Source organism: Ursus maritimus, unplaced genomic scaffold (genome assembly GCF_017311325.1).
Source record: "Ursus maritimus isolate PB19 unplaced genomic scaffold, ASM1731132v1 scaffold_26, whole genome shotgun sequence".
NCBI classification, from domain to species: Eukaryota; Metazoa; Chordata; class Mammalia; order Carnivora; family Ursidae; genus Ursus; species Ursus maritimus.
In genome coordinates, this window is record NW_024425119.1 from 30,848,201 (window position 1) to 30,920,289 (window position 72,089).

Genomic DNA, 72,089 nt, shown 5'->3' on the forward strand with positions numbered 1-72,089 from the left:
CCCTGGGTAACAGCAGATCAGCTTTTGCTGTTAGCTAAGCTGTACCAACGTTGGTTTTATTTCTTCTGAGTCCAATTTTCTTTTTAATTTCTTTTAATTTTCTGAGCTTTAATTTTCATATTTTCTTTTAAAGAAGTATTTTCTTTTTTAAAAAAGAAGATTTTATTTATTTATTTGAGAGAGACAGAGATCTCAACAGAGATAATAAGAGAGAGTGTGAACGGGGAGGAGGAGGAGAAGCAGACTGCCCGCTAAGCAGGGAGCCCCATGTGGGGCTCAATCCCAGGACTCCAGGATCATGACCTGAGCCAAAGCCAAACGCTTAACCTCCTGATACACCCAGGTGCCCCTAAAGAAGTATTTTCTTTTTTTAAATATCTATTTTAGGTTTGCTTTGAAGAAAGCTTTTAGAAACTTGATCATTGTTACTAATCATGTATACCTGAACCTGACATAAGTTAAATGACTTTCATTTCTTACTTGAGATCTGAATCTTTTCCTTTTGATCTGTTCAACAGCACTCATAGAACTCACACCAGCCAAGACGTTTAATTAAAACCAAAATTTAATAGACACCAGCTTGGCTAACAAAACATAATTACATTATGAATTTTAACCTTAATAGAACTTCATTAAAAGAGAACATTAAAATATTCTGGAGAGTAAAAAAGAAAGTTGAAAGCTTGCCTTCACTACCTACTTGATCTCAACCCTATCTGGCTTTTCTTACTTCATCTTACATCGAATTAAATTTTTTATATTAGAATAACTTTTCATTTATTGATTGCCCATGCACTAGATCCTGTTACATCTTTTCAAAAACCTTCTTTCGTGCAATCATCTGAGCAACTCTGTCAATAAGAATTTTTACCTCTGTTGAACAGAAGAGAAACTGAAGCTCAGCGAACTTCTAGAACTTTCCCAAGATTTCTTAGTCAGCTGGTTGGGGCAGCTGCTCCAGTTCCAAATCTACAACTCTGTTCACTGTCCCATGATGCTTCCATCATAGGAAACTACAGTGTGATTTCAAATTTATTACCAATTAGCTTCAAGTAACTTCTTCATATTATCTTTAAACTGGAAAGGCATTCCTGCATTAAAATCTGTCTTTTCTAAAGAAGTAGAAGTAAAAATTACCTTCAAAATAATCCTCTATAAATAAATGGTAAATAAGGATTGAGGGCTACTACAGATTAACTGCTCAGCAGTTATTCACATTCTCCATTGACTGAGGTCTGTTTGACTCTCATAATTTTGGATGTATTAATTACAGAGAAAAAAAATTTCCTTGTCACCAAAAAGTTTATTAATACTGAGCAAGGACTTACATACTAAACAAAGACATGGCTAATTTTCTTTCGTCTTAAATAATCCGATTCTTTATTCTACCCAAAGTCATTCAATTAGAAAGATGCACTTAACACAGAGGTTAAAGAAATCTGTTCTGAGAAGTAGGAAGAATTAATTTGCTTTTCATAAATTAAATTTCAAGTTGGCACTTCTCAATATAGATGTTTGCTGAGGTGGTAGAGTTTTCTTTTCCTCTAACTTGATTTGATAACAATTTGAAAGGTCTGATTGCATTTCTCCATTTGTGTTTGGCCTTCAAAAAGCCTAAATTTCACAGCCGGAAGCAGATTTATTTACACCTCCATTGATTGACATTTCCTCAGTCGTCAAATAAAACAAAACTCAATTGGAAAATGAAGTATCTAAATGGGCAAATTTCTTGCATTCCTTAGGCTTTCTCAAAGCTGGTACATGAAGGAGGAAAGAGCTTACGTGGGCTCCATGAAGTGGTAGAAACGGCATTGCTCTGTGCTGAACACCTGCGCTCTGACTCCAGCTTCGCACCCAAGGGCCAGCTATACGACTTGAAGAAAGCCAGCCAGTGTTTCTAGGGCTCCATTTTCTCATTCAATCAACAACCGGGCTGGACAGGGGTCTCACTGAATTCCCTTCTCCTCTATGACTGGCTACAGAGAGCCTCCTACCAACTGCGTGTAGACTTTGGAAATGCCATGTCTTTTCATTCAAAGCTCAAAAGCTGAGTAAGTGGTTTCCCCATCTGCCGACTGATAAGCTTCCGGGGGGATTGTCTATGGATTCACTCTGGTTTCCTTTGAAATTCAAGGACTTCTCATGAGACACATACCTCATGACTCAAGATGTGATATTTGCCTAAATTTTTTTCTTAGTAACAAATGTAGGAGGGAGCTATAAAAAGCTGAGTGGGGGAAACATTCTTAAATTAGCTCCAGTAGTGGTGTTGGTTAGTCACAGGAAACCTAAATGACATGGAAACTTGCAGCAACACTCTACATTTGTCAAAACTGGACAGAGCGGCTACACAAGGCTGATTGCTTTCTCCCTGTCTGATGTAAACCATAGCTTCAGAAATTGAAAGTGCAGGAATCAAACTAAAAGAGGACCAGAATTTGGGAAGAAAAAGAAAATGAGTTTATAATTTCCTCTGAGCCAGAAAAATATCTATGAGGGAAAATAAAGATGAGTAGAAACCTCAAGAATTTCAGATTAAAATATATAATCAATGGGGCGCCTGGGTGGCACAGCAGTTAAGCATCTGCCTTCGGCTCAGGGCGTGATCCCGGCGTTCTGGGATCGAGCCCCATGTCAGGCTCCTCCGCTATGAGCCTGCTTCTTCCTCTCCCACTCCCCCTGCTTGTGTTCCCTCTCTCACTGGCTGTCTCTATCTCTGTCTAATAAATAAATAAAATCTTAAAAAAATAAAATAAAATATATAATCAAAGAACTGAGCTCCTACCAATTTTCTGTTACATATTTCTTAGCTCTGGTGAGCTTATAATATCAAATGATCAATGATAGAAGAAATTGGGATTAAAGAGACTAAATTTCTTACAGACATCTACGTTCCGCTTTAGCTAAGATAACTAACCATTCAATCAGTTTAACTTCCGGGGGGAAGCAGCTATATGAGGTGACTGCTTACCTGACACAGGATTAACCAACTTGTTAGCTGTCAAGTTTTAAGACATGAAAAATCTACTACTACTACTACTATTTCACATTCAATGGTATTTCAGAGCTTCCCAGAAAATGTTTTATTTCTTTTCTTATGAGATGTGCACAGGAAGTCCGTCACTGGGCGGGCCTGGTGTCATCGTCCCTCTCTGTACATGAGAAATGGAAGGCCAGGAAGCCTTACGCAACCTCGCCAAGTTCCTACTATCGGTGAGAGGCAGGGGTGGGACTACAGCTCATGCCCTCTGAGTAAACCCCCCAAAATGACTTGGTGCCTCGTTTTATGCTTTTGTATGGCCTGAACATTAACTATGTAGATTTCCAGGGTTCAGTCCCATTGCTAAATTTTAAAAAAGGATTGAATAGTGACGAAAAATACAAAGTCTCTCTGGACAGCTCCCTCCCCTTCAGGTGGCATCAGTCTCCTTTCCTCTCATTCACAAAAGACCGTATTAAATGTAGCGAATGATCCCGGAGTGGTAAACCCAGCGATAATTTTGGTTCAGGGAAAGAATCGTAAAAATACATCTTCCAAGTGCTGAGCAAGGAGACACCATAAAAATCAACTTCCTAGTGACTGGCCTCTAAGAAGTGAAGCAAGAGCTCCCCGTGCTGCTTTACTCCCTGACCTCATGGGCCTGGTTTTCCCCTAACCACTTTGGTTGTTCCTGCCCTGTCTGTGTTGATTGTTGACATGATCATTTTGGAGGGTTTAGCTTTATGCGGTCAACTCCCCAGTCTAGGTAGCAAAATTAAAGGATTGACTGGGACCCCAGGGTCTGTGCACTGCCTGGTCACTGGGGCAGGAGGCGAAAAGATAAGGCCACGATGTGCCCACGCTGTGCCACATGCGGCTTATTTCCTAGGAAACTCCCAGGCAAGAAAGGAGGCAGCTCATTAGAGATGGGCAAACGCTTGTTATTTAAATGAGAGTCTTATCCTTTCCTCTTCTCCCATTCCTGATTTCAAATCCACGGGCAAGCATTGGTTATAAAATGTCACTGGAGCTCTGCTGCTCACCTATTTGGTAACGTCTATTTGGGGCTCCTGCTTTTGAGCACTTTGGGCTAAGTACACAGCTAACTTTTTAAAATATCTTACTTAAAATCTACCTTGAAAGGCAAATAAAAAGAGTGAGCTAATTAAGTAGGTCTAGTCTCAACGTGATCTCTAGCCAGGAGTCAAGGGCAGAGCTGACACTGAACAGCACAGAAGTTATACTGCACAGGTGATGGATATGTGACTGTTGCCGTGATCTGATCTATGCGGATAGCCTGGTGACTCCTGGGATCTGACTGGCAGGACGACTCCACCACCGCCACCTGCCAAGATCAGACGGGATCTCTGCATGCGCTAGAATGGAGGTTTAACAACCCTCAGCTCAGTTTCACAGATAATAACTGTACGGTTAGAAGGTCCATCCTTATTATGCATGCAAAACCCTACCAGGAGAACAAGAAGGAAAAGAAAAAGTCATGGCCTATTTCTCCAATTTCAGCTGGGTCAGTAAGAAAGAGTGAATAAAAAAAAAAAAAAAGAGTGGAGCAAGATATCGAAATGAGCATCCACATTTCCCTTTCCTCTGTACTCAGATTCCAGGAAAATTACAATAAAAAAGCTCAAAAAGGAATCTAATCACTAATGGTGCTGAGAAATAGGGGTGATGCATCATGATTTAAAACACTGACATAATGCAGAAAGCAGACTGGATTTTATTCATAAATAACTGGAGTTAAGAGAGACATCACCCAGAAAGTACACGTCAGAAGGATCTAGTAGGACCAGAGATTTTCCTCTGGCTGACTTCTTAGTGATGCAGCCTCAAGGCAGGCAGTTATAAAACGGAGGAGTGTGATGGGACAGGAACGGTTCATGCAAAAGTTCAGTTTTAGCTACGCCTGCACCATCTTGCTTTCGTGAGCAGCAACAGAGTTTGCACCAGGCCAACACAGAATTACTCTCTAAAGAAATGGAGCTAGTCTCCAGAAAACAAACTCTCAGAACTTTTGGACCACTGTGTGTCGCACATGGTTATGGGTATGGTGCCTGTATGACATCGCTCAAACCAGAACACTGGGACAATGGGGGTCAACTGGGACAGTTGACAAAGGCATGCATATGGTCACTCTAGCTATGTGTGCCTTCAGATACCGATCTTCCCAGCTCCTGGGAAACCAAGGCTCAGCCTGTTGGCCACAACGTGTCACCAAATATTGTCGCTTTCTATGTGTGTTATGTCAAATATACATATACATACTGGGATCACTGGTTTGAAGCAAAAGTCCCATACCCACAGCCTCGAAGCATGTTTCCTCTGGCTGTGAAGAGTTTTGAAAAGATCGGCTCCACATTTAGCTATCAGGAAATTGCATATAAACATCTGAATTTTTCGTTCTTCCTGGAAAAACAAAAAAAAGAGTATCTGTTCTATATGTATGCTATATCTACATTCCATCCTAGAAACAATCTAATGGGGCAAAATTCTGTCCTCGGGAAGCTTCACTTATTTATCTTACCTGTGCATCCCAGATGGTCCTTTAAATGCATTTCTACTGTTAGTAGGCACCTCAGAGGAAATCCCTCTCCAATTCCAAGATAAACAAGCAAAGCAACCAGATCCACCTCACTTTCTTTCCACACCGTTCCTACGTATCAGATTCTTCATGGCAGTTACCACCCTCTAAAATTACCCAGCTTATTTATTTGTTTGCATATTGACTATTTCCTCAGTGAAAGTTCTCTCCACAAGAATGTTTATTTTAAAATTTATTTATTTATTTGAGAGAGAGAGAGAGAAAGAAAGAGAGAGCTAGAGAGGGAGAGAGAGAATACAAGCAGGGGAAGGGAGAGGCAGAAGGAGAAGCACACTCCCCATCAAGCAGGGAGCCTGATGCGGAACTCGATCCCAGGACCTTGAGATCATGACTGGAGCTCAAGGCAGACGCTTAATCTACTGAGCCACGCAGGTGCCCCAAGAAGAATGATTTTAACTGTTGGTCATCCCTAGATACCTTGCCCCTAATACAGAGGAAACATTTTGTAAATGTATTTTTTAGTGGCATGGAAACAGTCATTAAACTTGAAATACCAGCAGGAATGGTTAAAAGTACCTCTCTGAGCATAGGGAGACCGGAGGTAAGGATGAAGGATGATCTTCTTTATCTGTTAATTTTTAAACAAATGCATACAACTTTGATTATTATTATTATTGTATGCATATAGTATTTTTATAAAAATCTGAAAACCAAAGAATGGAAACAAACTTTTCATTGTAAAACAACCATTGTCTCCTAAGTTTGGAATTCTTGTCTAATGCGAAAACCTGAGATGTACATGTCTAAGGAAACCAAACTTTTACCTACGTGACCCAAGTAATTATTTGTGTCCTTGCTTGTTTACAGATTTGGCCTTGATCTCTTCCATCTGACTGCAAAGTAGACTACTTGCAATTATGGATTCTGGAGTCAACAGCCCTGGATTCAAATCCTTGCTCTGCCACTTGTCACCTGTATGCCCTCAGCAATCTGTGCACTGTCTTCATCCATAAAATGAGGTCATACAGAAAAGCAAGCAACTCTGCATGCCGGGCACATTCATCAGCTACTCCAATAATTATGTATGTTTCTGGGCTTCTATATGTTCCAGTAATTTAAATCTCTGAAAGAAGGGATAGCTCATCATCCTTTCTATGACCATTAATTGAGCACCAACTACATACCAGTAGCTGTAATGAATGCTGGGGAGACAAATGAAAGTAAGACAAAAACGTGACTGTGAACCTAAGATGTTTAGATCTACGTTCCTCATGATCTCAGATTTCTAAAGGTGGCAAATAACTAGAGCTGCTCTGAGTACTCACCGGTCACCTTCCTCCACACAACTCTGGAAGTCCACTAATATGCTCCCCTTCCCCCATCTCCACTGGTTTTTTTTATATATATGGATTTTAAGATTAGTCATTCAACCCTTTTGTATCAGCATGTAAACATAAATTAATGTTAAAATATTAGTCCCATATCCTCCTTCTGTCAGATCTCAGGCACTCAAGTAGGATAAGTGTAAGAGAAAAAAAAATCACAAAAGAAGTTGCTGAGAGGTTATTGTAAAATGTGTAATGCCAAGAAGAGCAGTTAAAGGAAAAGGTCATCTACAAAATTAGGAGCTTCCTAGAAGTAAGTGGTTCCCTGTGCTATACCAAAATAGTCTACAGGCATTAGCTATGAAAAAAGGAAGGAACGATTAAAAAAAGAAGATGCTAGTTCCATACTTATATTTCTATTCTTTTTATTCCATATTTCTATTCTTTTATAATTTGATTGTCTTTTATAAAATAGAAACAGATGAGCTTTGATTCAAGATGTCATACTTTCTGTAACCTCTATCTCCCACATCAAGTCTCTAAACATTAACTAAAAGATATTTTTTATTTTTTAAGAGGGGTGAGGGACAAGGGGAGAGGGAGGGAGAGAGTCTTAAGCAGATTCCACATTGAGCACAGAGCCCACTGGGGGCTCGATCTAATGACCCTGAGATCATGAGTTGAGCCGAAATCAAAGGGTCAGAGGCTTAAGTGACTGAGCCACCCCAGGTGTCCCCAAAAGATATTTTTTATAAATTCATTTATCAATTGGAAAATTACAAGAGGTCCCCTTGGTGAACATTAGCCAAAGAGAATTTGGAAAGAGAAAAAGCAAAAGGATCTGATGAGATGAGAAAACACACAGAAGTCTCTTGCAAAAAGTGCACGTGACGTGGCTCTGAGGCTGCCCTGAGCATGATGGGTCTGATATTGGGTTCTAGGGCCAGCAACAGAGGGACTGGGTGGATAATTCCATCAGAACAACCAGGTGGGCTGACTTTTTCACACCGTACACCAGCAACAGAGCCCTTTGTTCCCAGGTGGCGACATACCTAGGAGAAGCAAGTAAGGTTCCAGGAGACTGGTGACATTCAGAAGAAATGAGAAACTCATATACCTAAAAAAATAAAAAAATAATAACTAATGTATCCCATCAGGAACATAGTCTTCCTGTCCCCCCAAACCCTCATTCTTGACAGAGTGTTTACTTTCCAGTTTGCCACAATCCCTACTCCCCACACTACTTTTTTTTTTAGCAGCCCAGGCCCATAGGCATTTGAGTTGTGATCCCTGCACTGAAAGACCACTGGGCATTCTCTATGTCATCCTAAAAGGTGCAGTGAATTACAATGGGCTATAACAAAATCATCACATGTTTTTGTGTTGATCAAGTGACAAACTGAACTGCCAAAAGCCCCATCAGATAAAGTAACTGGCCTTAACCTCAAGACTTTCTAAACCAATAATTTGATTTTCTGGGTCCCAAAATAACTGTGTGAACCATCTAGCAATAAACAGAAAGAATTATATAGGAGAACTCTTAGAGCTTCTGCAAAGATGCAGCTGATTCATCTCCTGGAGGACCGTGCGGGAAAGAGCAGCAGATGTTATTAAACCAAAAGAACTTGAAATTGTAGGAAACAGGGTCTGGTTTATTTTAAAATCCTTTTACCTGAGTCCCCTGTGTTTCTGTGCTCATGTGGTTTCTGAGTTTACCTTTTCAACAAATATAAACAGTTGCTTTTATAAGAGACAAGACCTTATTTCAATCTCAAATAGCAACAAAAGTTCAGGGAACCCCTGCCATCTGATTGTATACAGGACAGGTGCTGAGAGTTCAGACTACAGGAGCCAAATAGCCTAGGATAGCACGAGACAAACATAACATCAATAAAACAACTTCAGTAATATTCTGAAATTATACCCAAATTAGAACACTACCCAGGCAATCCTGTACATACCTGATTTTGAAGATACTATGTTCACTTGAAGAGTATAAACCTAACCTAAAGATCCCAAAACTTAAAGGAGAAGGAATCCTCTTGTTAAAATTGTCTCATGGCTTTCTCCATGAAGGTGAAAAGAATAATAACACAAATTTGTGCATAACTATGCACATTCTCGAGTAAAGGGGAAAACTAAGTCACCATCAATGCCACACAAAAAGAAAAAATGTCATTATCCTTGAGGCTAATGTGGCTTCAGAGGAAACAACAAGCTTTGCAATTTAAAATAGATTTTTAGAAGCAACTAGAATGCATACACTTCTCAGTCAATTGCATATTATATTTTTTAAAACAGGCATACTCCCAAGAGTTTTACTTACAACAACTTTATGTGATAAAAATGCTCCTGGGGCGCCTGGGTGGCACAGCCGTCAAGCATCTGCCTTCGGCTCAGGGCGTGATCCCGGCATTCTGGGATCGAGCCCCACATCAGGCTCCTCCGCTAGGAGCCTGCTTCTTCCTCTCCCACTCCCCCTGTGTTCCCTCTCTCGCTGGCTGTCTCTATCTCTGTCCAATAAATAAATAAATAAATAAATCTTTAAAAAAAATGCTCCTAAGTTCCTCAGAATTTAAAACTACAGCCTTCAAGAACTAATACTTAAAATGTTGTTAAAGATAAATCTGTGTAGGTTGCGTATATCAGAATGTAAGTTCCCCTGAGGAGAGTCTTCTAGGAAGGGATCAAAACAATGAAATTTGTTGGAATAAACATGTTGGAAAATCTCAGAAAATATTTACGGTCATTTACCATGATCATTTTGTGTATAGACAGTGGGATAGAATGATAAAAATAACCAAAATGGAGAGATAAAAGGCATGATTTGGGGGCTCTCCTCTGTCATGTGTTCCCAGGGCAAGTCAACTCAACTGCTTCAAGCTTCCCTTTCTTCACTTTAAAAATGGGGATAGTAGTGTCTGGTGTCCTCAGGATATTCAAAAGACTTTCTTCCGTTTTCCCCAAACTGCCATTTCTACTCAAGAGTGTCCCTTGCCATGACACAGTTATATAATTATACATTTACTGAATACCTAGGAGGTGCCAGGATGAATACATAACTTACACAGCCTTTCTATATGTCAGGAACTGTGTTCTAGAGTCTTCACATGTACAAATTCATTTAATATTACAACAGTTTTCTAAGGTAGACACCGTGAAGAATCCATTCTACACGTGAGGAAACTGGGGCCAAGAGATTTAAAAACTTGCCCAGCGTCTTACAAATAGTAAGAGACGAAAATGGGACTTAAACTTGGAGAGTTCGCTCAAGAGTCGGTGTCCTTGATTAAACTGTCTCTCTCATATACAGTGCAGTGTCCTTCAGCCAAAAAAATACAAAGTCAGTATCTTCGGCATTTCTGACAACTTTAGCTATCTCCTAATAAGCCTGACAGCTACCACTCACTGACCTAGTGCATATATAACCCTAGCTAGACACTGATAGAAATCTTTAATTTTGAGAAGAACTACGTATGGCAGAGTCATAACCCTAATTTTAAAGATGAAGAAAGCTGAAGCTTGAATAGTAACATAAATTGATCAAATACGTGTGAGTCGCATGTAGGACAACAAAGATGCAACAGTCAAGGTCTCCATGAGCTCCACATTGCCTAGCACTTGCTGTCTAAGAAAATTCCAAACACTCATGGCAAACTCATATGAAACTAAGAATTATGGGAGACTCAAGTTTTCTCGAGCCACATATATACTGAATAATTTGAACAATGAAGAATATAAAGGTATTGGAGTACAAACTGTAAATAGCTCAGAAAATTCACTCCCCAGTAGGTGTATGTCCATGTATGATCACATCTTTCCATGTACGATCACATCCTCTTCAAAGCAAAGTTCAAAGGGGATTGGAGAGTATAATTTAATTGAAACTCTAAAACTTCTGAAACCTAAATTTTCTAAGCTCATAGCCTATAAAGAGAAAAAATACCCCAAACCAAAAATCCTTGGGCTCCAAACTGACATATTGTTAGATTCTTTACTTTTGGTTTCCCAAAATCTGCATGATGTCCTTAACTATATTCTTGGTGACCACTGAGAAAAGTGGACCACTTCAAGCAGTTCCATTAAGAATTTTTCCTTTGTAGGGCACCTGAGTGAGTGGCTCAGTCTATTAAGCGTCCCACTCGACTCATGATTTCAGCTCAGGTCATGATCTCACGGGTCCTGAGATCAGGTTTTGTGCTCAGTGGGGAGTCTGCTTGAGATTCTCTCTCTCCTTCTCCTTCTGCCTCTCTCTCTCGCTCTCTCTCTCTCCCCCTCTCAAATAAATAAATAAATCTTAAAAAAAAGTTTCCTTTGTGTCACAAAACTCAGCAATTTTGTGATCCTTCAAGTATCTACACAAATGTGAACTATAGTTTGCTTTTATAATGCTAGGCAATTTTTAAACTATAAAATTAGTACCAAAGATAAAAAGGTAAATGCTCTCCCCAAGCTATCTGCTTTGTCCCTTTTCTCAATTGCCAGTTAAAGAGATATTGAAGGAAGAGGGAAACACAGCAAAGAATGAACACCACGGGCAGAGAACTTACACCTTTTTTCGTACATATTTTCTCAGCACGTAGCAGAAAGAACAGGTAAGCAAAACCCTAAAGTGATTAAGATAAAAATCATTAAAATTTCAAATTTCAACTTTTACAAAGTAATGTACTCGTTATCTAACAAAAAGTAGATTTCATTCATAGATTTCCTTGGCAGATACATTTTGATTAACTCCTGTATCCCTATAAGTTTGTTCTTAGGAAATTTTGCCTTCTGGCTTTTCCACTGTTAGGAAATAGGACTGACATCGAAAACCGGGGATGTACTGTATGGTGACTAACATAATATAATAAAAAATCATTATTAAAAAAAAAAAAAGGAAATAGGACTGACTACTAAGAAAAATGGTGTTTAAAATTCGTAGCAGATTGGTTCAATATTATGCTATTATGCTTCTCAAATTCTCCCTTGGAATAGAAAGTTTATGAAAGAGAGGCCATCTGATGCTCTAGGATTCAAAGTCATATGATTTTTTTCTCTTTGGAGAGATCAGTGAATTTCTTTCCACACTCATTACATTCTTCACCTAGAAAGTCAGTGATTTCATAGCAAGCTTCAGGCATAGGAGAGGGTTCTTTGAGAATCGTATTCTCCTTTGCAGTTTTAAACTTATCTTAGAAAGCAGGAAAAAAAATTTGATAATTTTACCTTGGCATTACATCAGGGAAATAAAGAGGTAACAGAGGACATGAGGCTGGCAATTATGTCTCCAAGGTGGTTGACTCTATCCTATGGGGAAAAAAATTTCCTATGGTCATGAGAAATTGAAATTACCCCTCCCCTCTAATCAGTATCCTGGATCTTAGTAATCTGTGAATGCACAGGCAGCATCAGAGATCTTGCCTGAGCTGATGGCACAAAAGCACGGTCCAACAGAAATGTAATGCAACCACAAATATAAGCCACGCATGTAATTTTAAATTTTCTAGTGCCACATTTTAAAAAGTAAAATGAAACAGGTAAAGCTAATTTTAGTAATATATTTAATTTAAATCAGTATATCCAAAATATTATTTTAACGTGCAATTCCTGAAATAGTATTTTATGAACATGTTAATTATTAATATAATGCCAATGATAGTCTTATTAATATTAACTTAATGTATGATATGTAATATTAAAGTATGATATTAATAATGCTTTAATTATTAACATTACTTCCCTTTTTAGTCTAAGTCTCTGAGCATGTCTTAAGCCGATCCGGGCACGTTCCGAGTGTTCAGTGGCACATGGAACTTGTGGTTACCGCATTGGGTAGCATAAGACTAGAACTCTGGCTCTCTGAGCTGTGCGTCAGAATCATCGAAAGAAACTTTAAAAATCCTGATGACAGGCCATTCCCTAGATCAATTAAATCAGAATCTGTGGGAGTCCCCCAAAGGCCCCCCTTGTGTCAACCTTTTACAAAACCAGGAAATCCAATGTATGGCAGTAGTGAAGAGCCAGTGGCCTCGAAAATACCACAGACCGGCATCACTCGGCAATTTCCTCAGTGTCAGAATTCTGGCTTGACTATCCATTTTGTTTCTCCTTTGCAATACGTATTTGAAAGGGAGAAAGAAAATAGAAATAGTTGACCCTCTCATCACTTTCTCACTTTTCCAGCAAAACCGGAATTAGATTGACCCGAGCCATCGATTTCATCTCCACCACCTCACGGTACCGTTGAGTTTAAACCAAACATTTACAGTGATAGTAGTATTAATGTTGGTAAAAGACAGTGTTAACTTGAGTCACTGATTGAATCCTATGCTGGCACAAGTGCGGGAAATAAAACTCTTTTATTATGGAAAATCTCCACCTGTGAATACTGAGACACAGGTTAGTCTGGCAACACAGGCTTTTTTCCCCAGAATGCCTGTCAAATGCATTTGTTGCACACCTTGGCCCCACTCCTCTCTTTCTAACTGAGTGTCTGCCGCCTGCCTGGAATCACTCCCAGCCTCAGATACTCGGCCAAATGCAGGGGGCTGAGCCAAAGCAGCACTCAGGCAGCAAACCCCAAATGCGGTGCTGGCTTCCGAGCATCTGAGTGCATCCTGGAGGTCGTAGCTTCTCTTTGAGTTTGGCTCCATTCTAAAGGAATTTAAGCAAGTGGAAGATTTAGCACATTGATTTAGAAATGCAGTCTTCATAAAGTGCATGGGTAAGTGTGTTCTGCTACATGCTTGAAAGCAAGGCTAGAAACTGTATCCACTAGCATTTTTGCAAGGGAGCTTGTGAAAGGACCCAGTGAGACAGGAAGGTTAAGTGATTCATGCCATGTCACAAAGCTAATTAGAGCATCAGAAAAAGGAATAGGAGCCAGTTCTTCCAATGCCTGACCCAGTGCTCTTGTCACCAACAAATTGCTGTGTCTTAAAGTCTTGCTTCTATTCTTTATCCTCTAGATGCAAATGGAAATTGGTAGTCTTTGGGGGGGGGGGGTTGAATTAGCAATATCTCAAAATTTTAAATTAGCATGTTCTTGACTCATTCATTTCACCTATAGGAATGTACCCTAGCGACATTTGAACACGGATGTTTGTTGCCGCGTTCTTTGTGATAGTGAAATGTTGAAATCCATTTAAATGTCAACCAATCCAGGTTTTAAAAAGAATGACGAATGGGGATATAATGTACAACATGACACTATAGTTAATAACACTGTATTATATATTTGAAAGTTTCTTAGAGAGTAGATCTTAGAAGTTCTCAACATGAAAAATATTTGTAACTGTAGGGCGACGGGTGTTAACTAGATTTAATGTAGTGATCATTTTGCAAATATGGAATCATTATGTTGTACACCTGAAACTAATACAATCTTACATGTCAATTATCTCCCAACTTAAAAAAAAAAAAAGAATGACGAATACAACACCAAAGACACAATCTACAAAAGAAAGACTTACAAGAATTGATAAGTTAGGGGCGCCTGGGTGGCGCAGTCGTTAAAGCGGCTGCCTTCGACTCAGGGCGTGATCCTGGCGTTCTGGATCGAGTCCCACATCGGGCTCCTCCGCTGGGAGCCTGCTTCTTCCTCTCCCACTCCCCTTGCTGTGTTCCCTCTCTTGCTGGCTGTCTCTCTGTCACATAAATAAATAAAATCTTAAAAAAAAAAAAAAGAATTGATAAGTTAGACTTCCTTAAAATTAAAAACTTCTGCTCCGTGAAAGATAATGCCAAGAGAATTAGAAGACAATCCACACGTTGGAAGAAATATTTGCAAAAGACACAGCTAATAAAGGACTGTTACTCAAAATATACAAAGAATTCTTCAAATTTAACAACAAGAAAATAAACAACCCAATTTAAAAAATGATCCAAAGACCTTAACAGACACCTCACCAAAGAAAATAAACAGATGGCAAATAAGCATCTGAAATGATGTTCCAATCATATATCAGGGAAACGCAAATTAAAACCACTACAGGATATCACTACATACCTATTGAAATGGTCAAAGTCTGGAACACTGACGACACCAAATGGTAGCAAGGATGTGGAACAACAGAAATTCTCATTCATTGCTGGTGGTAATGCAAAATGGTACAGCCACTTGGGTAGACAGTTTGGCAGTTTCTCGCAAAACTAAAAATACTCTTCCATGTCATTCAGCAATTGTGTTCCTTGGTATTTACCCAAAGGAGTTGAAAACTATGTCCACACAAAAATCTGTACATGGATGTTTACAGCAGCTTTATTCCTAATTGTCAAAACCTGGAAACAACCAAGATGCCTTTCAGTAGGTGAGTGGATAAACTCTAGTACATTCAGACAATGGCATATTATTCAAGGCTAAGAAGAAATAAGCTCCCAAGCCACGAAAAGACATGGAGAACCTTAAATACGTATTACTAAGTGAAGGAAATGACTCTGAAAAAAGCTACATACATACCGTATGATTCCAAATATAGGGCATTCTGGAAAAGGCAAAATGGTGGCAACAGAAAATTAAAAAAAACAATGGTTGCTGATAGTCAAGGGAAGGATGAACAGGCAGAACACAGAGGGTTTTTAGGCAACAAAACTCTTCTGTATGATATTTCAATGATATATAAAAGTCAGTATACATTTGTCCAAGCTCATTGAGTGTACAACATCAAGAGTGAACCCTAAGGTGAACTATTGGCTTTGGATGTTTACAGTGTGTCACTGTGGGTTCATCCTTAGTAACAAATGTACCATTGTAGTGAGTGATGTTAACGGGGGAAGCTCTGCATGTATGGGGACAGAGGGCATATGGAAAATCTCTGTTCCGTCCTCTCGATTTTGTTGTGAACCTAACATTCCTCTTTTTAAAGAAAGTCTTAAAAATGATGTAGATTTGTAAGGAAGTGTTGAATCACTAGATTCTGCACCTGAAACTAATATTACACTATATGTTAACTAACTGAAATTTAAATAAAAACTTGAAAAAAATAAAATAAAACAAGAAAAAAGTGATGTAGATTCATATGAACTGATACGGAAAGATGTCCAACACAGTCAAAAAAACTCTAATAGGATCTCATTTAGAAGAAGAGGAAAACAGATATGTACGTGTGTAGATTTATAGTAAACTTCTGGAAGGATATTTGGAAAACTGTTAGAAGTGGTAGTTTCTGATAAAGGCAGGAGGCCTTGGAAATACACTTCTGCATCATTAGATACTGTTACACGGAGGACAAATTTCCATAGTACATATGTAATTAAAAATAAACACATTCAGAAAAATACTCCTGGACTTAAGTGTCCAGAATCCAGAGTACTCACAAAGGGCATGCTTATTTAGGGATGCACATACTCTTTTTCGTAATACAAATGCAGATTTCAAAATGTCCCACCCAGCATGCTTGAAACTTGCTGTAAGTCGCTCGTGTTATAGCTAAAGAATAAAGGAAAACTAATTAAATATAGAATGATTAGTGAATTAATTAATTAAAATTCCACAGTCTCCTTTTCTCAAGATCGATGTTGTTGAGATTTTAGTATTGTAAAAGAACTATGTACCAGCTATAAATATTATAATTTCATGGGACTTTGAATGTTTATCTAAGAAAAAAGCAGGTTTGCAAATTATAGCCAAAATCATAAAAATAGTTTGCTCGGAACATGAGTGAAAGCAAGAAAATAAAAAATTGATTCAAATATGACTCCTTCTTGAGCCGGGATGCCCTTCAACAGATGACTGGATGAAGAAGATGTGGTCCATATATAAAATGGAATATTACTCAGCTATCAAAAACAACGATTTTTCAACAATTGCTGCAACATAGATGGCACTGGAGGAGATAATGCTAAGTGAAATAAGTCAAGCAGAGAAGGACAATTATCATATGGTTTCTCTCACCTATGGAACATAAGAACTAGGTAGATCGGTAGGGGAAGAAAGGGATAAAGAAAGGGGGGGTAATCAGAAGGGGGAATGAAGCATGAGAGACTATGGACTCTGAGAAACAAACTGAGGGCTTCAGAGGGGAGGGGGGTGGGGGAATGGGATAGACTGGTGATGGGTAGTAAGGAGGGCACGTACTGCATGGTGCACTGGGTGTTATACACAACTAATGAATCATCGAGCCTTACATCGGAAACCAGGTTATGTACTGTATGGTGAATAACATAATATAATAAAAAAATTATAAAAAAATAAAAATAAATAAAGATTGCAATTAAAAAAAACATGACTCCTTCTTATGCCAAGCAAGGATGAATTCCACAATACCTGATTTCTCAGGATTGGAGAGAGGACCTGTGGCTGGCTGGCGAGTTAGGCACCAGATAAGGAAAGCTGTCATTCATTCCATGTGTAAACCTGGACGTGTGCAAGCACAGAGGGCGTCTGGGTCTTCAGCAGTCGTAGAAAGATTTCAGAGAAGGTGATGTAAAAAGTAAGCATGGAGTAGATGAAATGGGGTGCTCTTTCAAGCAAAGGGAAAGAATGTAAGAGCAGAATGGGCTAGGGGTCCCCAGGAAAAGAAAGACAGACATAGCTTCCGTGACCCAAAAGAAGTCCTTGTACGTCCCCAGCTATTTTCCATGATCTGTGTCCTGATTGCAACATCACACTTCTTGCAGAACTTCCTAGGAAATGTCGAAATTACAAAAATATCCAAAAACCGCACTAGTGAAGGTTTTTAAGGGAACAAAGGGAATGCAAACACTAACAGTCTCTACCAGGCCACTAAATAGCCTACCCGGATCAGAGACAATAAATAAATATTAAAACTCCCAGTGCTGTTTCAAAAGTAAGCAAGGACTTGCACTCCTTCCCTGAGATAAGGCACCCAAGACCCCCTGTAGCTTATACCAGCTCCAGGAGCATGCTCGTAGCCCCACCCCTGCTCTGACAGTTACCTCTGCTTCATTATGCTAAAGTCTCCCCTGCAGGAGGAGCACAGGCTTCATGAACGTGACATAGGATGCGTGTAGAGGCCTGTTTTCCAAACGCCTGCACAACCTACACCCAGCTTTACACGCGATGACAAAGCTCCTTTCTGAATGTTCGTCCTAACCCTAAATAAAAAGAACGTAATCACCCCTGCTCAGGGAGTCACGGCTTTAGAAGTCACTCCCGGTGATCTCCAGATTTGCTGCAAATGAAGTCCACCCGGTGTAGTCTCCATCTGTAACTCACCAAGGAGCGAACTCACATTAGTTTGGGTACAAATGAATGCCAAGAACATCGTAAGTCTTGAAATTTTTCAGTAGCACTGGAGTACGGAGTTTGTAAAGACACTAGTGGAAATGCTGCTGTAGATAGATGTAGGACAGAAGCAGATAATCAGGGGCCCTCACCCGCCATGCAAATTAATTTGGATGTTTTATCTTTTACTGCAGGGCAGACCAGAATGGGAGCCACCAGGCACATGTGGTTGTGAGTACTTAAAATGTGGCTAGCCCGAAGTCAGATGTGCTATGACTATAAAATAATACACGCCAGATTTCAAAGAATTAGTATGAAAAAATTTTAAATACCTCATTATTATTTTTTAACTGATTACATGTTGAAGTGGTAATGTTTTGGATATATTGGGCAAAATTAAAAATCTATAATTGAAATGAATTTCACCTCTCTTTGGTTTTTAATTGGCTACTGAATTTTTTTCTATTACATATGTGTCTTACATTATGCTTCTACTTGACAATGCTGCTTTGGATAATAGATGTTTAACAGAGGAGTGAAAGATGGGATTTGCATTTTAAAAGTATCCTCCTGGCAAAAGTGTGAAGAATGGTTTGTCGTAAAGCCAATTCCTCAGCTATTATAACAGTCCAAGGAGAAAAGATGAAACTTATTAAGGCAAGAGTGCTGGCGACAAAATAACAGGACAGATTCAACCCATGGGCTATAGAGAATGAAGGATCGAGCAGTTTTAAATTTCTTGTTCTGATGGTTGGGTTCTTGATGATTCCATTAACTCAGAAGATAAAAACAGGAAGACCTAGTTTGAGTAAGAAGTTTAGAAAGAGAGCATTAATTCTGTATTGAATATGTCATGATGCTTGCGGGACCTGAAGTATACATTTGCAATAGACAAAAAGAAATACGCCGGCATTCTGGGAAAAGCTTTGGGCTGGAGACAGGGACACGTGTTCATCAGTGCATGCACAGAGGGTGATGTCACTGCGGGGAAACTGTCCTTTTTTGAAAACAGTACAGAACTCTGAGGGTTAGGAAACTGTTTCTCAAGAGATTAGGGAAAAGAACCCAGAGGGATTAGAAGAGAACCAGGAAATACTGTTTCAAAAGCTTAGCAAGTGGAAATCAAGCTGCAGAGAGGGGCCCGTTGTTTGGGATTTATTAGATCCTCACGGGTGAGTTACATGCATTTTTTTTTAAAGATCTTATTTATTTATTTGACAGAGATAGAGACAGCCAGCGAGAGAGGGAACACAAGCAGGGGGAGTGGGAGAGGAAGAAGCAGGCTCCCAGCAGAGGAGCCTGATGTGGGGCTCGATCCCAGAATGCTGGGATCACGCCCTGAGCTGAAGGCAGACGCTTAACCGCTGGGCCACCCAGGCGCCCCGTGAGTTACATGCATTTTATGTTATACACTTAGTACTCAAGCAACCCTATCAAATCCTATAATTTTCCACATGTTACAGATGAGGAAAATGAGAGGCATGGGAAGGTTAGATAACCTGCCCGAGGTCACAGAGCACAACAATGGTCAACAGAACTCAAACCCAGGCCACCTGGTACAGGTCTTCTTATTCAAAATCCTGGCTAGTCAATGTATATAACCAGGTCATCTTCTCCCCTAAAATACTAAGTGGGCTAAGGTAAATTTGTATTATTAACAATAGGATGAAAATAAAGATGAAGGAAAAAAGTTAGGCTATCAGCTCTGGGTCAGTTCTTCAGGGACGTGAGGGATTGACCAAGAGACAAGGTCCATGGACATGAATTCTGTGTGATTTTCCTCACCACCTTTGCTAGCTATTTCAAAGGCTTTTTGAATCAGAACACACCTCTTCTAGACAGAGACTCTAGTGCATGGGGTCACTGCTCCAGTCCCCCAGTCCTCTGCACTAGGTATCAACTGGAATCAGGATTGCCTGAGATAAGAAAGCGACAAGAGACAGGGGGATGGCTATACCTTTCAGCTTCAGGTAGCTCTCTCCTCAATCCCTTCTCATCTCCATTCTCAATCCTATCTTTTCTAAACCCCACACAGAAGCTTCTGGAGACTTTAGGAAAGAGAAGCGATGTATTCTTTACAGGATCTGTTGAAGCCAGAAAATTTGCTATAGGCCTTGTTGCCAGCTTGGCCCCACAGCCTCCATCAGCACCCGGCCTCAAAGAGAACTGACAGAGCTCCTGGTAGGAAAGGTCCTTTTTCTCATCACATGATTATCACAGCAAAGCTTTTTGTCATTATGTTTTGAATTGCCCCTGGTCAGATTCAAAACAGTTGTAACAAAAGGTGTTCTAATGATTATTATTTAAACAGCTCTGCTGAAGCCCTTCTCTGGCCCAAAACATATCTATTCCACCTTTCCCATCCACCTAGTATAAACCTACAATCATTTTGCTAGATAGGTATTCATTTAAGTTACCAAGCATCCTACTTGGAACTGCAAACCTCCCTGTGAATTCTGGTATTTGACTAATTCACGCTAGACAAAAAAAGACTGCTTGAAGGGGGACAAGCAACAAATTGACAGTGTGTCTCAGGTGCTATCTGCGTACCTAATTTCTTGTTAGGGGAGAGGGACAAAGGCGGAATACCTCCACCTCCATCTAGAAAGGACAGGTCTAGAAGGAACACAGAAAGAAGGGGGAGTATGGATGATTAAACCAAGGTCACGGCTAAGCAAGTCTGCATGAGTTCCATCCTATCCGGAGGATCTCCTCCAAGCATGGACTCCACAAAACCGAGTTCTAATGAGCCTGCTGAACCAAGTGGCTGGGAGTTGAATAATTTTAGACTGTCAAGCACCACAGGGAATGATAGACCAGAGGTAATGGAACTGAGCAGTCTGGCTGTGACGAGAGGGAAAAACAAAACAAAACAAAACAAAAAACCTCAAGCTAGAAGTCTAGAATATTTATGGAAGGTGTAATCATATTTCAAGGAAATTCTAGCTAAATTATTCCAAGGCTTTGCTTTCTTCAAAGGGCCAAGCACAGCACCTCGATTAAGAAAAAAAAAAAATACAGGGTTGATCACCCTTATTTAAGAAAACTGCAATCCAATCAGAGGCTCGTGCCTAAACGTAAAAAGGATTAGCCATAAACTTGAAAGGTTAAGGGACTGGTGATCCACAGATATGGTATTTGCTCCCCCATTCTGTCCTCCCTTCCCTCCATCCCAGGGCAATGAAAGCTTGAGCATGAATTGCAGTATTGCATGAATGTGCTGGACAACATTTTCAGGAGTGGGGCCACGACACCTCGAAATCAAGCGCTCCTCCAAAGATCTGGAGTTTAAAGAAGGATAGTAGGTCAGAGGGACTTCTGGGGAGAACAAAGCAAACTACAGAGTAAGTACAAATCACATAAGTGCTAGAGATCACTATTTTAATGTTGTTACCAGTTAGATGCTACCTAGACCAGCTATCTAATTATATTAGGCACTCTCGGTAGCTCTGAGAGCGTCTAAGGCTCTGCCAGACTTTCCCAGTTCTGTGCGCTCCCAGTTTTCTTTTCTGAAGGGTTCATCAGGTTAGCTATGTATTGCATTTATACCACACACAAAAGAGAAAAACAGCTGGAACCCCAAGCACGCAATCCAGGGAAGCTGCTGCAGAGGTTAACACATTTCAAATATTTCTGGACTAATTCAAAGGAGAAAGGAGGCCTTGGCAATGTTTACATTCCAAGATGATATGGCGGATCCAGCGACACTGTGTTACCATGAAATCGCTCACATTGCTTGTTCAAAGGGCTTCTGATTTCTTGAGTTATGTGTCTTTAGTACTACGTGTCTTAATAGTATTTTGCAGTACGTTAGGAGGACTATATATGTTTCATTAAAAAAGTTTTCCATTTTGAAACAAAATATTAAATTGTAGACAATCTCTCTTACTCTATTTTGTTTAATTAATTAGTATTTTTTTAAAGGGAAGAAAGGCAAAATTAGCATTTAAATTGTGCATTTGCTTCTTTATAATTTAACCAGACAATCATATTACCTGGGGCACTGGAATTCAAGAGAACACCATGAGCATTAAAATCATTCTCTATGCACATATAAAAAGGATGAACTCCATAGAGATTGCTAAAATTCCTACAATAGCAAAAAGAAATATTATTTTTTGTGGCTTATTATCATTTTATTATCCTATCTCAATGAGATCCTGTAGCAATTAATGGCATGCCAAAAAAGAAAAAAATATGTGATATATATTATGAGGGTAAAAGACAAACTGATGAAAACCTGAGTAAATATAAAATTTCAAATTTGCCATTATAACCAATTAAGTATAAACCAAATGGTATTTGAGAGTAAATTTATAGCACCCTATAGAAGATCATTCTTATTATTCATGGTCTCTTTTTGTTTCAATAAACATATTCCTGGCATTAAGAGTCTATATTCACTCATTACCACTGGCAATTGATCTCTGGAAAACATGCCGTATTTCACAAAATTTATGCCATGTGTAATGGGTGGTTGTTAATGTTCACCAAATCCATAGATTAAAGTAAATGAAAGAGAAGTCATCATTTGTACAAACAGTTTAGAAAAAAACCAGGCTTCCAAGAGTTCTTTCCCAGTTGTGCAGACAGAGAAGCAGAAAAACAGTAACTCGTGGTTTTTAATAAGGTACTCTTTTGGGGGCACCTGGGTGGCTCAGTCAGGAGTCCAAGGGTTTTGAATTAAAGCCCCGCACTGGGTGTGGAGGCTACTTAATGAATGAATGAATGAATGAATGAATGAATGAGGTAGGTAGGTACTCTTTTCTCCCTTCAATTCTAGTTTTTAAAAAAAATTCTGTAAAGTTAGCTTAAAGGAGGGATGAGAAAACACACAGGATGTGAGGGGATCTGAGGGAATGGTAAGTAATTCATGTTTACGGCGTATTCACTAAATGTTTGCCCCGTGCCTAGGTGTAATATCTCAGGTATTTCATTTAATTCTCACAATAAGCCCAGAGGAAAGCTCTATTATTTCATTTTATAAACAAGGAAACTGAGACTGAGGAGGGCTAATGTTCCATAACTTGCCTAAAATTACCCCATTATGTGCCAGGATGCAGGTTTGCCTGATCCAAGTTTTGTGCAGCATTTCGTCTGTTGAGATGGAAGTAGGTCTTTCTTGAAATAAAAGTAGTCTGTGTTCCAGCAAAACTTAGGAAATGCTGGGTTACCTGAACCTAGCTAGATTTCTTTTCGGTGGGACTTTTTCAGAGTTTTTAATAAGGAACAATGCACAATGAATCTGCAAGAGGTGACTATCACCTATGACATTTTTCAAAGATAATTGACTGTAGAAACCTTTTGTCCCAGAACATCTGATTACATTATGAAAGCCAGGGCGAAATCGCCTAAGGGGAAGGAGGGAGCAGCGGTGGAGGTGGTGAGAGAGCCCCCACACTGCCACCCGCCCTATGACCCCATCACATCCCCCACGGCTTTCTAGTTCCTGGCCCCATTCCACAGACGAGGCAGTGCTCCTAGGTCCTCCGCCAGAAAAGAGTTTCTCACCCTCTGGAAGAGATTGCTGCAAGCAGAAACGCTTTCTCTATTGGGTGGAAATTATTGCCCTTTGAGTGTTTCTCTCCTCTACCCACCCCGCCTCCTCTCTCATTCCAGGATTGTTTCTAATGCCCAGCACTGGTCCGGGCACTGGAGGAATCCACAGAGGAAAAGAGGCAGGAACAGCTAGGTAATTCCCACAAATGCGAGGCGTGCAGATCAACAGCATGCATTTGACAGAGTTGCAAAACAGGGGCACAAATCACCGGAGAAGGTTGAGGGATCAAGGCAAACTATTATGAGCAGGCAAGGTATTGTATATGAAAAGTAACAGTATGTATCGACTCTGTTCCCCACAGGAAAAAGCTTTTATTATCTTTTTCTTGTGTTCTTAGTTGAAGACAGGTTTTTCAGATTCTAATAAACAAGAAGACGTGTTTAATTTTTCAAGCCATCAGAAGCCTCAGAACAAGATTTCTTTCATTTTTTTCTCTCACAAGTAACAAAGCCTCAATATATAACTTCCTGAAAGTTCATTAAGTTTCACTTAGCCACAAAGACCTGAAATAAAGCCTAAAATGCTACCATAGTGCTTTCTGCTTAATTGATAAAATCAATAGTGATCATTTGTCTCAAAGATCATATAATATTAACGAAAGGAAGAAATGTGCTCTTATTTGGACTTTCAAGTATCTGTCTCAAAGACTTTTAAAGATTATCAATAGTACTTAAGACATTACCCAGAGTTAGAACTCCAAAGAAATCCTTAAGAAAAAAATGTATGAAAAGATTGTATTTAAACACATGCTGACCAGTCAGAACCCTTATGGGTCACAGCCTGAAGCAGGGTCCTAAATACCCAAAGATGACAGATATTAGCCATTTGCTAGAACTTAGGGAGATCTGAGGAGTCCTGGTGGAGGGGCTAAGGAGGGCAACAGCATAGCAGGAGGGACACAGGACCAGGTCAGAGAACAGCTACTGACCAACTATTACGGAAGCATTTGAATATTTTAACAATAGCTATGACCATAATGGTGTCTGTCCATAGGGTTCAGCCACCATTCCTTAGAGATAAGGAATTATTTTCTAGCTCAATTTGCCATAAACCTTAAAGGTAACTTAATCTGTTGGAAAACGTCATTTAAGAAAAACCCTTTGGCAGGACACCTAGGTCGCTCAGTCGGTTAAGTGTCTGCCTTCGGCTCAGGTCATGATCGGGGGTCCTCCGGGGATCCAGCCCTGCGTCGAGCTCCCTGCTCAGTGAGAAGTCTGCTTTTCCCACTCCCTATCCCTCTGTGATCTCTCTCACTCTATCTCAAATAAATAAATAAAATCTTAAAAAAAAAAAAGAAAACCCTTTGGCTTTGATTTGTCTATGTACAAATGGTATCAAGTAAGCCTTAGTGGTATACTATCAAAGATTCTTCAAAAAGCGGTCTATACTACTTTTTATAGAAAAACCTGGTTTTCTCAGAGTTATCTAAAGTGTCATTTCTTTATATTAGTCAGACAGAATCAAGAGCAAACTGCTACAGACTCATTCATTCCAACCACAAACCTGAGATGCAACCTTCTCTATATATTCTATTAAGTGCACACTTTTGGCTCCCTTTTCCTTAGCCAAAAAGAATCCGATCATTACCCACAGAATTTACATATCAATCATTTTCAAACCGCTGATTGCCGTAAGTTTCTACCGTATTGTGACTTGTTATTGCCAGTTCACTAGGACTGGAATAATTGATGTAAGAGGCATAAGCTACGTGAGTCCTCTCTCTTCCACTTCTTGTTATAACTTCCAGTGTTCTCAGGGCGCCTGGGTGGCACAGCGGTTAGGCGTCTGCCTTCGGCTCAGGGCGTGATCCCGGCGTTCTGGGATCGAGCCCCACATCAGGCTTCTCCGCTATGAGCCTGCTTCTTCCTCTCCCACTCCCCCTGCTTGTGTTCCCTCTCTTGCTGGCTGTCTCTATCTCTGTCGAATAAATAAATAAAATCTTTAAAAAAAAAAAAAAAAACTTCCAGTGTTCTCAAAGAGTCAAAGAGTTAGCACCATTACAGAGGGTCTGCAGTCTTTTGAGATTTCATAAGCATATTAACAAATATTCTTTCCCTTTCTCATTCCCCTTCATGAAGACTGATTATATATATATATATATATATATATATACACATACATATATGGTTACTTATGTCACATATATATTTATATTTATTATATATAATATTTATATTTATTATATATTATATTTATTATATTTATAATTATATATTATATTTATAAAATAAGGCAAAGGGAAGGAAAAACTTTCTGAATAAAGGAAAAATTTTCATTGTTTATTTAGCACTTATTTACATTAAACATTAAAGATAAGGACTTTATCAATACACAAACTAGACTTTAAAAGTAAAAAAAGAAAAAAAAGAATATTATGTCAACAGTATTGATTGGGTTTTAAAATAATATTCAAATACAGCATTCCCATTGTTCAACTGCAACTGAAACAATTTGAGTACAAATAAAATAATGCCAGATAAAAATAAAATAAAACCACATTACTTTCCTCTTAAATATTTTATAAATGAAAGAAAAATGAGTAGGTTACGTGAAAATCAAAGTTCATTGATGCAAATCAAAATCACAATCAGATGTCACCTCCTACCAGTCAGAATGGCTAGTATCAAAAATACAAGAAATAACATGTTGGCGAGGATGTGGAGAAAAAGGAACACCTCTGCACTGTTGATGAGAATGTAAATTGGTACAGCTACTGAGGAAAACGGTATGAAGATTCCTCAAATAATTAAAATTAGAATTACCATATGATCCCGTAATTCCACTACTATTTACCCAAAGAAAATAAGAACACTAATTCGAAAAGATATATGCACCCCTATGTTTAATGCAGCATTATTTGCAATACCCAAGATATGAAAGAAACCCAAGCGTCCACTGATGGATGAATGGATAAAGAAGATGTGATATAGATATAAACAATAGAGTATTACTCAGCCATAAATAAGGATGAGACCTTGCCATTTGCAACAACATGGATGGAGCTAGACGACATTATGCTAAGTGAAATAAGACAGAAAAAGACAATTTTCTAACTCAAGATTTATACTATAAAATGGGAATAAGCCTTCTTTACACTAACAAACCATTAAAATTGTTGTGTATCTCTTAAAAAAATGAATGTCGTTATACAGTAAGTACCAAATAAATATCCAAAAGGAGGGAAAGGAGGAAAAGAGGATTCTTAAATATAGCACCCTGGAGGGAAGATAAAAATAGGATGTTTCTATAGAGTTACATTAGTTCACACAGTGACTGAAAGACCATTATTTGATGAGTCAGTCATGATTAAGGAAAACAAGGCAATAGGGCATGTAGGATCCTTAATCATCTCTACTTCCATATTTCTTTATGATGGGGTTCAGGATGCGCTATCCCAAAATATGGCTCCTTGGCATACTGAGTATCTTAAGCTGAGTTTTAGAAAATGGCAGAAGTAGGAAGGTCACACTAACCTTCTTCCCACTGTCCTTCTTCCCTGAAATGGGTCATAAATCTCCCATATGAAACATACTTTCTACCAGGGGATACCTCCTGTACCAGGAGGAAGGCAGACATTTTTATCACCAGAGACAGGGAACTTGGGGTCAAGAAATCTATATAAACAAATTCCTTTAAATGACCCTTATCTTCCCAGCTTTTTTACCATTCACTAACCCTATAGCCAACCCCTTTGTCTTATCACTTCTTCACAAATTTATTGATTGCCTAAAAGGTATAAAAGCTTCCCACTCTGGTAACTTCTTCATGTGTTCATTGTCTTGTGAAGATTCCTTATACGTGTGAGTATTCTGTAAAATTTGTACGCTTTTCTTCTGTTACTCTGTTTTTGTCAGTTTAATTTTAAGACCCACCCAAGGACCTTAAAAAGGTTGAAGAAAACTTTTCTTGGTTTGTCACATGAGCTGTAGTGATATGAATTATGAAGCCATTTTATAATTCCTCCTTGTACTTCCTGTCATAAGAGGTTTCCATAACCAGTAGATAGCCAGAGTCTTTGTATTCTTCTGGGTCTTTCCTGGGTAGTTCCCTTAAACTAAAAAGGCCTCATTGCAACCGGTTCCTCCCTGACGTTTTGTGGAATTCTTCCTGACAGAATTTAAATCTCCTTTCGTGTTCCTCGCAACTTCCTCTGGCAGCTCTTCATTCTCTCAGCTGTCCTGGTTGGCCCTTTTGAGAGCAGATAGTATGTCCTTTATTCCTCCTTATTCCCAACAACAAACGTCAACTGAATGTTGAGAAAGTATCATTTTCTTTATGTAGTTGAAGAAAACACAAGGTGTGACAAAATGTATTAAATATCTATTGTGGGAAAGGCTTTACACAGAGTAATAGGAGACTCAATCCTTTCACTCTCCCTTTGGCTGCTAACTCAAAAATCCCTGGAGGAAGCCCTACAAAGCCGTCTAACCAGAGACAGGATTCATTTACCACAGACTCGTGAACTGCAGCGCACACAGGAGCACTGGGCGTCGGCGCAAGCTAAAGGTCACCTTCAGGCGATACAGGGAAGTTCTGTGTGAGCAGACGGTGAGCTCATCTGGGTCCTAGTCCTCTTTTTATTATTTATCTATACAGACAAGTTTCTTTAGGTTTCTGGGATCTGTTTCTACGAAATGACAAGGCTAAACAGGATAGACCCTGATTGCTCTTTTTAGCCGTTCCATCTAAAACAGGACCCCCCGCATGTGGTGCTAAGAAATCACAGAGGAAGTTCATTGAAACCTAGATCAGCCTCCAAGTCGGCGGCTTCCGTGCTGTGCCCTCTGCCATGGCCTCCCCAGCAGTTACCAGAGATGAAGAGCCTGTGCTCCTCACATCAACGCCCCCGGCGATTCAGTGTCCTCCAGCCTTTCTCCCACTTTTTCTTTCGTTCTTTTTTTTTTTTTTTAACATTTTATTTATTCATCTGACAGAGAGAGAGACAGCCAGCGAGAGAGGGATGCAGATGACATGATACTCTATATGGAAAACCCAAAAGAAGCCACTCCCAAACTATTAGAAGTTATAGAGCAATTCAGTAACGTGGCAGGATACAAAATCAATGCTCAGAAATCAGTTGCATTTCTATACACGAATAACGAGACCGAAGAAAGAGAAATTAGGGAATCCATCCCATTTACAATAGCACCAAAAACCATACGTTACCTTGGAATTAACTTAACCAGAGACGTAAAGGACCTATATTCTAGAAACTATAAATTACTCTTAAAAGACATTGAGGAAGACATAAAAAGATGGAAAGATATTCCATGCTCATGGATTGGAAGAATTAACATAGTTAAAATGTCCATGCTACCCAGAGCAATCTACACTTTCAATGCTATCCCGATCAAAATACCAAGGACATTTTTCAAAGAACTGGAACAAACAGTCCTTAAATTTGTATGGAAACAGAAAAGGCCCCGAATCTCCAAGGAACTGTTGAAAAGGAAAAACAAAGCTGGGGGCATCACAATGCCGGATTTCGAGCTGTACTACAAAGCTGTGATCACAAAGACAGCATGGTACTGGCACAAAAACAGACACATAGACCAATGGAACAGAATAGAGAGCCCAGAAATGGACCCTCGGCTCTTTGGGCAACTAATATTTGATAAAGCAGGAAAAAACATCCGGTGGGAAAAAGACAGTCTCTTCAATAAATGGTGCTGGGAAAATTGGACAGCTACATGCAAAAGAATGAAACTTGACCACTCTCTCACACCATACACAAAAATAAACTCCAAATGGATGAAAGACCTCGATGTGAGACAGGAATCCATCAAAATTCTAGAGGAGAACATAGGCAACAACCTCTACGACATCGGCCAAAGCAACCTTTTTCATGACACATCCCCAAAGGCAAGAGAAACAAAAGATAAAATGAATTTATGGGACTTCATCAAGATTAAAAGTTTCTGCACATCCAAGGAAACAGTCAGAAAAACTAAGAGGCAGCCCACGGAATGGGAGAAGATATTTGCAAATGACACTACAGATAAAGGACTGGTATCCAAGATCTACAAAGAACTTCTCAAACTCAATACACGAGAAACAAATAAACAAATCAAAAAATGGGCAGAAGATATGAACAGACACTTTTCCAATGAAGACATACAAATGGCTAACAGACACATGAAAAAATGTTCAAAATCATTAGCCATCAAGGAAATTCAAATCAAAACCACACTGAGATACCACCTTACGCCAGTTAGAATGGCAAAAATAGACAAGGCAAGAAACAACAATTGTTGGAGAGGATGTGGAGAAAGGGGATCCCTCCTACATTGTTGGTGGGAATGCAAGTTGGTACAGCCACTCTGGAAAACAGTGTGGAGGTCCCTTAAAAAGTTAAAAATTGAGCTACCCTATGATCCAGCCATTGCACTACTGGGTATTTACCCCAAAGATACAGACGTAGTGAAGAGAAGGGCCATATGCACCCCAATGTTCATAGCAGCAATGTCCACAATAGCTAAATTGAGGAAGGAGCCGAGATGCCCTTCAACAGATGACTGGATTAAGAAGTTGTGGTCCATATATACAATGGAATATTACTCAGCTATCAGAAAGAACGAGTTCTCAACATTTGCTACAACATGGACAGCACTGGAGGAGATAATGCTAAGTGAAATAAGTCAAGCAGAGAAAGACAACTATCATATGATTTCTCTCATCTATGGAACATAAGAACTAGGATGATCGGTAGGGGAAGAAAGGGATAAAGAAAGGGGGGGTAATCAGAAGGGGGAATGAAACATGAGAGACTATGGACTATGAGAAACAAACTGAGGACTTCAGAGGGGAGGGGGGTGGGGGAATGGGATAGACCGGTGATGGGTAGTAAGGAGGGCACGTATTGCATGGTGCACTGGGTGTTATACACAACTAATGAATCATCGAGCCTTACATCGGAAACCGGGGATGTACTGTATGGTGACTAACATAATACAATAAAAAATCATTTAAAAAAAAAAAAAAAAGATGATGAGTAAGTATTCACTAATATTTACTTGTTGACCATTTACTACATGCTTGAATATGTGCGCTTGCTAAAATGAACCAGATATTGATTCTTCTCCCAAAGAGACTAAATCCAGAGTGAAATATAAGATAGGAAGGTGAATGCATATTATGCAAAATACAGACATAAGATTTTAAAGAAAAGTACAGATGTGGAGCCACAAGTGTTAAAAAGAGGGATTACTTCCATGTACGATGACCAGGCAAACTTCATGAGAGCATAGATTACACATGGAAAGAATTCTGATAAGCAGACGCAGGAGAGAAAAGCACCCAAGAAAGAGGAAATCGTTTGGATAAATGTGGAAAGGAAGAAAAGTAGAGAGTAAGTCCCAGAAATAGCAAGTCGGTAGTCCAGTTTGGCTGGAAGTAGGAAGTACAAAGAAGAACATAGGATATTTGGGTGGGGTGTGGAGGCGTGGATTAAGTTTTGGACACTGTAAAGCTGAAGGACTAATGTAACCATGAAGTTCCTATTGTTCAAGAGGAAGCGAAAAGTATGGAATTGGAGTGAGTCGACGCTTGCAATGGAGATTTAGGGGTCTGCTGGATAGAAGTGACCAGAAAAGCCACAGCATTATCAAGGGGGAAAGTGCAGATGAAAGAGATAAGGAGTAAAGGTGAAATTATTGAAGACTGTTTATGTATGTGCTGTTCTCGGTACATGTACGTAGCAAAATTTCAGTATATTTAAGTTCATAATCACTAAGTTGACAAATATTTATTGAGTACCAATTATCCTATGTGTTGTGGATGCTGAAGGGAAATAAATAGAGGGAGTTTCTACCTTCAAGGATCATCTGTTCCAGTAGAAGATAATAAATACATAAAACACACACATTCATGAAAAAAAATTTCAAGTATCGTACCTGTGATACAGGGTGAAGGAGAATGATAGTCTGCTTTTTAACTATCTATTAAATAAAAACTACCATTTACAGAGCACACAGCTTTGCGTGTATTATTTCATCCAAACCCTGGTAAAAACCTAATGCTACAGAAAAAGGAGCTAGGCTTAGAGAATTTAACTTTCCCAAGTTCACCCAGAACCCAAGAGGCAAAGCAGAGATGTGGACCCAGATTCATCTGACCCAAAGACTGGACTATGGTGAATTTCTCCTTTCTGAACCTTTACTTTATCCAGAGGGTATACCTCCACCTCCAGGTCCTATAAGGCATGTGCTTGGAGCTTGTTTCCTTCCATAATTGTGAGCTTGTTACTCACCACATTCTCTTTTACCCTGCCCGCTCTGACTGAGGATGTGCCCCTGAGAGACAGCTATTCAAGGTCATTTCATTAGTTTTCAATTGTTATGCCTGATGCCACCCAAAGACTTGGGGAACTAGAACACTGACAATGCAACTCACAGTTGCCTGGGCAGTTCTTTGGACTTGCCTGGGATTACTCATATAGCTGAAGTCAGCTGGGGGCTTGGGTGGAGCTGATTAATCTGGAACCTCAGCTAAAATGGCTGGAATACACGGGATAACTGGGCTTCTCTTTCCACAGAGCTTTTGCACATGATGCAAAAGTGTTCCAAAGACACAAGAGTAAAAGCTGTAAAATCTTACAAGGTCAAGCACTGGATATCATACAACAGCTTTTCTGCCACATTCTATTCATTCCAGCAATTTACAGGGCCAAAGAGTCCAGGGAGGATGAATTAGATTCCAATACTTGATGAGGGTCACTGACAAGGATTTGTAGCTATTTTTTATCCACTATAGATTATCCTGGGGCAACAATTATTTACTTTCCACCCACACACAAATATAGTTGTCCCCTCCCGAGACTCTCAAAAGGCTCAGCCCATTATAATATTTGACCGAATATCCATAATCTCAGGATCGTGATGAGGCTCCTTGGGTGCAGTTTCTTGGGTGCAGTCACCTTATTCCAAAGACAAATTATCTGCCCACACACACACGGTACACAATGGTTGAACAGGACAGGAGAATTGCAATAACCATTTCTAACCAAAAAAAAGAAAGAATAGGAGGCACGTGGCAATCTCTGGTCATAGCAATTTTGAAACCCACCCACGTACATGTTGTCAAGGTTCCCTACTATGGACATAGGAAATGCTTTTTGGTTAGGGTCCAGTTCTACTCCTTAAGAACTGGTCCCAAATGCATTGTTCTATGATCCTTGGGTCCCCCTCAGGATTCCTGGTTTCATACTGTAAGAGACTCTTCCTTCTTCATAAGAATGGCCCATGTTTATAGCTCAATATTCGCCTAATCCTACTTACTAGCCATAGAAAATGGATTCTCAGAAAAATCTTTTCATATTAAGCAATCTGACTCGTTGAGTCCAACTGATATAATGCCCTTAAAACCTCTGTGAGTTTTCTATAAATATGATTGCAGTCTACTGTTTGCCCCAAAAGCCATATTATAATTATTTTTGAGAGAGAGCTCTCTTTATTGTGCATTAGCAGAGTAAGAAAATGCCTCTATGACTTCTAGAAGCCCTTTTGTCTAGTTAGAGGATGTATCATGCACAATGTTTAACCTTTCCGTGGTATCAACGAAGGTTTTATAGTCACACACCTGTCAATCATTACCTAAGGCCACTTCTTTCTTTGGGAATCTTTTGCTGGCTAGAGAGACTGAGGATGAGAAACAGTTTTACATTCCAATCAGAAAATCCAGGGCCCTCTATATTTTTTCTAAATTCTGCTTATAAACTGCATTGTCCTTGTTTAGTTTGTTTCTCTCCTCCTGTAACATTATACACAGTTAAAAAGAGAATCAGTTAATATTTTTCAAGTTATACCTGGGAATCTCCTTTACCAGGTACACAAGTTTATCAGATACATTTCTCAGGTTCCATGTTATTGTAGGCAAAAATACAAAACATATGTAGCCGTCTTTTCAGCTTCCATTAACAGTTAATTCATCATCCTACCAGCCTTTGCTAATAAACTTATCACCATTTTTTCAGCCTTTGCTTATTATTGGGTCCCAAAATGATAAATGACTTCTGTTTTTGTTAACAATAACACTCCATCTCCAAGGAGTGCTACTGTAACTAATATTCTCTATTAGAAACCAATTTCTACATTTGCACCTCAAAATTTAGTATCTTATTATTTCTCATGATTCTGTGGGCTGACGGGGCAATGATTCTGGTCTTACCTCTAAGATAGGCATAAATTGGGATTGGCGTACTTTGTGTTCAAAAAGGAACCCGTTGTCAGCTCAGATGTGGTTGCAAGGTGTAAGATGACCTTACTTATAGGACTGGGGACTCACCTGAAATGGCTGGAATAAGTGAAATGTCTAGGCCTCTCTATGAAGACTTTCACCACATGATGGCAGAAATGGTCCACAAGGGTGAAAGAGGAAGCTGCAAGGCTTCTTGAGGACAGATCCTGGAAGTCACATGTCATTTTCCTCACATTCTATTGGTCAAAGGACGACACAGGACGAGCCCAGAATCAAGATGGGAAGAATTAGAGTCCACCTCTTGCAAAGAGACGCTGTAAAGTATTTGTGGCCATTTTCTATCCACCAGTTGGGAACTCAGTGTGGCCCCATGGAACAGAGATGGCTAAATGGAATGCATAAATATTGAAAGATGTGGCATTATTAGAACCGGAAGCTGATCATAAGAGTTATTGAACCAAGAATAGCTTTACTTTCTATATGGACAAAACCATACTGTAATTCATGGTAACTCAAAGCTATATATTGAAAGGAACTGAATGGTCAGGATTACTAGATGTAGTTGGAAATCCAAAGCAAAATGTGGCACTACAGTTGACTTGTGAACAATGAATAGTGCAGGTCTACTTAAAAGTGGATTTTTTGTATAGTGACTAATATAACAAAATAAATATTATTTAAAAAAATTTTTAAAAATAAAAATTAAAAAAGTGGATTTTTTATGAGTACAGTATGGTACTTTAACTGTATTTTCTCTTCCTTATGATTTTCTTAATATCATTTTCTTTTCTCTAGCTGACTTTATTAGAAGACTATAGTATATAACACATATAACACATACATAAACCTTACAAAATATATGTTAATCAACTATTTTTGTTACCAGTAAGGCTTCCAGTCACCAATAGGCTATAAGTAGTAAAGTCTGGGGGGAGTCAACATATCCACACAGATTTTCCACTGCACAGGGCAGTTGGCACTCTTAACCCCACACTGTTCAGGGTCAACTATATATTCTTTTGTATAAAAATGACAACATGGCCTAAATTAACAGGAAATAATATTTCTTTGAATTATTATGTTTTTGGTGATAATGATGCTCAAAAGTAACATCACTGATTAATAGTAAAAACAGATAATAACAGCTGGTATTAATCAAGTATGTACCACTACCATTTCAATCAAATTCAAATTTTAAAAGGGAATCCAGAATTTTAAAACTGTGAATAGCAGCCATTCTTACAATTCAGTTCTTTGACTATAGAGTTTAACAGGAGGCTGAATGAAAAATTTTTCCTACCCTATGCATAGATAACCTACAAGTATTTCCAGTATTCTAAGCTTGCTAATTTTAATCATCCATAACTTCTCCAGGCATGTGTTGCTTCTAAAACTAAGAGCATATTAATGTGACTAGTACTTAAAATACTGTTCTTGTCTTCTTTCTTATTAGTCTGAATTGAAGAAGTGTATCATTTTATAAATTCAATGTTGAAGTCAGCCAAATTTGAGGAAGAAGCAATATTTTTCAATAACTTAAAATATGAGTAGAGCTGACACAAAATGTTACGTTATTTTCAGGTGTACAACATAGTGATTCAACTTCTCTATACTCTATGCTGTGCTCACCACAAGCATGGCTACCATCTGTCACCATGCAATGCTATTGCAATATCATTGACTATATTCCCTGTGCTGTGCCTTTTATTCTCATGACTTATTCATTCCATAACTGAAAGCCTCTCTCTCCCATTTCCTTCATTTATTTTCCCCATCCCTCCACCCTCCTTTCCTCTGGCAACCATCAGCTTATTCTCTGTATTTATATATCTGTTAGGAAGAACCAATATTGAGAGGAACTTCAAATCATTTATTATTAGGATCATAAATCTAAAACAGGTTAGATAAAGAGTGTATTAATTTTTTTAAATAATCTAATTCCAATGTTACCAAGAAGTGAAATGGGAAATTATAGTTACCTCCAGAACAAGATATCATGAGGTACTTAATCAAATGACGTTAAGACATTTAAAACCTTAAATTAATAAACACTGTATTCATGAAAAATGCAGACCATCAGTTATACTTACCTTAAATCAGAGCTGATTCTTAATATGAAATTCTATATCCATCACAATTGGGGAAATATCATTTCCAAACAGGGATATAGTGTCACATTTCTTTAATATTAACCTGTAAGATAAACACATTTATTAACCCAAATGAAGCATATTTATTTTTATAAATAAGTAGAATTCCTTAGGTAAAAAGAATGTTGCAAACAGAGTGATAAATAACTTATTCCACCAAGGAAAAGAAAATAAAGGTAAGAAATGTCTTACTAAGAGCAGAAACACTGAGGTGTAGGTATTAAACTTTGGAATGGTGATAAGGAAAATCAACTGTTTCCTTCCCAGTACATCTCTAAGAACAGAAAGACCTGCAACAATTTTAAAAAAAAGCGGTCACCTCACCTCAGTGATATTGATACAATCTAATCTGTCGGAGAAAGAAAAATTGAACGCCAAGTTTTCCTCTTGTCACGGTTAGTCAGGATGGGCTGTCAATGAAGTCTAAAATCGAGGCTTAGAAGAAAACAATGGGTAGCCATGCACCCAAAGCTCAGGGCACAGCCTCTCTCCTCCAAGTTCTGTCCTCCTTTCTCATCCCACACAATGTGTGTGAAACTACCACACACTTCCCAGCTCCTTGAATGCCCAACGCAACACCATCATCAGCACCATCACCACTATCACCCACTCCAACCGAGCTTTCCAATGTCAGATTCAGGGTGAGAGGCCCATTACCTCAAGTAAATTCTTGGTTAGGTCCACCAGTTTGGGTCGAGTATGGGAAAGCACCACTTGCATTGTTTGGTGTGGACCATTCTTTCTTGGTTTACAAAAAACCCATTAACATTTGAGGAGCTGTCTAAATTCAGCAAGCAAACTCATCTGACGGCCCAACTGAGACATAATGAGATCTCTCAGGCCCACAGTTAAGTGCAGGGCTAGGCACACATGAACACGTCAACCAAAGGCAGCCCAGACGGTGAAGACACTGACGACTGGAGTCTTTGTGAGTTGTCTGGCATGCTCCTGCTTCTCCTGCAATTCCCCTTTCCATATAATCTCTGTTCCCAGCCAGAATTTAATTTACCTGATTTTTATTTATTTTATTCCATTTTATGGCTCACTGCTCTTACTCATCCTGAGCTCTTTTTTATTTAATTTCAGATTTTAATCTGTATTCAAAACATTTCCCATGATGGTCTCCGCTAAAATCTATAAAAACTCAAACCAAGGGCACATTTAGAAGGACAGAAAATAGCATATAATATAAGTGAGTCCAATCAAGTTCTATTTTTGAGCCTGTAAAATAGGCTGGTTCTTCAAGGCAGAGCACTTTCAAGGTTCAGAAGCAATAAAAACAAAATGTAATGATATTTTTCTTCTCTTCTTTCAATTTGGAATTCATTATAATTTCTGAGACTACCCTGCCCCTCCCGCCACAAAGCAGTTCCTTTCAGCCCAGGCCGTACCCCTCTGCTTCTAGCTAGTGTCTGCATAGTCATTTTGTCTTTCTCCTCAAAGAGATGGTCCCCTAAATCCCTACTTCTAAGCATCATTATCTAAATGTTACATCACTTCCTGGTAAGAAATGTAACTGGAAAACACATTTTGACACAGTTTTCAAGCCCTGGTATTGCACTGTAAAGAGGAAATTGCTCACAGATTCCAAATAGAAATTGAGGCAAGTCAACCTTCGTAACACTCTGCTGAGCTCCAGCTAACTAAATACTATAATTTTACACATTCCATACATTTCTCAGAGGATTATCTTCAAATTAAGATCTGGCGTCTAAAAATTAGTGCATGTTACCCATGCACTAATTAAAGTGATATTTGACCCATTAAATCTGGCTTTTCTCTTCAGAATCTTCATTAAAGGAAAATGACTATCCCTTTTACCTTATAAAAGTCAAGCACATCATTTTTAATTGAGTTAATTTTGCACTTATTAATTAGAGTAAGTTCTCTAATGACTCTAAAGTACAATTTCTGATGCTATGAAATACTCACTGTTCAGAGCAACTTTTCATCCTGTTTCTATGTCATTTCACTGGAAATTAAGTGCCGCGTCATGCTTTATGAAAGATATGCTACAAAAAGAAGAAGGAGCTTCTTTCTAAAAGATTTACATGATAGCACAAAAGACAAGAGCTTTACCTTAGCCCAACCTATTTGCAATGAATCATGCCAGCACACAAAATAATAAGTAATTTCTGGTTATTTCACAGGGCCGGCACGACTGATTGAGAAACAAGAAAGAGAGGTGTAATCTCTTCCACAAGGGAGTTGTGACAGTGATTTGGAAGTAAAAACGATTAGGAAGCAACAAGCCATGTATGTTAGGCTGTTTGAGTCACCATGAAGGCTCAGAGTTCTCAGCATATAGCAAATAAAACTAGAATGCAAGCTCAGGGGTGATGTGTACCAAACAAATCCCTGAGGGTGGGTCAGAAATTTCAGGTGGCGGATACTTATTATTAAAAGTTCTAGGGCTGTCTTTTGAGGTAGAACTTTTACAGTGTAGCTCTATGAGCCATCAGCTGAGTAGAAGCACCAGCAAACATCAGAACACCAGGAAGAGCCTCCAGCTTCACAAATTAGTTGAGAAGCTCCCCCATTGAGGGTAGCAATCAATGTGTTACTGAATGGGAAATCTCTTGGAACATGTAGCTCTTGTTTGGAGTTAGAGAAGCCACAGGAAGCAGTGGTGTTCACAGTCATACCATGGCCATCGCAGTTCATACAGGCAGCTTCCTTTGCCCCTGACTCTGGATGACAGTCAATTTGTTCAGAGGCGGCCACTACAAACCAGGAATCAACCTTTTCAAAACACGAAGGGGTTTCTGGGGTTTTTTACAGAGACCAGAAGCAATTCCTGGCCAGACAAATGGCTTGGGAAGCTCCAAGATCAGAGTGACATTCCTGATGGAGCTGGAGGGCTGGTGATATTGACCAGAAACTTGAACTAGGCTGGGCTAGAATGGAACCAAGAAGGAAAACAAGGCAAAGTAAAAGAAAAGATATCTACAAGATGTCATCAAGACGCTCTGGTAGAACTTAAAAAGAAAATCTCTCAAAATGCTAAGACGATGAGGGGAACAGTCGATGGGTATTAAACGGTAGTATAAATCTGTCCACCTAGGTGAAATGAAACAAAGGGAAGACCTCTCCCTTAAAAATACAGCACTAAGATTTTACTTATCACTCCTAATGTTCTCAGCATGCGTGTCCTTTATTGTCCCCACAATCTTTGGTGTCTACTCATTATTATCTTCTAAATGTTACCAAATGGATTATATGAAAGTCCATTTAATTGTTCTTTTCTGTTTGGTACACCTTCCGTCACTTATAAACCGGATACCAGTTGTCAGGCCTCTGATAATAATAGTACAGAAACGTCTACACATGGTTTCTCTAAACTAACTAGTATCAGACCTCCAAAAATGCCATAATATTGTCTCATCCTTTTACTTCTGTGGCTTCTTTTTAACAATCCGAGGTTTGTGTTGCAGATGGTGATGCTTTCCTCATCTTTTCTATTTGAGCGAGTTTCATTGCGCAAATACAATCGATTTCATGGATTACTGATCTCTGTTGCGCATAATTTGGATAAATATAGAAACATTTCACCTCTTCAACTCCAAAATCAAATTGAACATAGTCATGGTTTAATCAATTTTTTAATGGCAGTCATAAGCAGCATTCTGATTTTTATTTTATCATAAATAATTTCTAAACTATGTTTTTGCAAGTAAGACCCATGGAACATCTGCCTCAGAATTGCCTATCAAATTGGTAAACATGTTTTTTGGGAAATGAGTACTCTCATCTGTACATGGCCAGTGGGGGTGCAAAACTACAGAGTCCTTATTGCAGGGAATTTGACAATACAGACCAAATTACATATGGTTTCACTCTTTAATCAGAAATACTATTTCCAGGAATTTATTCCATAGATACAAAAGATCTTGAGTGAAGCATTATTTGTAATGCCAAATAATATACAAAATATCCTTCAATAGAGTACTGATTGAATAAAGTATGGGCTGGGAACCCATAAGAAGGGATGAAGAAATTTCTGGATACTAACTGGTGTTGTCTCCAGGACATAGTAGGTAAGAAAAAACAAGATGCAAACAGTTTCTGAATGCTACCTTTTCTGTAAGAAAGTGGGGGGGTGGATAATATCAATATGTATCTATAATTTTTTATGATTTCATATAGAAACAAGGAAAGAATAAACCAAAAATTAACAAAAATAGTTACATATTGAGGGGAAGGAGGAACAGGATGAAGAATACAGGGATCAGTCTTTAGCTGTATCTTGTTACATACTTTTTTACTTTGAAATCATGTCAATGTTGTTATCTAATTTTAAAAAATTAATTTTAAAAGAAATATTTAAAAAAACCAGTTGCTATAAAACTGAATACACACTGAAACAGATGCACCTGTTGATCGTGTTGGTAGCATGTCCACACACCAAAAAGAAATGACCCAAATGACCTTCAAAGCAAATACTTAACTGTATACCTCTAATGGCATATATTCAAAGGTTAAACCACAAGAAAATCTTACCACGGATCCAGTGGTCTTATTTTTAATACTGGTATTTTTATTTTGAAACTATTATGAATATACTGTAGTGCAAAGCAAATAAGTAATTATGTTTGGTTTTTAAGAAATAATATTTCAGCATGAGAGAAAAAAAGATAACTATAAAATTTTTAAAAATAATCTCGAACTCTGTAATCTTAATTTGATTTGAAAATATTAGCCTATAAGAATGATTAATCATACTCTTATAAACACGCATATTTTCAACTCTCCTGAAAAAAACTGGAAGGAATGGCAACACACTAGCCATGAGCTCCTTCAGCATCAGCACTGCCATTCCTCACTAGAAGGAAAAGACTCCATATAGAAAATCACTGATTCTCAATGTAGGGTAAAAAATGGTTAGAGGAACTTAGGATATTTTTATATTCAAGAAATGAAGAAAAGCATCACACCTCACTAGCATCCACTTGGAATGATTCTCAATGGCATTTGATGGACCAATTTAAGCATCCAAAGATAAATGACTGATTTTAATGGATGGACAGACACATAGAAATAAACAGCGTGAAGGAGTGTGGTTGCCAAAGCAAAAATTGAATGTTGATTACACTGAAGACTGATAACTGAAGAAAAAGAATCACATATTGTCTTGTCTTTCTTTTATAAACTCTATTACAAGATTACCAAGTAGTCGATGGTGAAAAGTTGTTTGGTTCTTTTTTTTTTTTAAGATTTTATTTTCAAGTAATCTCTACACCCAACGTGAGGCTCAAACCTACAACCCCAAGATCAAGAGTCACATGCTGCACCGACCGAGGCAGCCAGACATCCTGAAAAGTTGTTTTTTATAATTAAATCCCAGCTAGCAAATACGAGAAGTTTTAGAATTAGACCTCATTTTGCAACTTTTACCGAAATAATCTATACAGATAATGATTATCAATGAGTAGCCAAACTGAAAGATGAAAACTGATTCAGACATTTATAATGACGGATCAGCCTGCCAACCACGATCCCACTGATAAATCTTAACATGCTGAAAGTGCAAAAACAAGAAATATTCTGTGCCTCTTCATGGGATGCAATAGGAAATTCTCAGTATCAGCTGTGAAGTATTCTTGTCAAAAGACTGAACACAAACCTAGAAGTCTCTAGAAAAAATGTCCAATTATAGGAAGTAAATGAAACAGAAGAAATATTGGGGATAGAAGAACATTTAAATGACATGAACATGAAGAAATAATCAGTCAAATATGGAATGTAGGACTTTCTTCAAAACTAATAATCTGATTTCTCCAACAATCAATGGCATGAAAGGAAGGCAGTGGTAGTGACGACTGCTGTAGAATAAGAGACTTGAAAGCCTGAACAACCAAATGCAATGAGCTCTATGACCTTGAATGGAAAATAATTACATCTATTTTCACTACTTCTAACTAAAATTTAGCATTTTTTCAATTATGAATGTAGGCAACAAACCATACCAGTATTCACTGTCCACATCACTTTATCACAACGAAATCACCTATTTCGGGTATATTTCTATCACATTATAGTCATTGTATTTATCTCATTATATTGTTTAAATTCACCATAACTTTGAAATTATAGTAGTTATGAGACCTGATATTATTTAATGCATTAATCTTGTTATTTAATCCATTAATAAGGAAGCACATAAACTGGTATATCACAAATTTGTTTTTTAAATATTTTGATAAGAATTTTTCAATGCAATTAATTTCTTCTGCAATCCTATGTGTTTATTTTATGCATTTAAGAACTCTTCTAAGAAAAGGTTGCTACACTTCTTCAGGCTGCACATAGCTACACACAGGCACATGCCCACATGAACACACACACACACTCATGTTCAGAACCCCTCCAAAACTGGTGTACCCACCAACCACCAGGAAAAACATCAAATATGCACAGGAGTATGCTGTGAAAAGACCACTTCTCCATATTACGTAATTGAATTGGGAATGCTTATCCATACAATTTTCCATAATACCAAACGCCAATTCCAACAAACAAAACCTCCACTCTCTCACTATTGTATTTCAAAATCCAAGCCAAGCAAATATCTTTACGTGAACACTGTCACACATACACAACTAAGTACATCCTAACTTGCCCTCTTCGGTGTGTCAGTTCAGTCTGTACTCAGATTATTATTTCATGTATCTGTATGTCCCTGAGCTTCCCATTCAATTTCTCCTGCTTGTCGTTAAAAGTCTTACCACTGCCCTACTGCCCATTCTCAGTTCTCTTTCCTTATTCTGCAACAACTGTAGGGATTTGCTCCCAGGTCAACCATGGCTCTGGTATTTATGAGCTTTATGACTTTAGATAAGTTACTCAAACTTTCTAAGCTTTTGTTCCAGGATATTTAAAATAGCAATGAGAAAGCTTGGCTCATGCATTTGTTAGGATTACTGTCTGAGTTAAAGTAGAGTATATAGTAATACACAATATGTAATATCATGTAATATCATGATTAACAGCTTGGACCCTAGAGCCGCATTATCCATGCTCAAATTTCAGTTCTAACAATTACTAGCTATGTCGTGGGACAAAGTACTTCACCTCGCTCTGCTGCAGTTTTTCCTCTGCAAAACAGGAGTAGAAATGGCACCTGCCTCATGGGGTTTGAGAGGTCAACTCAGCTACTCATGTAAAGATTTTTGATTAGCAGTGAGCACATCCCTTTGGTATGTAAGCTGTTGTCTTACATATATATATAGTGCTTAGCACTGGCATGCACTAAAAATGCCTTTTATTATTAACAAATAGGAAATCCTTAATTTTTTTGGAAATTCATCAAAGATAAGAGATATTAAACACTAAAAATTAGATAGGTGATTTACCAGATTTTTAAAATTAAGTTCTGGTTAAAGCCTTATTAAAGAGAAAACTGCCAGAACCATGAAACAATAATGGAGGAGTCTACGGCCTGCATGGTCCCAGAAAAGTGACATTTGTTCATGGTTATGGGATGTATTTATACAGAACTATTCATATAAATTGTTTCAGCCTTGACTTTTTTCTGCAGAGCAGTAAGGCCAATAACCACCCATTGAAAGTCTTCCAACAAAATTACCAGTGGCTGGCACTACCATGTGATAGAAAGGCATGTCATTAGCATACAGGTGGCCTGAGTTTAATTCGGTTCTCCATTGGCTGTGCTAGCCTGATGTGTCATTTAACCTTTATGAGTCTTCATCTGTAAAATGGATATGTGCCCTGTCTGTTTCATGGGGTCGGAAGGAAGATCACAGTGATGACATTACCATAAAGTGGCAAACATTATGAGAAATCAGGTACTATCCCATCTGCCATGACCTACTAAAGGAATTAAGAACCGGGTGAGAGAAGCTGCAAATAGGTTATAATTGTTTTCTTTCAAAACTTTGAACCTTCCAATTGTATGGGTATTTTAAGCTATTTCTGTTGACCAAATATTTCAATCACTGAACTTTGGGGGTCAGCACAGTAGGGTTGAGAGAGTTTATTTAGTAGACAACTCAAGTTATCCAAAGTCAGAAGATAATTGTTTTTGACCCATCAACATTCAGTGATGGATAATTATCCTACGCATAACCAAACAAGCAACTCTGTATGTGATGAAATTTAGGAAGGTTCTTCAAGTGTTCTTCCCGCGCTAATAAACCTCAGCTTGAGAATTTTTCTCCCAACCAGAAAGTCTCAGCCTTTGGATTGGAGGAGCTTGGAGTTGTATTTTTACTGGAAGTAGTTTTAAATTAAGAAAGTGGAAAAGAAAAGTTTCTTTTTTTTTTTTTAAGTGGAAAGGAAGAATGCTGGGAGGAGAAGTCAAAGGAGCTCCCATTAGTCCGTTTATACTAATTGATGGGATTCATTCATTATCAGCAGGGGAAGCCTAGAATCAAGTAATGAGAGAGAAGAAAGGGGCAGTTGACATCAACTAGTGAAAAGCACAAAAGAGGAAAAAGCAAAGACAAACTTGTTGTCTTCACACCTTTACAAAAGAGTATCTTAACCACCTGAAGTGGGAAACTGAATCTGTTGGCAAATTTAGTGATACTTCCATTGGTAGCTTCCCAAGAATGCAACTCCTTATCCTAAGTCTTGCCTGGACAGAGTGGAGTTCAGAATAGAATAGAGAAGTTCAGAAACCCAGCCCCAAACAGCAGGGTCCAGATCTGAACCAAAGCGGAACCACACCCCATGATTTAAACAGGGCTGCTGAAGTGTGGGTAGGAAGAAATCTGTGTTTTTACTACTTCAGAGTATCGCCTTTCCTTTTCTAATTCAAACTGGCAAGAATAAGCCCTGAGAACACTGAGTCCTTGGTTACATAGACAGGAGCATTAAGACCAAACATGAGGACGTACGTGATAGCTTCTCTGAAGGAATTATGGGTCCCCTAAGATAGAGACATCAAAAAATCCAGTAAGTACAGCATCCACAGATGCTTCTGTTGGTAAACCAATCATACTTGTTTTTTCATCTGGGACAGACTCAACCAGGGCCCTTGAGAACAGAGGCCCACATGTTAATCATGTACTTTCTACTCGGAGCATTACTTTCTGTAGGGATAATGTAACATGTCCATGCACATAACACAAATGAAGTAAAGGGGCTTGAATGTTAGCCACCCTTCAATTGCATTAATTGGGAAACACAATTAATTAGGATTAATTAGGAAATTATAAATATGAAAAAAAAATTCTACACATTAAAAAATCTGTCAAGCTCTTACATATCTGTAGCACTCACATTTCTAAATCAAAAATGGGACATACAGGGGCGCCTGGGTAGCACAGTCGTTAAGCTTCTGCCTTCAGCCCAGGGCGTGATCCTGGCGTTCTGGGATCGAGTCCCACATCGGGCTCCTCGGCTGGGAGCCTGCTTCTTCCTCTCCCTCTCCCCTGCTGTGTTCCCTCTCTCGCTGGCTGTCTCTCTGTCACATAAATAAATAAAATCTTTAAAAAAAAAAAATGGGACATACAGAAAACAAATTTGCCTTTATAGGGAAAATAAGATAGAATATTTAAAATCCAGACACAATGGAAAAAATCTTAGACAGAAAATCTTAGACTTGATTTATGCTCGGTGTGACAAAGTAGGAAACAGTCAGGAACATTAACAATACATTTATTCACAGCACATATTTTATTAACATTTTAAAGATGTGCTAAGGTCAAATTTAGTGTGTTTTCAAAAAAAGAATTTTTGAAATCTGTATTCGTTGAAATTCGGGAATATGTCCAGAAATGCTATTTGCATATATGATATTACAGATAGACAAATTTTAACTAAGTTTTTTAAAAACAAAATAATGGGTGTCTTGTAGTAAGCATCTTTGTTCAAACTTAAAATTCCCATAACTATTTAGCTCATATGATATTTTCTTTTGGATAACAAAAAACTGTAGGTACATATATATTAATTTATCTTTATCACAGAGGTATACTTTAAATTCCCAACTGTATTTACATTTCATAATTATTTATTTCTATTTGCTTCATGTATTCAAGGGAAGGAACATATGTATAGAAAGAAATTTATGCGATGATCATCTTAATTAGTTGTAATAACCTCTCTAATTCCTTAAGATTAAGAATTGTACAGTTTGCAAGCTTTGCAGACCATGTTAAATCACTGTGTTAATATGAAAGCCTAAGGACAAATCAGATCCCTCCCCAAAAGTTTATTAAAATAATTTATCTTAAAATTCCAATTAAAATAAAAATTTAATATCTTCAATATTTACAGTGGTACATATTTACTAACTTGATTATAATCATGCCTTTCTGACAGTCTCATCAACAGATTATGCAGATTATATAAAGCACCATATTTTTTGTAGGAGTTAGCAGTGAATTGCTATTTTAAGCATATATAAACAGAAATCCTAATATGCTCCATCTCTCATTTTTCACATTGACATATAGATCAGAAACATCCATCACTTTCTAGGGTTCAGCATAGTTAAGTAGGAAAACCTGCTTGTGAAAGCATTCTGGATATTAAATCTAAATAAGAAAGATATTGAAATGGAATATTCAGGAGCTAGTCTAATGAGGAAAATAGCCGGGTCTCATAATACAACAGACATTGGGAAAGAAGGTCAGAGCTAAATCAGTAATTGCTTCAAACTTTATCTTTAATATAGCTGTGACTTGGTGATAGAAAAATGAGGAAGCGGACAGGTGACAGCTTTTTATTTATCATGTGCATATGAATGATATAATCAATTTGAGAGATATTTTTTCTCTCTTTTCCAGATCCTTACAAAACAAAAAAATCTTCTTCATCAAATTTATATATAGCTTCCATTATAAATATTTCCTAAGGGTATGTTTTCTGCTCACAAAACAAATTTTTGAAAGGTACATTCAAGAGAACTTATTGAGTCAATAAATATTTACTGAGCACTTACTATGTATGGGCCTGGTGCTGCCTCCATCACTGTGAGCAGGACAGACACAAATCCTGCCCTCACAGACCAAGCAGGGTGGGAAGTGCCATGAATGGGGACTTCCAGGGAACAGCAGGAAGGCAGGAGCGACTCACCCCATCCAAAAGGCACAGCTCTGTCCAGTACCACTCAGGGGAATTAACTGGGTTATAGTGACATGAAATCAATGTATTTCTAGACAGACTCAAAGTTCTATTTCTTCTTTCTTGTTTTCCTACTACCTTTATGTCTATTATAAAAGTAGGCTAAAGTGGTTGATAGTGTTTGTATATTCATTGAATTCTCTTCAAAAAGGATTATTTGAGCAACGAAAGAAAATGACTGATGGAACATAAACTGTCAACCTGTGTCAAGTCCCAGTGAAAGAAGGTACTATTTTGCTAACATGAATTACCAATCCCACTCCAAATTTCCAATGCAGGGAGAAATGGGGGTGGAGTAGATATAATGGAACCTGATGATAAGAACGAACCAATGCGGCTCTAAAGCAGCTCATATTTGTCTTACGCTGATCTGATGAGGCGGCATGACTGAGCCCAAGAGACAAACCACAAAATCTAACTTGTAACAAAGAATCCGCTACAACGCGGATTTTATTTTTTAAAAAAACACTTTTTTTCTGAAGTATATCCTAAGTCAGTTACCTTCCTACTTTCTTTTTTTTTTTTTAATATTTTATTTATTTATGTGACAGAGAGACAGCCAGTGAGAGAGGGAACACAAGCAGGGGGAGTGGGAGAGGAAGAAGCAGGCTCATAGCAGAGGAGCCCGATGTGGGACTCGATCCATGAACGCCGGGATCACGCCCTGAGCCGAAGGCAGACGCTTTAACGACTGCACTACCCAGGTGCCCCAGTTACCTTCCTACTTTCTAAGGAGAGAGCATAACCAGATGAAAAGTATATGGATCTGGGAGTCATGAATATGTACAGAAAGAGAGAAGGAAAGCTCGAACTGCTGAAAGCCCCACCAGCACTGGGACTCCCGAAGAGGACTGTCCCGCAAGGCCCCATTCAACATGTTTTACTTTACCTCTCCAAACTCAGCAAAGTCCCTTCTAGTCCTATTTTTCAAGCTACTGCCCACCTTTCTCAGGCCACTTAGATTTTCTTAAGGAATCTTTTATTCTACTCCCAAGGCACAGAAATCAATAATGCACGTCACTGAGCTCTAGTCAAACTTGAGCCGACAATCCAGATATTCCCGTTTCCTGAGTCAAATCACTCACAGAGCTCATTTCAGGCCAGTCTCCAAAGAATACTTTATATAACAAGAAGTCTAATGCTTTTTTTTATCCAAATGTATTCGGTGTACTTGGTGACACCAGGAACAGGAAGTTAGGGGAAACTTGAGCCGATTTAGCAAGATTCCTCCCACCAAAGCCACCTTGCATCTTTCCCTTCTTATCATCTAAATATTTACAAATATTTTTATTCATTTTCATGGGGAGATAACACTTAACAAACCAAACAAATATTTACTTTCACCTACAGGGTGACTAAATCTTAAAAACTAATCAGGGCCATTGTATTCCTAACATACAATATTGAGGGTTAACAATGTTCAAGTTAAAAGTTTACTTGGCTTTCTGTCATCTATGTTAAGTCTGATCATTAAAGATACAGTTGACTCTTGAACAGCATAGGGGTCAGGGGTACCGACCCTACGTGCAGTTTAAAATCCATGTATAACTTTTGACTTCTCCCAAATTTCACTACTAACAGCCTACTGTTGACTGGATGCCTTACCAATAACAGAAACCGTTGATTAACATATATTTTGTATGTTATGTATATTATATACAGTACTTGTACAATAAAGTAAGCTAGAGAAAATAAAATGTTGAGAAAATCATAAGGAAGAGAAAATACATTTACAGTACCGCACCATATTTATGGGAAAAATTCCACAGTAAGTGTATGTTATAAACGTTGTTCAAGGATGTCCCTCTGGTCCTCCACTTTCAGTCACTAACTCCTTTGTCTATCCACACCCTCACCTTGGAAACTTAACTCCTTCATCTACCTTAGGAGAGTCAACGTTTGAGAATTTCCTTCGATCACAATGACCAATTCCATGCCTTGCTGTTTCATTCCTAATAGGTAGTAGCAAGAGACACTTTGCTAAATGAACTCTCACCAAATCAGGAATGAGTCTGAATCAGTATGTGTGTTATTTCTTTCAACAATGTTTTGCCTTACACCAAAAAAGTACTAGCCCCAAAGTATAACTACAATGACAGTCCAAAACACAGCCCCCTCCCATTTTCATCAATACCATGCATTGCTACTGTCTACCTCAGTAAAGGGGCCATCAATAAATACTTTCATTTTTTATTACATTAATTATGAGAGTAAAAATTGAAATTACCAAATATCCAACAGCAGGGGAATTGCTATATAAATTATGGTACATTAATATGAAAGACAATTTTACTGTTAAAATCATATTGGTAAGCATTTGTTAATAATATGGAAAAATATAATACAACTGTAGCAAAAAGCAAGATGTGAAATATTTTACAATATCCCAAATTTGTGAATTTGTGTGCGATTGTCTCTGAATGTACATTTAAAAATATATATAAATATATTTCTAATTCCTAACTACAAAATTAGAAAAGAAGACTTTTATTGAGAAAGTTACTTTTAGTATTTCTTTTACAACCATTGGTTAGAAATCCTAGAAGCAGTGTATCTGTCAGTATATATAAGTTACAATTGGAATAAATTGAAAAAAATCCTAGTTAAAAAATAGGATGCAATAAAGGCTTTTCGGTCAGTGACCGTCGGCCAGAAACTATAAAGGCAAAGACTTCTAAAAGGTGGACTTACCAGATAAGGAGAAAGTTGCAATGGAAAAAAGTAAAGTTATTTTCTAGTCTGGTGGAAGGTCTAACAGCATTCAGTGTTTTACAAAAAGAAATTGCCATTGGCACCTTCATTAATTAGGTGCTTTATTAGTTCAAGTGAGAACTTGATACTTCAGGGGACATTGCTCAGTGAAATTTCTCACTAGGGTAAGCCCTTGCTAGCAAATCAAAGCTGTGGCAATTCACACATGTATGTGAAAGGCAAGTTTGTCACTGTTAAATGAGGAGAAAGCAGAATTACAATAAACTGAGAAGACCTCAACTCAAACAAAAGACTATAGTTTAGCTAAGCAAATAGAGACACCTCAAAAGTTGAAACTAGTGGTCAAAATAGTATATGCCTTGTTAGAAAAGCTGGAAATTCATCACAATGCATGCTATGATTATAAATTCCTGCTCGTGTGCAGGTTTCTTTTTTCCATAACATTTAGTGTATCATATCTGAACACTTCCAGAGAATTGGTTATCTTAAAATACTTTAAAAAATTTAAATGTAATTTTCTTCAAATAAAAGTACGTTATTAGATTTTATTACTTATATACATATGTGGATATACATATAGTGCAGGGGAAAAAGTCATAAAAAGCAAGGCAATTTGGAAGGGGAAGATTTTACAGACCTTGTTAAAGATGGTTACTGATGGATCTTCATTCCCCAGCTAAACCTTGCAATGTGGTTACTAAGTTCAAAAATCTGGCTGGAAATTTCATAGGGATTGCATTAACTTAGATATTAATTTGGGGAGAAGTGATGTTTTATGTCCACACAAAAACTCGCACATGGCTTTATTCATAATTGCCCCAATTTGGAAACAACTAAGATGCCCTTCAACTAGTTAACGGTTAAATAGCCTGTAGCACATTGGCAAGTCATTCAATGCTAAAAAGAAACGAGCTACCAAGCCACAAAAAACCTGGAGGAAACTTAAATACGCATTTCTTAGTGCAAGAAGCCAAACTGAAATGACGACATACTACATGATTCCTACTCTATGACATTCTGGAAAAGGAAAACTATTAAGATAGGAAAAATGATCAGTGGTTGCTAGAGGTGTGGGAGGAGAGAAGGATAAATAGGCAGAGCACAGAGGATTTTTAGGACTGTGAAACTATTCACTTTCTAATGATGGATACATGTCATTAAACATTTGTCAAAACCTAGGAAATTCAATACCAACAGTGAACCCTAATGTAAACAGCAGACCTTGATAATAAGGCGCCAGTGTAGGTTTCATGGATTGTATCATCATCCCTGGTGTGGGATGCCGATGGTGGGGCAGACTGTGTGCAGCGGAGGGGGAAGAAAAGGGGGGAAGGAAATACGTGGGAATGTTCTGTACTTTCTACTAATTTTGCTGTGAACCTAAAACTGTTCTAAAAAAGAAAATCTACTCATTAAAGAAGAAAAAACAATGGGCTGACCTACAAAACTCAAAAGCCCGTAAAGTAGATACAGAACATGGCATGCACGGACACCCTAGCTCGCGCAGCCTTTGACGAAGGGGTCCGACAGCAGAGTAAAACATACTCACACGGGTGACCGAAAGCAAATCAGCAGACAGTAAACACATACCAAGGGTCTCATTCCTAATGGCATTAAATATTACGTACACACAAAACCAAAACCGCAAAAAAAGTATTTAATGTGTTAACAAACTATAAATAAAAAACAAATAAAATTAAAAAACCTGAAGAAGGGAAAGAGCAAACCAGACTAAATTCAATTCATAAAATCAATATCTATCATAGAAAAGAGGCGACAATGCTTTTGCATTTTAATTCTAATTTCCGCTGGGGTGTCCCACTGCTTTCTATTGATTGAGGAAAATATCAGACAGAAATAGAAATTTTTCTTGGCCAAAAAAATAGATTCCATTTACCTCAACTCAGGACATTTTAAAAATAAAGATGAGGGGGCTTTTTCTTACGTGAAAAGGCAAATTTTATTTTCTCTGTAGGACTGTTGACAACCTTTATTTTTCATGTGGGTTCACTTGATTCAGCCATACCAAACAATGCTCCTGAGCTCGACTTTTCCAACTTTTCTTTTCTAGAAAAAAGAAAGTCCATGCTGATTCTTAGTCATAGCTCTGAATTCACACTTGCATTCTTCCTGTATATCCCTTGGAGCATATAGGAAAGTTTTCTATTTCTTTGGGGAAAAAGAAAAATCCGTTAGCTATTTTCTAAGCCAGAATCATCAAACAGGCAGCAAAGCTGTATTAAAAGTAGAAGCGGACAAAGGAGGGACAAATAAGAAAGATAAAATCAATTAAAGAAATTCTAAATAAAAATGTGGCACGTAAAAGTAGTCCATGTAATTTCAACAAGCATTTTATTCAAGGCTTAAAAAAGAAAAAAGAAAGAAAGAAAAGCCTTTGAATGGCCAGTCTCGACAGGAAAATGTGCTCTGGCACTAAAGGATAAAAGAAGCAATTGTCATTGCTTGGGGAATTTATGGACCCTTTCAGATTTTGAACCAATACAAGTCAGGTCTTTGAAATTAATAAGGGCTTATCGAGGCCTAAGCATATAGTGTTAAGCATGCATCACTGATTTTGAACTTAATACACACTAAAGAGCTTATTAAAAATATAAGTTCTAGAGTGTTTATGTATTCAATCAAAATTTGTATGCATCACTGAACATTCACTAAATCAAAGTTTTAAAAGTTGTAAGAAGGATTTAAAATGGCTAACTTGTAAGTAAGAACTCTAAACAAAGTATAAAGAAAGATTAAAGAAACATTTTAGGTGGGGCGCCTGGGTGGCTCAGTCGTTGAACGTCTGCCTTCGGCTCAGGGCGTGGTCCCGGCGTTATGGGATCCAGTCCCACATCAGGCTCCTCTGCTATGAGCCTGCTTCTTCCTCTCCCACTCCCCCTGCTTGTGTTCCCTCTCTCGCTGGCTGTCTCTATCTCTCTCTGTCAAATAAATAAATAAAATCTTTAAAAAAAAGGAGAAAGAAACATTTTAGGAGAGATCAAATAGGTTACCAGACTAAAAGAAACACTAAAACAATAGAGTACAAATAGAGAAAAATGATTACAAACGAGAAGACTAAGGTACTGTGTGTACTACAAATAAAATAAAAGCATAAGGTTAAAATAAATAAGCTAGTCCAGTAATATATGTAAGCATATAACATAGGAAATGTGTTAGAACGCTGAGTCCTACAATGAGCTGTCACACATTCCCGTTGCCACAATCACGCCATTTCAAATGTGTTTTTCATACTAGAAGAAAACCAGTTTTATATATTATTTTTTTCAATGTATTAAGTCACAAGGACAGACTCTGACCAATACTTTTTGTACTAGTCAAGGTAGACTTATAAAAAAAACAGCCACTACCAAATCTCTGTGGCTTAAGAAATAAAAGTTTATTTCTCTCTCACACATCACAGTCCAGAGTAGGTCACAAATACATTGGAGTGTTTGCACATAATAGGCAATGGATATGTATTAAAAGATTGAATGAATAAACAGAAGGAAATGAGAAAGAAATAAAGAAGTAAGAAAGGAAGGAAGATAGGTCCTGTTTGACTTTGCTCAAACTATGGAAAGTATCTTGGCCTCAGTTATCCCATCTGTAACCTGGGACAATAGTGCCCCACCTCACCTAGTGGCTACAACGATTAAAGTGTAGTAATATAGGTACAGTGTATAGCATAATAACCTATTATTGTAGGTAAGAATTGATTCCTATAATCAGGACAGGCTATAGGCACAGCTCAAATTTTCCTCTGCTATCTAACTACTTACCTTCTATTTTTCTCTCGCTTGCCTCCCCCACTAATGTCATGCTTGCAGAATTCCGTTAAATCTACTCTCAGTTGGCTTCCAATCAGGAAGAAACTTGCATCACCTAATACTTGTTTCCTCACCAGGTGAAGGAAAATTCAACCAAACAGAATGGAGATGGTATTTGAACTTGACCTTGAAAGAAAGGTATGGTCAGCTAGCACAATGGGTTGAGTCATCAACTGTTGAGAGAATGGACAATTTCAGATGTCTTAGTCCATTCAAGCTGCTTGCTATGCCAACATAGCACAGGTTGGAGGGCTTAAACAACAAACATCCATTTCTCACACTTCTGGAGGGTCAGAAGTTCCAGACCAACAGGCCAGCAGATTCAATGTCTGATGAGGGTCTGTTTGTCCTTATTCACAGACAACCATTTTCTCACTGTGTCCTCACACAGTGGAAGGCGCAAGGAGCTCTCTGGGGTCAGGATACCAATCCTATTCATGAGGGCTCTGTATGTGACCTAATCACCTCCCAAAGGCCCTACCTCCAAATACCATCATATTGGTGGTTAGGATTTAACGTATGAATTTGGGGAGTGAGGCACAAACATTCAGTCAATGGCAGCAAACATGAGAGAATATAGTGAGGTGAGGGAAATTAGGTGAGAAAAAAATTGAGACCCAATTACTATTAACAAAAATATTACTAAGAAATTGATGTGTTTGATGACATCAGCTTTTATTATTTTATAGATGTTAGTATCTAATTATAGGAGACACCTGGCAACAGTGTATGGCAGGATTGGCACATGGTGCCCAAGTAGATTGAGTACTGGATTAAGTACTAGAATGAGATCTGAATTCCAGTTCCGCTACTAACTTAGTTGTGTAATTTTCAGCAAGTTACTTAACACACTCAGTCTTCACATTCCACATATGTAAAATGAGTCAGTTGGCCATTCCTTTAGCTCCGTAATTTTTCAAAAAGGATATCCATCATGATCCTAGGGCAGAACTACCATTTAGAAAATTTCCATCCAATAAGCCATCTTTTAGAATGACAAGGAGGAATTCCAACCCCTTTACCAACTTTATCTGACATCCCAAAACTGAATTTATCTGTTGTAACAGGAAAAGGCCTGTCTTAGCTCGGGCCACTATAACAAATTACCATAGGCTAGGTGGCTTACAGAACACACATTTATTTCTGACAATTCTGAAAGCTAGGAAGACCAAGATCGAGGTAGAGAGCCCTTTGCAGAACACTGCATCAGCGGAGAGAGAGAGGTCTTGTCTCCTATAATCCCACCATGACATCCTCACCCTCATGACCTCATCTAAACTTCATCACTCTCCAAAGGTCCCACCTCCCAACACCATCACATTGGGAGTTAGGGCTTCAGCATATGAATATTGGGGGGGGGGCACACATTCAGGCTATAGCAAGGTCCCTTTGAGGTACTCACACACTCTCCTCTTCACAGCTCCCTCAGGGTCTTCCTCAGCTTTTCTGGTACATGAAGGAGTGATGGGGGGGGGTATAAAGAGCTGGTCAGCTCAGTGTAACACAAGACACTGAGGTGTAATTCCTACACTAGAGCTCCTGGCCAGGTGGTCAAGGCTTGCCTTGGTCAGGCCTACATCACAGTTCAACATCATGCTCTGCCCAGTTTTGCTTTCTCCTCCTTCCTTTCACAGGCATTGATCCCTAATAAACATTTTGCACCTCATGTTCCATCTTGGTGTCTAATTCTATTAAGCCAGTGCAATGGTGAAATGAGAGACAAGTGCAATTAGAAAAGACAAGAGTTATTCTCCATGACATAGGACAAAGTAATTTGGACATTTGAGCTTTCCAAAAGGAATGCCATACCCTTACATCTTTTTCTGGTCTGAAAGATGATCTCCTTATTGTTCCATGTTACACAAAGATTTTGCCAATTTACAAGTCTCACTGAAGACTGTTGATGGCACCTCCAGGATTAACTATACCCAGAGTTTTGGATACCATCCCAGTTCAATAAATACAGCAGTTTTATTATTCTATTTGTAACTTTAATTTAAAACATTTGTCGCCACTCTGGCTTCTATTGGGCTTTGGTACCAACTCCACCCTGCTGCGCAAGCGCAGACGGGTTAACCACGCTCAGTTTCATCAGACTAATGACTTCATGCACCATCGCCAACGACATGATAGAGGATATTACTGCCCTCTGGTGGAAATACTCAAGATTACTCTAACACCGTCTCCTAAAGAAGGGATTCTTCGCAGGGGGCTTGAGGTGGGGCTTGGAAGTGAGGAGTCAAAATATGAATCCAGAAAACGATTCCCATTTCTAGGTCTTCACATTCACTTGGCTGTGCATTTGCCTAAATTTCCACTTTCTTTCCTTCTTTCTTATCCTTATCGCAGAGTCTGCCATCCTGAAGTCTTTAAAAGATTGGTCCACTATGAGCTGGAGCTGATCATCCAGTGTATTTATATATATATTTTTTAAGATTTTATTTATTTATTTGAGAGAGAGAGACAGCCAGCGAGAGAGGGAACACAGCTGGGGGAGTGGGAGAGGAAGAAGCAGGCTCCCAGCGGAGGAGCCTGATGTGGGGCTCGATCCCAGGACCCGGGATCATGCCCTGGGCCGAAGGCAGATGCCTAACGACTGAGCCACCCAGGCGCCCCCATCCAATGTATTTAACAACAAAGCTTTCAATCGCCTTTTCAGTTAAGAAAAAAGTGAGAAAAAAAAAACACCCTAAAAACAGCAAAGTATTAAAAAATGAGTTGTATAGACAACTATTTCTACTTGAGTTCTTCAAATAAATTCTATTTTCTGGGGATCTGCCAATAGAAAAACATTTGAATTGCTATTGCTTTGTCTCCTCTGTACTGGATAATTCCATTAAAATAGGGAATAAGGATAAATAATTTATGTGCCTGCTTTGCGTAAGTGTCTGGGTGCATATATTTCCTTCACATGTGGGTGAAATAGCATAGAAGTCATGCTGATAATTCAATTTTTAAGAACCTCTGTTGATTTCTTCAATCTATTCTGCTTTCTTAGTATAAAGAGAAGAATATCAAGCAACCATCCCTTGAACTACAGAGAAACAGTATGCAAAAATGGTCAAATCTGACTATGGACCAAGAAGACAAACAGGTTTCAACTTTGACTCTGGTCCTTAACTTCTCTGAGCCTTGACCTCCTCATTTGCAAAATAAGAATAATTATACTTTAAAAAGTTGTAGTGGGGATCAAATGAGATAATACACGCAGAGCTGAACACAGTAGAGGTACATATTAAATGCTGAGAAATTCGCTGTTATTATTTCTTGTCAACTGAAAAGGAATGCATTTATTTTAAATAAGTCAAAAAATTCTAACTTCATTGGTCTAGGCAGAATTCACCCGAGTTAGTCATCTATTAAGATGTCCTAAATAGGTTATTTTTCCAAAGAGATCCCTCAATCTGCTCCAGCTCTTCTTTTACTTCTGAATCTAGCTGTTGTCAAGTCCTTGGGACGGAGACCTAAACTCACTTCTAAGCCCCACTTCAAGCTTGACCTGTCAGATTTCTCTGGCCTTTTCCTTGATTTCCCCAGCTCTTGCAAATATGCACTTGTTTCCAACCACACCATACACTCTGGTGGTTCAACTCCCTCTGTGAATTGTTTAAGAGCTAATATTTTGTCCATATTCATGAATAGATGGACACAATATTGAACAATGGTCATTTCCTATTAAGTGAATAATGAATGAATGAATGATTGTTATTTCCTATTAAGCGAAAATGTTTCCATAAACCTCTCCCCTGTCAATTAGGTGACAAAAATCCCTGAAGGATTGGAAGAGAACTTGACCTCTACTGAGTCACCAAAACTCCTCTTTCTATAAAAAGATGAATGGAGTAATCTCAACTAAAAAAAAATCAGAATGATGATTTAGTCAACTTGACCAGGTGCAATCCAAACAGAACCAAAGGGCATCACCTTGAGAAAGGCAATCCCATCCCCTGAGATTCTGAAACTTTGGTTCACCAGGTTATCGCAGCTTGATTTACTCAAGGAAAAGGCATAGGTATAGCATACCAATTTTATCACAAGTTTATCTATGTCATAGTTACTACAATCATCACATATCATAAACACATATCTTTCTACAATATATCAGTTTGAAAAGTAATACTTTTTAAATAAATAATTGTTAAAATAACTATTTAAAATAACCTATTACAATATTAATATAAATAAAATCTTTACAGGTTTCTGAATACTTGGGAATACTTCTGTATTGAATATTTATCAATACTTGAAACACCATAGGCCTTTAGATTATCAGTATTACAAATGATATAAATTCTGCTTTTTATCAAATAAAAAATGAATTTTGTTGATGACATATACTGAAATATTAAAAGGAAGCTTAGGTAATAATTCCTAGAGCTCTAGTAATAAAAAAGGGGAGGAAATTTTTTAAGGGAAGAAGAAGTAACAAATTATTCATGATCTTCCTTCTCTTAGAATAAAATATACGTTCTTGGTTTCTATTCTTTAGCCTAATTTATATAATAACTAAGTATTCTTCCTGAAGTGAACTTAGTAGATCTGATGTTTTTCCTTTGTTTATTTGTTTTGAAGAAAAAATATCTGGGGTGCCTGGGTGGCTCAGTCAGTTAAGCATTAACTCTTGGTCTCGGCTGAGGTCATGATCTCAGGGTCAAGAGACCGAGGCCTGCTTCAGGCTCCGTGCTCAGTGCAGAATCTGCTTCAGATTCTTTCTCCCTCTGCCCCTCCCGCTCATGCTCTCTCTTTCTCTAAAATAAATAAATAAATAAATAAATAAATAAATAAATAAATAAATAAATATTTTTTAAAAAATCCAGCTTAGTGCAAAACACGTTTGATTTTGAAAAGCTTTAAGAGAATAGAGCTACCATTTGAGTACTTTGTAGATGTCAAGAATTGTGCTAAAAATTTTACAGCATTATTTGATTTTAAAATTTACAGGTATTATTTGATTTACTCCTCAGATCAGGATTACTCTTGCTGTATTCTCTTCACTATCTTAAGGAAGATTATAACACCCAAAGTCGCATAAAAATTTTATAGCAGGACTCAAGCCTATCTGATTTTAAATCTGTCTTTTAGTTGGTAATGTAGAGCTTCCCAGAGCTCAAGCTGCATGTCAAACAATCTACAAACTGTACGAATAACCGATGACCCAGCATTAATGTCCATCCCATTTTCCCCCTCTACTGGCCCTGAGTTACTCATTTTCAAATAACAAACTCTGCATTTCTCATGACTTTGACTTACAGGTTGTAGGAGGAAAAAAACACTTTAAATCTCAGTTCAAAATTATTTCTTGAAGGAGCTTCCAATTAAGATCACAACTTCTTGGGGCACTTGGGTGGCTCAGTCAGTTAAGCCTCTGACTCTTGGTTTTGGTTCAGGTCATCATCTCGGGGTTCTGGGATCGAGTTCCGTGTTGGGCTCCACACTCAGCAAGGAGCCTGCTAGAGGATTCTTTCCCTCTGCCCCTACCCCTGCTTGTTCCCTTTCTCTCAAATAAATAAATAAATAAATAATCACAACTGCTTTTCAAATAGTATTCAATATGCAGATAAAGATAGAATTTGAAATATAGACTTCCCATATCCCCCACCTTCCTTCCTAGAGTCGCCAAATTTTACAAACAGAAATTCAGAATACTCCGTTAAATTTAAATTTCAGGTAAATAAGGAATAATATTTTAGTGTAAGTATGTTCCACACATACACATATGCATATGTACTAATACTAAAACAATCCTTTGTTGTTTATCTGAAACTCGAATTGAACTGAGAATCCTGTATTTTATCTGGTAACTTCCTCTACGCTACCCTCGGCCTCGCATCAAGTTGCTCAGCAGAGCCCTCCACATATCGCTAGGATCTCACCTAATGATTTTTTTCCTTCTTCCATCAGTGTTAAGGGGATGTTCTGGGGAATATCTGGGAAGACAGTGACGATCTATTCACTGAGTTACACAGCAGAACTAATGCATGGATACGGTGGAAACCCCCTGTACTTCACCGGTAAACTCTAGTAAGACAAAAGCTATTTTGTGATATTTAAGTTGAACGTATATGTTCTACTATCCCATTTCACCACAGATGTAATAAAATAAACCCCAAACTAGCCTTACCAGAAAATAAAGAAAAAAAGATTTGGTACATAGTCTGAGTGACTCATATTTTTTAAAGCAGTCTTTTAAACGTAGATATCAGCGGGACTTCCTAGAAAAATCCGTTGCAGTGTTGCCCAACACCAAAAGTTGCCATTTTATCTTGCAGTAGTGAAATGGTCATCTTGCATTTTATCGGGCTTTGTTGGGTAACGATACACAAATACTCATCAAATCTCAATTTTTAAAAATGACCAAAACTGACATGATTTGTTTATTGAAGGAAAGGCAATTTTGGTTTTGGAAGATGATATAAATTTAGATTTCTCTCTTAGTAGTAAGCAGTTCCCAAAGGAATCAGATTTCCTAAGTAAATGTCAAGTGTGCTCTCTAAAGCACTGTTAATCAAATTATGTAATTAAATATGTGCTGCACTCCGACATATTGGATTTTGGGCCATTTTACAAAGCAAAGCTTTCCTCCTGTAGAATGTAAACGAGTTAATCAGTGTGAATGCAAAGTAACAAGACTGTTTTGATGTGGCTCAACGGAAGTGTTCTCCTTGTTTTCAGGGGGCTCCAGTAACATATCATTTTTTCATGTTTTATATGGGTCCATGCCAGTCAGCCCATAAGGGGAGGATCTCAGAGAGGCTTCCATCAGCAAGTAAGCTATGATATGAACCACAGCAGGTGGCTAGTCAGGTTGGGCTGCTAAAACAAAATCGTATCGACTGGGTGGCTTAAACAACCAACCATTTCTCATGGTTCTGGAGGCTGGGAATCTGAGATCAGGGTGCCAGCATGGTCAAGTTCTTGGTGAGTGCCCCCTTCCCGGTTTACAGATGGTCATCTTACGGCTGTGTTCTCACATGACAGAGAGAGAGCTAGCTAGCTCCCTGGCCTTTTCTTATAAGGGCTCTAATCTCTTCTTGGGGGCTCCACCCTCATGACCTAATCTCCAAATGCCATCACAGTGAGGATTATGGTTTCAACATATGAATTTGCAGGGGGTCAGGCATGGGGAGGGAGACACACAAACATGTAGCCCATAACAGCAGGTATTAGGTGCACTATAATATAAAATACTTCAGCACAAATGTGGTATTTAGCACAACTGTGATCACAGATGTGATATTCTTCACATCTTAGTTTAAGTAACATTCTAGAAATAGTTTACTGTCCTAACAAGGAAGTCGCACACCAGGTCTGATCAGCCTGCATTTAATCAGAAATATCTATATGCCTGAGGTTGCTACTATAAGACTTTCTGCTATCATAATCTCCAACTGATACCAAGGGCTTGGTTAATTCATAAATAAATTCTAGGAAAAATTTTGGTGAAAATTTGTGGACTGTTAGATAACAGATATTCAAAATAGAGTTCTCAGTGATGAAACCAAAATATATGAATTGGCTAGAGGAATTGACATCTATTTCAGCCCTCAAATAAATGCTAGAATCTAGTGGCTCCCAAAGATTGATTTTATAACAGAAGTGGGTCCAGCCACTTAGTTAAGAGTCTGGCTGGCTGATGCTGATTGTAAATCTAACTGACTTTTGCCTTCAGAATATTGTCACAATTACCTTGAGTAAATATTTCATGCTCAGTTTCATCAGAACACACAAAAGAACAGAGAGCTCAGAATTTATTAAGTGTACAGAACAGATAATATGAATCATTTCATATCTGCTTATTAATAAATGTTTGTTTAGTGGACGTTTGTATGCACGATAGCATTTGGTCTAAAGTTTACTTTCTTTATAACTTGATAGGGAGGTTGGGAGGTGGGGGTGTGGTTAACCCTGACCACTTCTAAATACTAGTTGCTACAGTTATTTACCAAAGAGGATCTCATGGTTGTACTGGACCAAATTGCTTAGGCCAAGTCATAGCAATAGACATGCCCAGGGATAGGACCTGCGCACTCAAATTTCTGGGGGACAAAGAGATCCTAGTCCAAACTACCAGCTTCCTTCTTTTGCCAGGAGGTCTGATTATGTCTTTGGACTGTAACCAAAATACCCCCTAGCTTCTGCTGGACTTTCCCAAAAGCTAAAAAAACAATTAAACAAACAAAACCAAGTTTTAAAGTCAGTGTGGATTCAATTTGCCCTAAGGCAATACAGAGTAAGGAAAACACAGCCAGGGCATGGGAAAGGTTTACGGACAAGAATCATCACTTCCCCTTTCTATAATCCATTGTCAATGCTCCATAGGATTTCATCATCTTCTTTCTTATTTACTTAGAGTTTGTAAACTCATTCTCTTAACATTTCTCCATATTTCACATCCCTTCATTTAAAATAAGAAGGGGAGGGGGGCACCCGGGTGGCTCAGGTGGTTAAGTGGCCAACTCTTGATTTCTGCTCAGGTCACGATATCGGGGTAGTGGGATGGAGCCTGTGTCAGGCTCCACACTCAGCATGGAGTCTACTTGAGATTCTCTCGTTCTCACTCTCCCTCTGCTCCGCCCCACCATTTGCATGGGGGAGGGGGGGAAGAGGGGGACGCGCGCATGGGCATGCTCTCCCTCTGTAAATAAGTCTTTAAAAAAAAAAAAAAAGAGGGGAAGTAACAAAAGGTCTCAGTTATCCAGACTGAGCAGTAAAGACTTACTTAGACATAAAGAACAAAGCGAATATGAGAAAAATCTTGCATTTTCCAGTATTCCTCCTCAAAATATATCATTTTACCCTTTAGAGTACTTCCCCTTCCTACAGATCCCTTTAGAAGGTTTAAGGAAAGAGGTGAATTATACTGCCATTTGCTCCCTTCAATTCTGTTCTTAAATGGATATAACTTCGTAAAGCAAAAAAAAAAAAAAAAAAAAAAAAAAAAAAAAAAAAATCAAAGCAGTTTTGGAAAGGAACTGAGGTCTGCACAGTTATACCATAGTCCCACCCAGAGCAAAAGGAAGGAAGGAGTGCTGTCTCTCTTGCTAAGACAGGCCAAGAGGTGGGTGCTGACCCCTTCTAGTCCTAGCCTTCTTTCTGTTTTTCTCAGTGGGGGTTAGGGTAGGTGAAGAGAAGAAGAGTATATCACAGTGCAAGTATTTTATTTATTCCTGTCACCCTCTTCCCCTACCCAGAGATGATCACTCTCTGCTGATAACTGCCACAATTAATTCTGCTCCAAGCTAGCTGATGTACAAATCGGTATATCCAGTTAACCCCTGGACACGTCATTCCTAATTTAGCACCCTTCAATAATTTTTCAAGGATTTACATGGTCTTAAGAATAAAGTTTTAATTCCTTAAAATTCAGCACTCGAGACCCTTCACGATCTGGACCTTGACTCCCATTCCAGTCCTGGCCTCTATGTCACTCCTTCTTGTCTTGCCTCCTCCCCCACAATAACATAGTACCCGCTGGTCCAGCCACGCTGAACTACCTACAGGTACCTAAACATCGCACTCCTAGACCCCTCTTTGCCCTTATGCATGGACTTGTCTCCTCTGCTCACAATGCCTTCATTTTTTTCTTATAGCCCTTTGTTCTTTATTTATAAATTTATGTGACTCCAAGTAATGGAATTTTGATTCTCAAGTCTTTCTTGGACATTTGTACTAACTCTGAATCCATATTGGTGGATAATAGGTGATAACTACAGGTAAACTCTAATCTTTTAATCCTTATTTTACCATGGGATAAAAATGGGGGGAAGGTGAAGAAGGTATAGGAGCCATCGGGCACAATTCATCCCCACAAACATGAGAAAAGTAAGTGCTTTGTTACCATCCCAGACACGCCTTTCCATATAGCACTATTGCCACCCTCCATCCCCCAGATTATGCAGTAAAATCTCAAACCCACTTCTCCAGCAGCCTCTTCATCACAGAATGTGAGACCTGGAATGACCTTAGAGACCATCTAGTCTAACTCCTTAAATGAAATTGTGATTTATGTCCCTTAATACTCTTTTAGGGGAATACAAATCTCACAGTAAATGCAAATCTCATAGTAAATATTGTGATACTCAAAAGTTGGACAATTCCTAATAAAAATTAAAAATTCCTGGAAGTCAGATTTTCTTGGGCAAAGGGAAACAACTATCATTTTCTGAACGATCCTGTTTAATAACAAAAGCTTTAGCCTTACGTGTTAAGATACCTTAGAGTTCACTGCTCTCTCTCCTAAGAATCATTTCAACAGGCCTGAGAATGGCAAGCCAGGATCAAGCTTAAGGTAGAGAAGCTCTCCTTGCTCCCCAGGAAGGTCTTGCTGTAAAGCCTTTATTAAATGAGTTAGATCTTAAATAAAGTGGGCACTTAAGCACATAGAGGGACTCACAATTCCTGGAGTGTGGCTGAGCTCTTCCAAATATTCCAGGTTATCAGAAATCCTCTCCATTCCAGCATCAGGAACATGCTTCCAGAGTGTGTTCTTGCTCTGATGAGTCTGCCTGTCAGGTCCAAGCAGCAGTTTATTTCCAGATCATTGTCTGAGGATGGGTTAATGGAGGAGAAAGGGAGAGAAAGACAAATAATTGGACCAAGCACTCAGACAGGGAAGGAATTCACCTCAAGGCTTTTCTGGTTATGGTCAAAGCACCTGCAAATCACGTCTCAAACTTTCTTACCCATGTTTCATTTCTCCCTTTTGAAAAGAAGTTTCTCCATTGTTTACTTTGGATTATGCAATGCGTTTGGTAAATACTCTTCATGGAAGGTATAAAGAAACAGTGCACACGTGTGTGTGTGTGTGTGTGTGTGTATGCACACTTATAGGCTAGCACTTACATAAGTCACTACTTCTGAGCATCAATTATAAACTGTCATATATTCAGAGATTCCCAGAACGAGGCCTCTGAGAACGAAGATGGTGACCTATATAAAGCCCTCACTAGTGCCTGACCTCATTTAGCCTTATCCATGAGAGTATTACAGAAGCTGCCTGCTCATGGATGTCAGCAAAGAACAGGGAATGCTTTAAAGGATAGGCTTCCCTATGATTATGTTTGCTTCCATCTCCCACCACCCAATAACCATACACAATCACATCCATAACATAGAGCTCCATGTTTATTTGTGTCAGATTCCATCAGGGTTCTAAAACTTGTTCTCAAAAGCATCTTCCACATTAATATTAGAGACTGTGTCTACTTTATTCACCATTTTACCCCAGGTACCTCCCACAATACCATCTGCCCATGAAAATTTATTGAATAAATGAATGAATAAGGGAATACATTTATTTCTAGATCAGAATTCTAATCGTTTGTATTTTATTTCTCCTTTTCTATGTTGTGCTATTCATGATGGATTTATTAGTCTTTGGGGAGTTATCAGTACTTTTAAGCTGCATCGTTTTTATTAAAATAATACACATTCATTGTAAAAAAAAATTCAAACAAAACAAAGCATACAGAGAAGACAGTTTAAAATAACTTGGCAGCCATCAAACCAGGTCTATGGTGAGCATTCTTCCAGACATCTCTCTATGGAAATACATAAATATGTAATATGTTTTATATACATGTTATAGGCATGGCTCTACATATATAAAAATATAATGTATTAGTGACCATTTTTCTAGATCTTTCTTTATAGAAAATATGTAAATATAAAACATGAATTGTATAAATATACATAAGTTTGTCTAGATATCTCTTTATGGAAATGCATAAATATGTAAATATAAAAAATGCTATTTTATATCAATGAGATTCTTCCACTTCATATATTTGCTATGTTTGTTTTTCTCAACAGTACATACTAGGTGTATTTCCATGCCAATAAACATGACTTGTGCCACGTAATGTTGAGAACACGTTCCTGTCTTCCTTCAGGCTGCTATAACAGAGAACCACAGACTGGGTGGCTTTACATGACACATTTATTTTTTATGGTTCCGGAGGCTAGAAGTCTGAATCAGAGTTCTGGTGAGAGCCTTCTTCTGTATTACCAACTTCTCCTTGTGTGTTTACACGGCAGAAGAAGCAAAAGAGCTCTCTGAGATCTCCTTTATAGAGCATTAATCCCATTCATGAGAATGGCCCCCTCATGCCCTCATCACCTCCCAAAGGCTCCACTTCCTCATACCATCACATTGGGAGTCAGGGTTTCAACATAGGAATTTAGGAGTTTGGGAGATACACATTCAGTCCACCACACTGCCCTAACAGACTTGCGAAACTGCTGAGGGGCCGAGGGGTGGTGTTAATCTCTCTGGGACCAAGTGTCCTAACTAGGAAACAGAGTAGTAGCAGCGTCTGCTCGTAGGATTTTTGTGAAAATCAAATGAGCTAATTCATAAAGTTTCTAACATGATGCCTCACATCCAGTTTTAACTAAAATAAAATAATAATTGCTAGCCTGCATTTTTTTAAAGGAATTAATGACATCACAATAATCTTCCAGATTGGTTCTCATGTTGTAATTTTAACTTTTACAGATTTGAATTCCCAACTATCAGTATCTGACAGGAGGCCAAATCTCGTGCTTAATATTGTAGCTAGAAAATAGAAAGCTTTGCTAATGGTATTATCTATGAAATATGATAGAATTTTGAAGTTAGGATATTTGGTTGAAAATAAGAAACATCCGATCCTAACTAGAAGAGAAGAAGATGAGGAAATTCTTGGTTCATGTGACTGATAAGTTCTCCATTTTCTGTCTTGCTTTACCCTTTGCTGTAAAAAGGAGAAAAGATGGCTATCAACAATTCTAGGTGTAGACCATCCTTACAACTAACCATCCCAGTAAAGAGGACTCAATGTCATAGTAGTTCCAGGACTACTCAAAAGGAGGTTTCTAGTAATCTTAGTTTAGTTCATGTGTCAGTCTCCTGGAAGGGTGTATATGAGTGTTTGTTGGGCAAAAGGACAGATTAACCTAAACCATAATGATTGGCCTACCAACAGGGGAGAGTTCGTTCCCCCAAGGAGATACAGGACAGACAAAAACCTACTCACTTGTACCCGATAGGGGTCTACTCAATGCTAATATACCTTAAAATCTGAAAAAATGACCGAGACATTATGAGATAACTTGATGTATGTGTGTATTATTTTTAATAAAATAAAAATGCAAGAGACCAAATAAAATAGGTAAAAGTTATGAGACACTTGTCGTGTGTCATATCAGACACTGTTCTAAGAGTTTACTTATAGTAAGCAAGAAGTAAGTTTCCATTTTTGAGATGGGAAAATTGAGACACAAAGAAATTAAGTAAAGTAACATAGCTGTGATTTAAATCTAGACAGTCTGACACTAGACGCATGTCCTTAACCATTGTGCTACTTATTACTCCTTTCCTGAGATTGATAGGAAATTCTTAGATGAAATTACTGAGATGACATTTAATCATATGTGAATTAACAGCTGTGCTGGTTATTTTCTGTTCACTGCTCCAGGTAGTGCTTTCCATATAGGAACCCTCTCTGGGCCTCCCCTTGCTCCTTCAGGCCTAGAAGTAACAACTTCTTGCTGGTACTAGCCCGTATTTCACTCTCCCCTGTTGGTGTCCCTCCTGCTGTCCCACAGCTCTGGAGAGTCCCTTTATGAAACTCCTCATTACTGAGCTTGATAGCACCATCTCTTCTTTTCTATTTCCTATCTGATATAGCCCAACAAAATTCTGTGAATACTTACTTGAATTTGAAAAAGGATGTCCATTACAGCACTCAAATACACAGCATTTCTCTTTGCATGGAAAGATGAATCATTTTTATATAAGATGGGAAAAAACTAATTTTAAGACTATAAAGCACAATTTTGTTACAAGAATTATTTTGCTATTTTTGGATGGGCTCCTTGGGGTTAATAAATCTCTTTTTCAAAATACAGCTCTCTTTTTGGTGGTATTTCTATGTGGACAAATTAATTTGAACCATGTATCATACCACGACCTCTGACACTAATACTTTATGGTCACATAGAAGAATGAAATGGGCTCTTGCTTCTAAATTTTGTGTTTTCGTAAATTGTGAGAATGGACAGTTGTAAGAACAATCCTGGGAACTAACTTAAAGCAGTTGGTCGTGTACAGTTTTTAGGTTCTGGGACAGAGAGTGCGATCTGTCCACCAAAGATTTAGGTTCCCCATCCACAGGCGTCTGGCAGTTGGAGGAAGCAATTGGCGATTGAAGGCTTCTTCCTGGCCAGGGATCACATTTTTGTAGCCCTCTTACATCCACTTAACTTAATTCTGGTCATGGAACTACAGATGGAGGTATTGTTTGGCATTAAAAACCTCCCACACAATTCCTCTTTTTACGCACTGAATGTTGACACTCAGCACAACCTTGAAAGCCTCATGCCTCCACCCGAGATGCTCGATTGTGTGACGCAGAAGCTCCTCCCACCTCTAACTAGCATTCGTACTTGACATGAGTGAGAAATGAACTCCCAGTGTAACTCCCTGACATTGCTAAGTTAATGTGCTAAGTCAGTTAGTGTTACTCTTAACTCATACCAATTCTTTTTTTTTTATAAGATTTTATTTATTTATCTGACAGAAAGAGAGAGAGCACAAGCAGGGGGAGCAGCAGAAGAAGAGGGAGAAGCAGGCTCTTTGCTGAGCAGGGAGCCCAATGTGGGGCTCAATCCCAGGACCCTGGGATCGTGACATGAGCCGAAGGCAGATGCTTAACAGACTGAGCCACCCAGGTGCCCCAACTCATGCCAATTCTTTACAGAAGATAATGGTAGTTGCTAGAAAATGAGCTACTGTTCCATAACCTTGCTGCTCTGTTACCAGGAAACCAAGTCTGAGATCAAATTCTGCCGCATGTATTAAACCAACGTTCCTTAGCAAGCAGGAACAAAAATAATTCATATAACCTGTTTGGTAAGCTCAATAGATCCCAGGTCTCTTTACGTGTTCCAACCGCCACTTTTCATGAAAGTTTTACTGAAGGCAGTCACAACAACATGCCATAGCAGGATTCTTTCTCCCTGTGGGGGAGCAGCATCAGAAACCAGAAATCCTCTATATCAGTGGCTAGGCACAGGACCACACAGAGCTCAAACCTTCTAATGTCTAGGTTTGCCACATTAGTACCCTCTCTTCATGCACGAGCATATCAAAAATATCTTAGCCAATCCTCATATCTTAAATACATTTTACTCCAACAATTAGAGCCCATTTATAACATGTATGTTGCTAGTTATCAAGTCATCAATTTCACCAATCAAAACCCATTTCTGACATTAGTATGCAAATCAGCAAAGCTTCCAGCGTCAATCAACATGACAAATCAACACCTCTAAAGTGTGGCCTTTCTGGTATCATGTTAGCTGACCAGGCTTGGACTGAGACTTCAAGTTTTGAAGGGGGCGTAGCTTAGCCTAAGTATTCCACACAAGAAATCCATTGTACAAAGGCCTTCTAAGAAACGGCGGATACCCTAACAGTAATACAGCAAGCCTGAGGATGGAGTGGAAGTATGGATCCGTGTCTGCCACAGATCCTCTTCCAGCACCCTGTACTTACCCCAGCATAATGCTTCCGAGGCTATGTCACTCTTCTGTAATTACTACTGTCTCCACTAGGCTGGACAGAAAACAAACACTGTCTATGGTGTTAATGACTGTTCTCCAGAACCTAGTGTAACACCTGGCACATAGGATTTATTCAGTAAATACCGGTGGAAATGTTTAATGAAATTTCCGTGAACTGAAATAATACAGGAACATCTTCCTGCTAAGAAAGGGAGAAGTTAGGAGAATGTGCACTTACCTTTCCCTAAAGTGTGTCTTCCCTGTAGTTTTTCTTCATAAAGGGGACATAGTAGGGGCGCCTGGGTAGCACAGCGTTTGAGCGGCTGCCTTCGGCTCAGGGCGTAATCCCGGCGTTCTGGGATCGAGCCCCACATCAGGCTCCTCCGCTATGAGCCTGCTTCTTCCTCTCCCACTCCCCCTGCTTGTGTTCCCTCTCTCGCTGGCTGTCTCTCTCTCTGTCAAATAAATAAATAAAATCTTTAAAAAAAAAAAGGGGGGGGGGACATAGTAAAAAGAATACCAGCCCATTGCCTAAGCCTGGTAATTGTTCAATAAATATTTAATGAAAGAATAAAACGCACTTGCCTCTGTTTTCTGACAGCACTCTCCTTGAACCTTTATTAAAGCGAAGCTGCCATGTTACAGCCCACTCAAGTGTGCAAAGAAAATGATGAGGGGGTGTGGCACTGGCCTTGAAGCTCCCACTTCTTGTGGTCTTGGGTCTCCCCTGCTCCCCTCCTCCTCTCAGCACTTCTGCATGCTTCCAGCGGGGAGCAAAGGGCACTTCTCTATTTGCGGGCCTTGGAGCGTGAGTAGAGCCCCGGGCTGCTGCATTCAGTCTCTCTCCTCCCCCAATCTGCACTCCCGCTGCATTAATGTTGGCTGTGGTGCTGTGCCAAATGCACAACTCTCCTGCGGGCCTGCAGCTCCCCCCGAGCGATGCCTGGGAAAAAGGACTGTCGCTTCTCATGTTCCTGACTCCCAGGCCCCATCTGACGTCGCTACCACATCAAACCCCTTCCAAGTAGGACCTGTGAGGGGGAAATGCAGTATGTGGGACCTGCCCTCTCGTGCCCTCTCGCCCTGCTGGAAAAGGAAAGCTGTTCTCTTTCACAACGATGTACGGAGTTTGCTCTGTCCTGTGTTCCTTTCTGAACTTGCTTTTTCTCCCGGACTCATTTTCGGCACCATCCTCTGGGAAAATTTTGAAAAGACAAAGTGGGCAAAAGATTACTGGATGTCCTTTTGATGTAATGCTGGGTCTATGCATTCGCTCGTGCCTTTGTCCGGCTATTTTACAGCTCTGTAAGCTGAAGAAAGCCAAGAATAAGTGTTTTGTCCATAGACTCACAAATTCATTTTGAGCACTGCAATTTCCACCCTATAGTAGCAATTCTTCCAAACATCATATGTTATTGTCCTGTAGGATAAGTTTCGCATCCGTTAGTAAATTCATTTCAGCATTCCCAACTTCCTATGTCTTCAGTTAGCCTTTGAACCGGTTATAACATCTTACTGTTTATCTAACAAGTTAGTAGATTAAATGAACTAATGAGTTCAATGAAATCTTTTTTTTTTTTTAAGATTTTATTTATTTATTCGACAGAGATAGAGACAGCCAGCGAGAGAGGGAACACAAGCAGGGGGAGTGGGAGAGGAAGAAGCAGGCTCATAGCGGAGGAGCCTGATGTGGGGCTCGACCCCATAACTCCAGGATCACGCCCTGAGCCGAAGGCAGACGCTCAACTGCTGTTCCACCCAGGCACCCCTAAATGAAATCTTTAACATGTGTTTTTTTTATAGCCACATGGGAATAATTTTACCCATGGAAAATTGTATTTTAGCATCATTTTCTCACCTTTGTCAAAAAGTCAGCAGCCTTGGTGTCCTCAACTTCCAAACTCAGTGAGTCACCAAAGCCAAACAAATCTGCATTTGTAGTACCTTCAGATACGTTGCTGGCCTCTCTCTGTTATCCATTTTCACTGCTGTATTGTTAATTCTAGCCCTCATCGTCTCTTTTTAATGATGTCTATCTTCCCAGCTCCAACCTTTCTCTTAGATATCTAAATTTCTTGGGGCACCTGGGTGGCTCAGTCAGTTAAGCATCCAACTCTTGTTTTCGGCTCAGATCATGATCTCCCAGTCATGAGATTGAGCCCCAAGTAAGGCTCTGTGCTCAGGGCAGAGTCTGCTTCAGATTCTCTCTCCCTCCACCTCTGCCCCTCTTCCTGTGCGCTCTCTGTCTCTCTAAAATAAATAAATAAAATCTAAAAATCCAAATTTCTCACAACCACTGGAATGATCAGTTTATTAATTTTAAGTAGGCTCCACGCTGGGCTTGAACGCAGGGCTTGAACTCACAACCCTGAGATCAAGACCTGAGTTGGGATTAAGAGTCAGACGCTTAACTGACTGAGCCACCCAGGTGCCCCTAGAGTGATCAATTTAATATACAATTCAGGGGTGCCTGGGTGTCTTGGTCGGTTAAGCAGCAGACTCTTGATTTTTGGCTCAGGTCCTGATCTCAGGGTCTTTGGATCAAGCCCGTGTCAGGCTCTGTGCTCAGTGGGGAGCCTGCTTGTCCCTCTGCCCTCCCCACACTTGTGTGCACTCTCTCGCTCTCAAATAAATAAGTAAAATCTTTTAAAAAATACACAAAGTAGTTTTTACTACTCTGATGCTTGAAACACTTCATTGTTTCCTCGTTACTCCAAAGCAAGTACGGTTCCTAGCAAGGATCACAAAGCTTTCCCTGATTTACGCTTTGCTTTCCTCTAGAGCCTTCTCTCTCCTGAGATCAACAACACTGAATTACTTTCATTTCTCTAGAAACTAACCCCTAAGCTTCCCCCAGTACAACCTCTACCATCCTCTACTTCAAGAAATGTTTTAGTTGTCTAGGTCACTTATGAGACTGTAAACATCAAAGCCAATACTTAGATATATATTCGTATTCGTTTTCGATTGTGTAACAAAT